Here is a 72,089-nt window from a genome sequence, read left to right as displayed (position 1 = left end):
CTGCATCACATCTCAAAAAAGAAGGCAGGTCAGTTTGGAAGAGGGGGAGTTTCACACATGAGCAATAAACCCAGACCATGAGCTAATCTGTACCACGCAGTGCCTAACCCCTTGATCAATCTCTGTATTGCAGAGAGGAATGTGCACTTAAACACTGAAAAAATGCCTGTGATCAGCCAAAGTCAGACTCTTTTCTCTTTCATGTGGTTTGTTACAGGATTTTGGTTTGCAGGGCTGGGCCCAAGAAGAACCACAGCTCAAAACCTGTCCAGAGAAGGATGTTTTCTAAAAATTTCCTGCAAAACAGAAGTGTACAAGCCCCTTCCCATCACTGTGTTGTTTTTCTGTTCTTTCAACTGAGTAAGAGCTTCTGCGAAATTGTGTCCAGTGTGAGCAGGTAAAATGAAAAGCAAATAACACAACAGCTACATTAGGTCAGGCAATAGGGGTAATTGCAGAAAATGCCAAAGAGGGAAGAGACATCTCAGGTCAGAGATACACCTTTAGATGTCTGGGTGCACACAGCCTGTGTCCCCAGCGGGGCACACGCTGGCTCTGTGGCCAAGTCTGCTTGCTTAATCTGCCCACGTGGGAGACTCTGCGGAGAAGAGGGGTCAGAGGTGCTCAGGGGATGCTGGGCAGCCACTGGGATCTGTCTCCAGCTTTCTGCAATGGAAGGGAGGGAAGAAAAAGCAGATTCATTGACTTCTGCAATGTATTTTCTGCTAAAGGGTTTAATTTTTTCAAATCAAGACATTCGGGAATATTCTGTGGTTGGTATGGACATCTCCTCTCCATTCCTGCTTGCAGCCAGGGAAAATGGGACAGGGCTCTTGCTGAGGTTGTGCCTTTTCATTTTTACCTTCCTGTACAGCAGAATGGACTAGTGGCAAGAGAAAAATATGTATTGAATGTCTTTGGTTTGAGCCCTTTTTCTGCCTCAGGTGAACTCTGTTCCCTTTTTAGCATGCATGATGTAACTTCTTAATGCCTCTGTCTCTCCATTCTAGAAAATGATGGAAATAACTCTTACAAAATGCACCAGAGTTTTCAAACAGAAAATGCAAAGCCGCCTTTGTCTGGGTAGGCACAGCTATTTTCCACACTGATACTGGAAGCCAGCATGTAATTCTGGTGCCCTGTTCCAATATTGCTTTGCCTCTTCATGTGTTGATATGCTGTGACAGCTTGTTTTATGTTTATAGGGCAGGTGTTTTGTTACTACATGACTCAATCAGCATGTGGTTATAGCAAACAATGTGCTGAGATGCTGTTCTCTAGTGACAAAAACAGCTCCTCTTCTTCTGTGAGCTCAAGGACCTTTGCTTTGGACTCTGTCACTTCGCAGCAAAGTGGTGGAACCCCTGAGCTTCGTGGCCAAATGGCAATAGACGAAGCCAGTGGCCAAGCCTGGCATGGATGGGTCCACTGCTGCCAGACCATGGGATCTTCTGACAGACTTACCTGCTATAGCCTGAACAAATTATGATCCCAGAGCGGCCTCATGACTCTGGTTATGTCTCCTGAATTTTAACTGTGGTGACCAGCTGAAGCACCAGTCTCTGACACCATGTGCACGTGGACAAAAATTCCTGGTGCCAGTCAGCTTGCCCCAGGTAAGTATGAATTGGATGGGAAAGGCACAGGCACGGAGGAAATGTTGGGGATGGGGGGGAGAAAATGAAAAAAGAAAATGGAAAACAATGGTGCAATGTTTATAGACAATACCTGTGACACCACGACTGGACCATATCTTACTGGGAAGACATTTTGATATTCAGATTCACAGAATCTGGTGATTCTGTAAATGAGACACCCTTTTGGAGAGGTTTTGGTTTAAGTATGATTTCTGAGGAGTGAAATTCCCCTAGTAGATCTTCCATATCTTACTGGGAAGACATTTTGATATTCAGATTCACAGAATCTGGTGATTCTGTAAATGAGACACCCTTTTGGAGAGGTTTTGGTTTAGGTATGATTTCTGAGAAGTGAAATTCCCCTACTAGATCTCTTTGAGGCACATTCTGTTCATAGTTATGACTGCTTAATTCTTTGAATTCAGTAAATTTAGCTCAGAGTTGATTTAATGAAACAAAGAACACATTTTGGCCTGTTGACTTTAACGCATACACAGGTTGGTGAGAGGTAAAACCCACCTGCCAAGTTGCTGTTATAAATGTTGATTTAGAGCCTGCTTTGCTACATAGCATTTGGATTCTGCCTCATTTACTTCCCACTTGTAAATGAGATTTCACATATTGTCCTCTAAGTTTTACCTCTAGAGTATTTTCTTTTATTACTCACGCTTCTGGGGATTCTCACTGAGCATGAGAAAGTCGACTTATAGAGAACGTGGGGCTTCTCCACTTCACTGTTTAAAATCATCTGACCGTCCCCCCAGCCACTACTTTCCTCTCCTTTTTTTCTGGGCTCAGGCTTTTGAGCTATAGAAGTGATCAATTGCTTAAATTATTGTAATGGTTTGCAGAGGGAAGGGGGAGGGGGCATGAGGGGATGGAATTAAAAAGTGTCCCTCCAAGCTGGGAACTTGGTATTAAAAATCTCAGTCAAATCCGTTCTGAAACCGCTGAGCTAATAAATCTCACAAACACAGCTTTACAGTGGAAAGTCTAACTCAGTTGTAAGTATGTACTGCAGGTATTACTGCAACATGACTAATGGTGAGTGAATACTGCAGAAAGATGTCTGTGTATATTCATTTGAAGTCCTGAACAAATTTGCTTTGAATCTCCTGGTCTGTTTCTATGGCTGCTTTCCACAAATACTCTAGCAAATGAGCTTTACTAGTGTGAATACTCATCAAAAGTCAATTTGGAACTCCAATAGCTTAATATTTTCCAAAAGCGTATTCCAAATTACACACATGAACATGCAGTTCAAAATGGATGCTGGTTTTGATGTGATTAGTTACACAACCTGCCCAATCAGAGATTAGAAATAATACAATACAGCTCATGTAACTATCCATGCAGCTTGGATTTCAAACTTTGAATGTTGGATATTTTCAATGAACAGTTTGTGAACAGCTTAGTAGCCTTGACTTCCATCCTCTGAAGACCTTTGTAAATAGCCATTTTAGCAACGAAAAGCAGTTGGGAATTTTGCAATTTGTGAGTGGCCAACTTGCAGCAGGAGAGGAAGCCTGGATTTCTCTAATGAATCGCTGGTTATCTGTCTAGCTCTGAATGTCAGGAAGCTCAATACTCCAGCTCTATAGACAGAAAACCAGTAGTAAGTCACATTTTCCACTGAAGTCAGCTGAAAATTCATGTTCATTGTGTGCTGTGGATTGGCATGTGCAGAGATTTACCCCATCTCCGATGGGAGCACAGAGGACTCACCTTGCAACCTTTCCTTGAGAGAAACAGCCAGCCATGAATCACTTAACTAAACAGGCAATCCTATCCACATTGCCCTAATTTAGGATCCGTTGTGCCTCCAGCCTAAGGCTGCTGTCCTGTGGATATATTGACATACAGGGAAAGTTAGTGGCAAATGGTTTCTAGTGTTGCTGGCACTTGTCTCTCCTCAGATCGTCTTTTCATTGTTTTTTCTGAGGATGCTATTCCTTATCACAGGCTTTATGTCATCTAGTATCACACCTATAAATTAGAATATGAATCTAATGGATGGAAAAGAAGTATCGATGATCACAGGTTTACCAAAAGACCTTTTCTGCTGCAGAGAAGGGCTTCAGGATCCTTGTGCAAAAAAACATAGGTTGGGGAAGGCTGGGATCCTCCACATTTCACAGTGACAGGGTGCAGAAAGAGCTTTTAAACATTATTGGAAGGCATTTGCTGCTGTTATTAGATGAGAATCAATCCCAGTTCTCAATGTCACCGGTATGGATTTGCCAGAGCATGAGGGAAATCCCTACCTGCCATTCAGTGACAGGTTGACCAAGGCTGGTGTCTGCTGCCTCCCATCCATGTTTTCCCTTCTCTCCCAGAACAGGCTCAAAGCCCTTGAACTCCTTAAGAACGGCACATTTTTCAGGCAAGAGAGAGAAGACTGACAACAGCCACAGACAGCCACAGTCCTAACTGGATCAAACTCGTGGAGAAATTATATCATTACCGGCCCCGACGGTTTTCCAAGAGGAAAATTCCACCGTTTACCCTGAGCTGCAGCTCCAGCTGCATTAAACACTGTTTTCCAGCTAATAAAATGAGGCACAATTTTTTACACGCCGTTTGTGGTGACAGGGCAATCAGTCTTGCTGGGAGCCAGGCTCCAACCGGCCAGGAGCTGCAGAGAGCCCTGTGTGAGGCACCCAGCCTCCCAGATTTTAGTTTTATACCTTTGGGGTTTTTTTATTTTTCCCAGGAAAACTCTCTCTGATTCTCCCACCCTCATCTATTCGTTTATTTATTTACTTGTTCCATCTAGATTTATTTTGTTCCTTGGCAATTTCAGGTAAACAAAAAGGAGACTCACTTCTGGGAAAAAGCTGTTAATAGCCTCACTGAGGGTGAAGAAAATGTAACTTTCCTAAACAAAACTGCAGGAAGCATTGCTGCACACCCAGCAGGGCTTTGGGGGCAAAGCAGCCTGGTTAGCAAAAGAGCACGCACAGAGTTTGTGAGGTTGGGTTGTTTTGTTGTTTGTTTTGTTTTCTTGGTTTTTTTTTTCTTTTTCTTCTCTTCCATTCCAAGAAATACTTGCAGTAAGCACTCAATGGGAATGTGAAAATCAACCCCAAGTTCTGCTTCTGCTGAATTTAAACTGAGAGGCAGGGGAGTGATTCTGCACTCACTTCCATACTGAGTAGCATGGGGTGACCCCAGTGTAAAAGAAAACTAAGTTAGGTAGTTTATTGTTTTCTTTTCTATTTTCTTCCCCTCTTCTATCACTCTCTTTTAGCCTCTGCTTATTTTACTTCATTTCTCTCCATTCTAGATTTGCATCCTGTCTCCTTTCCAGCTCCATTTTTTCCTAAGAAATTAAAAATTTAACCCTGTGGTGTGTTGTACTGACCTTACACAGTCTGCTTCAAATAAAGGGAACAGGGGCTAAGATCCAGAGTAAAAGATCTGAAAAGCTGCTGTTCCTTACTGCTGAATTGAGGTTTTTGTGTTCACATGCATCAAGTGAAGTCTGATCCAAAGATCACTGATGTCAGCAGAAAAGATTTCCGTTGACTTACAAGGACTGTGGATGAGGGCTTTGGATTGGGGTTGTGATAATGACCAGTCACCTTTTCTGGTAAAAAAAAGGTCAATAAAACCCTGGGCAGTCAAAATTTGTCATTATCACCTCCTGTCTCCCATCTGTGTTGGTGCTTGTCCTCTCTCAGACACAGTGGCAGGCTAAAGAAAACGCAGATATTTCTCCCTCCAAGAACCCTGTGCTTGGATCCATGAGACATGATTTTCTCTCTGGAAATTCAATTTCTGAGCCCCTTACTGTCTCAAATGACCAAATGGAAAAGACAGTAATTGCTGAGAAACTTATTGACTTTTCCTTTTTAATTAATCCTAAGTGGAAGAAAACCTGCAGTTCCCTGTCCAGACAGTGTATGTGAGAGAGGAGAGGGGAAGAGAGAGAGAGGGGAGAGAATCATAATTAAAATAACTCAAATTAATCTTGGTGAGTGCTCCTGCCACTTCAGTGCTCTGAGTATAAGGGGGAAGCGTCATTTTACTCCAGCCTCTTTTGTTTCAAATGTCAACTTGAATGAGGACCACCAGACAGCAGTCCTGTCCCATCTGAAGGGAGGCTTTTCTGGTCCCTGTAGCATCTGCATCTTTCCATCTGCTTCTGTAAGTCAAAATGCATCACATTTCCTTTCTGTGAGGGAACGTGCATCATGTTCAGCAAAATGAAAAAATTAAAACATTGTCCAGGGAAGTGGGTGACAGCAGAGCCTCTCCCAACCCATGGCTGAGCTGATCCCAGGTGAGAGAGGATGGATGAACCCTCTTGACCCATCTCATTTATGTGGGCTGAGTAGATTCCTAGTAGCATCACATCCAGAAATCTTAGCTAGGTGATCATGGAAACATAGAATGGTTTGGGCTGGAAGATACCTTGAAGATCATCTATTTCCAACCCCCCTGCCATGAGCAGGGACACGTCCCACCAGACCAGGTTGCTCAAAGCCCCATCCAGCTTGATGTTTATAAAAGCTTAAGGTTATCAGGTAGGCAGTGTTTTAGGTGTGTTGTATTTGTTCAACCAACATGGTTGACTCTAGCCCGGCTGTCACAGGCCCACCTTTCTGTGGCTGCAGTGGGACACATTCACAGCACACCTGAGCAAATACTGGACCCACAAGGTTTGAGTGACAAACCAAGTGCTGAGCCTGACAGCGGGGGGAAAGAGGTGAACAAGAAACTTCTGCGGATGCTACGCACACCGGATGGTCTGGCAGCACTCAGCTCTTTAGGAAGTGGCAAGTTCTGAATTTTGGCCTGTGAAATAACCAATCTGGGCCAAATTGCTTGTCTTTGAGTGATATCTTAGTGATGGCAATAGAAGCTGACCTCAGAAAAAGAAAAAACAAGTTAAGGGGGGAACAGAAACCGCTGCCCAGAAATGGCACTGATCCACGTGTACCACAGAAGGGAAGGCTCTTTCTCCCTGTCCCTCCCCTCTAGACAGCAGCTACACCCCAAACGCCCACGGCAAACCTGGCCCCGAGTACATTTTAGAACATAGTTTAATGACAAGCAGCGACTCAGCTGACAAGTAATCCTTTCTGCTGGAGGAGGGGCCTCTTGCTATGTTTAGCCTCCTCCAAAGAAAGAGCAGCCTCTTAGAGAGAGAAAAATAACCCAGAGACTTCATCCTGGTGCTTGACTCGCTCTACACGGCGCCGGGAAGGAGCAGGCCTCGGCGGGAATTCGCCCGCTTTGCATTGCAAGTTTGTTTTATAAACCCCTGGCTTGGCTCCCCGGCTCACAGAGCATCCCGAGCCAATTAGATTACACAACCAAATGAAGTCAATTGCAGACGAGCCCAAAAAGCTGCTGTTTGATCTGGGTTCAGCGAAACACCCTCCGTCTAGTAGTAGAAGCTAATGAAGGCCGACAGCTCAGGAGGCAGGAGCGATGTTGCTGAGCAGGGCTGGGACTTCAAGGCCACCCCCAGCCTCGGTGCAAGGCAAAGCGTGACTGGACAGTGAATTGGCAATGCCAGCCCTGCCGAGCAAGCCAGACCTTCAGAGACCTCTTCTAGACCATCCTTCCCACCCCTGTGCCCCCTTCCCTTGCAGCCTCCCCCCGCCTGCCCCTGGCACATGCCTCTTGGTGCTCTTTCCGAGCTACTTTGTTTTATTTTAGTTTTCTTCCCGCTTGCTGGGAAGTTGCTGCTGGGATTAAAAAGGCATCGGGCAAATCATCGGTATGAAAGAGACACGCTGAGAAGAGAGCAGATTAACCCACTCTGCAGAGAAAACTCCTCATTTCTGGAGTGTTTGTTTTGAAAATGTCACTTCAACGGGTCACAGAATTCATGAATAAAAACCCATCCTTACTTCCATTCAAAAAGGAATAAAGATTTATTACCAAGCCTCACCAGGAAAGCAGTATTGACCCACCGATGAGTCAAGGTCTACAGCATTGCATGCAGGAATATTTATTGCTTTTAATTACCATAAACTAGCAAGGAACTTGTTTTAATAGATTTTTATTATTATTGTTTTATTGTACTGTGGAAAATGTAAGCGCAGAGAAAAGAAAGATGGAATTGCCAACAAAGCCTCTTGAGAATATATAGTGATGGAATGAAAGGTAGCTTGATGCTGATGGGTTAAATAAAAGGTCACTGGCACTCAAGAGATCTTGGCAGCACAATGGTAAACCTGTTTTGAAGCATCATCAACCCTATTTTACTGATGAGAAAACCAGAGGCAGGGAGTAGCCCTAAAGATCTCCAAAGACAGTATTTGGGATCCCCAGGGGAGGAAATTCCATATCTAAATATCAGAAAAAATTGTCTCACATGGTTGCTTCAAAGTCTGCAAGCTGGGACTGGTGAATTCAGAAGCGCAGGGATGCTCTGGCACGAAAACAAAGTGAACATTTAGAGGGCAGCTGGCTGATGCCACACTGACACCACCTGCGGGATCTGAAGACATGTGAGCTCCACGGGGTAACCCAGATGTTACCCACTGGACACCCCTCACTCAGAAGAAGGTGAAGACCACCGCCTCACATCTACATCACATTCATATGCATGGGCATTTCTCAGAAAAAGCCTTCCTTGGCAGGCTGTCTTTGAATGCTCCTGTGCTTCAGGGCAAGAGAGTAGTCAGCAGACTAATGCTAGTCATCGTGTTACCCGCTCAGCCTCTTTTCACACATCCAGCTTTCCTTCCCGGCCAATGGTGACGGGAACCTTTCAGTCGGAAAAATGTAAGGCAGGCTTGGTGCAACGGAAGGTGATTGACAGGCAGCCTGTGATAATGAAGTCCATTTTTATTTTTTATCTCTTGTCGAGGTACAAGGACTCGGCCAGTGTCCCAGGTAATGAGTGTTCCCTCTCCCTCTCCCTTGCTTGGATATGAAAGTGTGTGTAGCCATGTGTAGCTGTGTTAACACTACATTACTAAAACCAATCCCAGGAGCCTGTTACTGCTGCACACCTCACCGACTCCAGCACTTCCTCACGTTGATTTGCATTCATGCAGTTTGTGTAAACAACGCTGTTCGGGGAATATAAATAACTGCAGCCAGGAATGCAGTTCGGCTGCTCGGCCTCAGGAGCTCGGCAGCATCCCTGGGTTGCTGCTGCAGTCCTGGAGCACACCGCCGAGGGGACAACCCAGCTCCATCCTCCCCAAGTGGAGGATGCTGCTGCACCCCAACCTTTCTGATTCCATCTCCAGCCCAAAAAACCAAGGATGTTCCACTGGAGATTGGTTTTCCAGGGAGCTTTCCATCCTGGCATGAAAAACAGATGAAAAAGCCTTAAAATAGAGCTCAATTTTCTTGAATTCATGATACGTATACGTTGGGCCCTTTGGCAAGGTGAGATGTTTCGGGCTGTAGCCATTGGAGCTCTCTTTTGGTGTTGATGGAGGAAAGCAGACACTTCCAGAAAGTGATTCAAATTTTTGGTGTGTTGATTTACCCATGAGATGGCTGACTCCCCCCTCAACAGAGGACGTGTGGGGTAATCACATCACTGCCCCCACCAGTGAGATAAACCCAGATCTCTCAAGCTCATGTCCCTCCCCTCTAAAGACAGGCTCAGGATTTGAGATGTTTAGCTCAAATTCAGTTAAACGCAAATCTCAGTGTAGGTTCTGCTCTGAGGTATCAGAAGAAAAAGTCTTCAGTATGAAATCGGGTGAAAAATCTGCCTGTTTCAAATATGCTTTGACCCAAGCTCAGAGATCTAAAGCCCAAAGAAATGCTCACATACACGTGTTTGAAGTGAAGCTGCTATTGATCACCGTGCCGTAGGGACAGCATACTCATGCTTGACCACCATAATTTCCTCATGATGTATTTGCTTCATCTCTCCTTGACTTCTGCAGGCAGGGGCAATGTCTTTAGAAGCACCACCTGAGAACTTCATGTTAATTAGTCATAAGCTTACATAAAACTCTCAGGTGGAGGCAACCAAACCAGATCAAGTAATTTTTTTTTTTCACTCAAAGTAAGAACAAAAACAGCTAAGAGCACTAAATATTAAAGGGATTAAAACTGAAATTTTCTGATCTTTTAAGGATTCACATAAAGCCTGGTCTGGAGTTGCAATCTCGCATCCAGATTTGGATCCATATCTGCTCCTAAACTTAGCTAGAAGATGACATGTTTACAGTTTTTTTTCTCTTGAAATCTGAAATTCCAATAAAATGTTGGCAGAATCTCCACAGATTTCTGAAGTCTGCATCTTTGCTTTACATTTAGGCCTTTCTCAATCCTCTTATTTTTTTTTTGCTTTTTCTTTAGCTCAGCTGAAGTAACTCCGATTAACAACACACACTCTATTTAATTGGCTTCATATGGTTCTATTTTAACATTTGGATTAGAATAATATTTCGGAAAATGACTGCTATTATTTTTTTAACAGATGGCGAAAGATCCACCAACATAGGAAGTGAGTCACAAGTTGTACTGTAAATAATAAATAATAATAATAATAGTTCTGCTGACAGTGTAACAAGGGCTCCTATTTGCTATCGCACAGGAAAGCTAATAAACCAAAGTGGAAAGCGCCTCAGAAATCTTTTGTTTTAATTAGCAGTGAACAAATTCATTCTGCCAAATGCTGAACCCACTGGAACACTGGTGGATTCGCATTTTGCTTAGGAGACGATTTGAAACAGTAAAGGAGGAGTTGGAGGGGACAGCCAAACTCTAATGAGAAAATACAGTACATGCATCTCCAGCTGGGCTTCTTTCAGGGCCATTTCACAAGTGGGGAAGTTAAAAAAAAAAAAGAAACTGGAAAAATAATAGTGATTACAATATGAACTCATGCATGTCTCCAGAGCGGTGGCCTTTGCTAAGTATCAGCCCCCCAGTACAGTCTATTTCCCTTTAAAACACCCATGTGTAAGCATCCTTTCTCATCCTATTTGCTCATGGTCGGGTGCTGCACTTCATCCTGCAGCCACCTGGCTGGATTTGCACATGTTCTTCCCACACACAGAGGCTTAGAGCAGGCGGAGGCTGTGCAGGCACTGCCACAAACCCCTGCACAGTCCCAAAGGGCTGAGGAGAATCAGGGCAGCAGAGAGAGAATGGCTCCCACTAGAAAAATTCAGCCTGCTCACAGATGGACTCTTCTGAGGTCTCCCATGGTGTGGAGGGGGATATCAGGTGGTGAGATACTGGGTCCAGACCTAAACTTCTGCCAGCTGGTAGGTGTTTATTAATATGCATGGTCTGGTATGGTTCTCGTGCATAATTGGGCAAGCAGGTGAGGTACAGTCAGGGCAAGTAGGTTCAGGGCTAAAGAAGACACTATCATGGCCCTACTGCAAAGGGCTATCATGCAGCAAGCTGTGCTCTACCTGACCAATGCCTACACATCACAGCTGGCTCCAGAGATGTTCAGCTGTACCACTGAAGAGCATCCACTATATCATTTAGATCAAATGCCTATATAATACCTTTGGTAGCTGGACAGCATGGTAATTGATTCTGTAGACAAAGAGGTGAAAGAATGGATGTACATACACAAGACCTTGGCAGAAAAGAAGGTTTGGCAAACTAACAACTCTGAGTCTATGCCATGCCCTCATTTCCTCCATGTCTGTGTGATTGTCATTGCAGTGAATAAATTTTTTACAGCTAGTGAGAGTTTTGGTTGTCTGTTGCTAGCAGAGAAGGGACCAAATACACACAGCATTGCCCACTCCTGCTGTTGATTCACAGTCACAGCGTGGCTTTCTGACAGTGGGCTTAAAAAATAAATTGTCTGTTTTTTCAAAAAGTTAGATTTTCTTTCTTGGTGTAACTGAGCAAGGAGATGCAGGCTCAGGTTTTAACAGCCCCTCCACCAACTTTGCTTGGCAAAGGAATGGCCTCAGCTTTCATATATGGGAGCTTTTCTGACAACATGACCCTCCTCTCCCCAAGATCTTGCAACTTCAGATATTACTTTGGGGATGAAATCGACATGCAAAGGGTTTCATCACTTTGGATATCTCCATGCTTGCTTAGCTGACACTGGTAGGAGTCACCAGCAGCTTCTAACCCACCTTTGCTTGTCAGAGCTCAGTCCTTTCTTTATCATGCTGAGAAACTGGAATAGAATGGAGACAGAGCAGAGACACTTACTGTCCATGTGGAGCTGTAAGGCTGAATTACTGCAAGCAGCCAAGGAAACTGTGACCAATGTGCCACAAATATCTGCAGCTTACATTTCCAGACTACAGAGCAAAGTGGAGCTCTACCAAGGAACATTTCCTTTATTAGAAATGACTGATGTCCCTCACGTTGCCAGACACCAGCAAAGGACCCTTCTCTGAGCCAGGTGTTCTGACATACAGTGAATGCCTTCTTACAACCTTTCATTTGAATGATTTGTTCTCTTTCTTCACTCTGCACAGAAGCACCTGGACCTATTCCACCATCTGCCCATCTGTCCAGCTACCTCATACCTATATAAAACCACCTACTGCCATAATACCTGAGTGACTCCTGTATAAAACTGACAGGAGAAAAGAAGTCCCAGCAGACTTGAGAGATAAAGGAGAGGAGGAACAGAGGTAGCCAGATGAGTTGGTTGCAATACAATACCAAGCTGCTGAAGCCTCACTGTTGCACAGGTTTGCCAGACCCTGATTTGCTCTATCCGTTGGAGTATAACTCAACATCTGAACTCTGACAAATTCCCTGCAATTTACTCAGCAAATTCAGGTTTGATGGGACATCAAGGGCTCAGGCCCACAATGAGCTTGTTATCTCCTTCAGTGATTGAGTGCTTTAGATTTCCCCAGTGGGGACTCATTCTGACTAGATGTAGGTGTCATTCTCTACATCTGAGTTAATCATCTGGACTCCTGTCATCATCAAGGGAGAGAAATAACACACCTAGGGCATGACTCATCTGACTTATTAGATGTGTCCCTTGCGCACATCCTGGGTGCAAGTAGTCACCTGTCCTGTGTAGCTGCTGAGATGAAGAGGAACATACACTTGGAAAAATTCACAACAGGTTAAGCCTGTGCCAGATTTTGACACTTACCTGATCTCTACCCCAGAGCCTATCTCAGAAGGTATCTGAATTTCTGAATTCCTCTCATAATTAATTCATAGTTAATCTTGAATAGGTGTGATTTTAATAATCATTCAGTAGATCTAATACTGCAGAATTGCCGCACCATTGAACTTGAAATTACATGAAATGAGACAGCTATTTAAATAATGGCCTCTTCTGAGCTTGGATGTTTGGGTTTTTTTGTTACAGAGATATCCAGAAGCAGTAAGTCGCTGTCATGATGTTACACCATTTCTGCAGCCATGTAGCCAAGCTTTTAATGTATTCTAGTGAATTACAATCTACCTGGGAAGCTACTTGCCTATTTATCTGTAGTTTCACTAATGATAATAAGAAAGTGTCTATTCATTGCCTCAAGCTTTCTATTGTAGAATTAAAAGTATGATAGTGGCTGCTCCTGTATTTATTAATCAGCTATAATGAAGTAAAATATTGAGCTTTAAATGCCTTCGTACATTAGACAGTTAATGGTCATCTCAATTAGCTGTACTTGCCCTGTAAATCTTTTTAATGAAACTATGTGCTTCTGGTCCAAAGTTGGGGACAACAAGCATATGATTTGCACTAACCCAGACATTGTACATGTCATTTAAAATACTTCTGAATACTAACTGAAGCCAAATCTGAAATAAACCTTCTGTTCTCCTCAAGGTTTTTGAACTTCTCGCCGTCAAAATGACTGATGGATCGCAATGAGTAAATAAGTGGAGATTTAATACAAGCTATGATGGAGGACAGGTCTTTAAAGTGACTTAACAACTGAGAAAATGACTAATCATGAATAATAACCAAATAGCAATACATCTGGGGCCACAGAGATATTCAGGTTTCTTTAAAGCACCTAATGTTGCAGCCATACCTAAGTACCCTTGGAAATAAGAAAACTGAGATTTGTCTTTTCAGGTTTACTTTTGCCCACATAATTCATATAAATGCCCATATGAACTGGAGGATGAGCAGAGGTACAAAATTTAGGAGTGTCCTCAGGATGATTTTGCCTAGGTTGCCTGCAAGGATTTCAGTGCCGTTTGTCAATAAAGATAGATAGCCTAATCAATTTTAATTTAAAAGTCTCCTATATTGCAGTGATTTGGTTCCATAAGTTTATAGCATGTTCCAGACATCCTATTTGCTACAATGCCAGACAGCAGAACCACTTTTTCTTACGGCACCAGTGATATATTCCAGCATACTGTGCCATGGGATTTATATATCGGTATTTTCATCCACCTCATTAGATTCACCCTCTTGCCTTTTATTTTATATTTCAGATTTTTTTTTTCTGCAATAAAGTTCATCCTTTGTGGCCTGTGACTGGTTGTTGGCATTGGTTCCTTCTGTTGAAGGCTTGGTGGGAGAAGGATGAATAGCAGCAGGAAATACCAGCTCTGTGACCAGAAATGTTGTCTATGCGAGGAGAAGGATTAACAGGATTACCTAGATGGACCAAAGAATTTCTAGCCCAGCCATATGTACAACCCACAGTATGTGTCTAGAAATGAAAAGATTTTCCAGCTGAGTCAGGTAGGGCTATATATCATTGGGAAAAGATTATAATTAAGGAGGGAGTTTCGCAGTCCTACATCATTACAAGAAGTCACGTGCTTCAGTTTGCAAGGGGCCATGAGAAGGGTCAGTCCAGAATGCTCTGAAGAGGAGCTGATGAAACATACTGGATGGGGAAAATCTTGGGTCTGGGCTAGGAAAAGTAACTACAGAAGAAGACACTTCTGTGCACTCCCAGTGGAGTGGTGGCTGAGGGAGCCAGCATCACAAAAATTTAATAACCTGACCTATGTTTGAATCTCTTCGGTGTCATCTGGGACACTGATTTTCATGAGCAGAATCTCACTGATTCTTGTGTCATTTTTTAGCAGCTGATTGCTAGATAATTTAAAACATACTTTCTGGAAGGACCTGCCATTCTCAAGGCACTTAAAAGTGATGCCATCCAGCCAAGGAAGAGAAATTATGATGTTCTTTAGGAAATCAGCCCAGCTCAGTCACTGGGGTTTGCACACCCCACAAACAAAAAACTGGTCTATTGCATATTAGCTTCAGACATTACATGTTAGAAGCCACCAGCATCTCCATAGCAGGATCAGGTTTTATTACATTAAAGACTGTGGCTGGAAGAGGTGGAGTTTCACTCCTTGCTCCACAGGCATCCTGTGCCTGGCAGCAGGAATAACCCCATCCCCACAGTCCAATTAACAAAATAATCACCTTGCAGAAGTTCTGCAGACCTCAGGAGGAGCAAAGGGATCAACAATTCATTTCAGGACTTTTGTTTTACTCCAATTAGGCCATGCCCAACCCACCTCCAGATCAGTTTCCTTCCTAGGTCTGCTTTATCCTTAAGGGAAAAGTAAAGATGACATTTTTCAGAGCTCCATCTGGGGCTGACTCCAATGGATAGACTTACACCATCTTTTTTCCCTTCTTTTTTTTTTTTCCCCAGGTCCCTGGTACCCATCTACATTCTGGTCCCCCGTGTGGTGTTTAGCAGAGTGATGACTCCCTGTGGGAGAAGTTCTGCTTTTGAATATGGGAATATGGAAGCAGAAAGAGAAAGAGCACAGAGAGAGCCTTGGCTTAGTGAGATTTTCATCACCATGTGTCACCATCCATGACCCCGTGTACGACGAGCCAAGGGGCTTTTCTGATTCCAATTCTGATTTGATAAGTAGAGGGAAGGATTGGTTTTTATAGCCCTGTTGAACATAAACATTGATTTTTAAGGCCTAATCGTCTGCTGCAGCTGAACGACATCCAAGGATATTTTTTTTTTATTATTATTTTTGTAGCTGAAATTGATCAGCTGGAGAAGGGGGGGAGTGAAAAGGAAGCAGAGAAACGGCTGCAACTTAGTTTTTTTGTGTTGCCCAGGCAAGGATGCTGCCGCTCTGTCACTCACAGCCCCCACTCTGCTGGGATGCTGCCGGCAGCCGAGGATGTGCTGCTGAATGAGCCCTTGTCAGCTGCCATCCTCTCTGGCTGGCTCATAGCTCCTATTTAGCTTCCTCGCTGGCTCCCTCATAAATATTCACACCACACAGCCAGCGGAAGACATTGTTTTTTCCTTCATTTCCATATTCAGCATGACATCAAAAATGATTCAGCGACGGGTTCAGCAGGGGCTGTGCATCCAGGGAAGGGGACACGAGAGAGGAAGGTGGATGTGTTGGGTGGAGGTGGGGGGAAGAAGACAAGAGCACGCAGCGGTGAGGGAGACAGGGAACAAGGTGAGGAGCATGATGGAGGTAAAGAAAGAGAGCTGGGGATTAACTTGGTTGAACAATCACAGCAAAATGAAGCTGTTCCCATTCATAACCCAGGCGATCCATGTCCTCATCAGGAGGTTTTCATAAGTGATTAATGGTTAATTTGTTAAAATTCAATGAAATCTTGTTTCCTCTCTTTAAATTAGAATTCAGGGAGAGAGGGAAAGAGAGACGGTCCCAGCCATCCCCTGCTGCTTCTCGACAGAATATAATTCATCTGCCAGAACTGGCTATTGCTTTCAAAGGATTACAAATAAAACAGAAACATAGCCTGGGGCAACAGCCATGGAGCTCTGGAAGGCTCAGCCGAGTCAAAGGGGCAGAGGGGAGACCTCAAACCCCTGGGTGCATTGGCAGGCAATCTTTGGAATAAAGCCAGGATCAGCATGGTGGAACCGTGGGCAGCTCAGTCCTACCCTGAATCCTAATCTCCTGCCATGGGACATGATTTCTGTTGCTTGCATTATGATAAGGGAGGCCCAGGGTGAGCCACTGGCACTGGAAATGCGTGGAGGGTAATTTCTATGTATGGCATCCATAAATGTTTTGGAGACACATTGGCTCTATTTTATGGAGCAGAATGGGAAAAATAGTTCATGGGACACATACACACACATTGGAGATTGGACTACTTTTTGTTCCTTCCTGCTTTATTTCATTAGTGAGACATTTTACTGATGGCACGTAACCACTGCTTATAGAGAGGAAAATATATATAATTGGTTGTGAGCCATTACAGAGACAACCCTACTTCAGCTGTCAGACTAATTTGCTTCTATATAAAATCATTATCCTCATGAGATATTTGTGTGTATCTCAAGCCACTGAATCTGACATTAGATGTTATGTTCCAAACCACAGACCTTGCTCTTATTTGCCTGAGATGGAGAACGTCAAAGATTCATAGCCTCCATTGATAGAAAGGGATTTAGTCAACAGTACTCTGGTGGTAGAAATTACAACACACAATTCAGAACCTTAGGACTGTCTCTGAGACAGACATCCAGGTTGGAGGGAAATCCAGTGAGAAATAGCAAATTCTCCACATCCCATAGTAGATGTTCTAGTAATTAATTAATACTTTAAAAAAACAACAACAAAAACCCCCATACTTCATTTTCCACTCCATCCTGTGCCAATTACCAACTATGTGATGCTGCTACAATGTCTGTTAGGCTGAAAAATACTCTTTTACTGATTTTTCTAAGCATAAATGGAAGGGCGGGAGAGAGGGAAAGAGAGACGGTCCCAGCCATCCCCTGCTGCTTCTCGACAGAATATAATTCATCTGCCAGAACTGGCTATTGCTTTCAAAGGATTACAAATAAAACAGAAACATAGCCTGGGGCAACAGCCATGGAGCTCTGGAAGGCTCAGCCGAGTCAAAGGGGCAGAGGGGAGACCTCAAACCCCTGGGTGCATTGGCAGGCAATCTTTGGAATAAAGCCAGGATCAGCATGGTGGAACCGTGGGCAGTTCAATCCTACCCTGAATCCTAATCTCCTGCCATGGGACATGATTTCTGTTGCTTGCATTATGATAAGGGAGGCCCAGGGTGAGCCACTGGCACTGGAAATGCGTGGAGGGTAATTTCTATGTATGGCATCCATAAATGTTTTGGAGACACATTGGCTCTATTTTATGGAGCAGAATGGGAAAAATAGTTCATGGGACACATACACACACATTTGAGATTGGACTACTTTTTGCTCCTTCCTGCTTTATTTCATTAGTGAGACATTTTACTGATGGCACGTAACCACTGCTTATAGAGAGGAAAATATATATAATTGGTTGTGAGCCATTACAGAGACAACCCTACTTCAGCTGTCAGACTAATTTGCTTCTATATAAAATCATTATCCTCATGAGATATTTGTGTGTATCTCAAGCCACTGAATCTGACATTAGATGTTATGTTCCAAACCACAGACCTTGCTCTTATTTGCCTGAGATGGAGAACGTCAAAGATTCATAGCCTCCATTGATAGAAAGGGATTTAGTCAACAGTACTCTGGTGGTAGAAATTACAACACACAATTCAGTACCTTAGGACTGTCTCTGAGACAGACATCCAGGTTGGAGGGAAATCCAGTGAGAAATAGCAAATTCTCCACATCCCATAGTAGATGTTCTAGTAATTAATTAATACTTAAAAAAAAAAAACAAACCAAAAACCCCATACTTCATTTTCCACTCCATCCTGTGTCAATTACCAACTATGTGATGCTGCTACAATGTCTGTTAGGCTGAAAAATACTCTTTTACTGATTTTTCTAAGCATAAATGGAAGGGCTTTTACCACTTAAGGCTTTAAATTATTTTGAAAATATCTTCATTCTAATTTTAAAAGAAATGGCAGGGTTTTTTACAGGTTTTCTTCTGTGATCATATGAAGTATTCAGATAATTTAGTTGTCTACATTTGATTTTTAAGGTTAAACATCAGTGCAAACTCCTGTGAACTTTCAGCATTCCCCCTTCTTCCAGGGACTGTGTTTCAGCAGAAGATCAACTACTAATTTATACTAAGGTTTGGGGTTTTTTTTCTGAATGGAAATCTGTTGATCTGAAAATTCTCAACCCATTCCACTTGAAAGCTCTGTCTCATATACATCTTCCTAAGGGAAAAACCATGGAAGAGACTTTCAATTATCATCCATTTTCAGATGGCACCTCCTGTTCCGTTACATGGCTTCTCCCTACCATGTAACTAGTGAAAACTGCAATTGCCTTCAACTGGTGTTGAAAGTACAAATATAATACACCTCTGTTGCTATGACAAAGACAAAAAGAGCATTTTTTCATTCAGTGAGCAACACATAACATCTTTGCAGTGACACCAAGGCCTGTTTATGTAGTTTAGGTACATTATAGTGAACATCAACACTGAGGTTTATGTTTTCTTGCCTTGGAGAATCTAGCCTTTAATTATGGTAGAGGAGGCATTGTAATTCTGTTCCCCAATTATAAAAGATTAAAACTTTTTATTTGAAAATACTCTTATGAGTAGAACTTTTCAAAATTCTTCCATGCAAATTATGAGGTTTTCTTTTTTATTTTTGTAGGGGGAGAAACACTCTTCTAATAAGTGTATGCATACTGGGTCACTTTAAGGTTAGCTGTGCATGAAACAAAAAAATGAATTTATTGAGACATTGGAAAATTCTTCTGATGATTTGTGGGTTTTTTTATCTGTGACTGAGAGTACTAACTGATTTTCATAGATTTAATGGCTTAAGATATACTTGTCTTTCTTTTATGTGGTGTTATCACTGTATAAAGGCCCAACACTTTGATTTAGTGTAATTTTTGGACAGTGATGCACTTCCACTACAATGAAAGGTGAAAAAACTACATCCCCAGTTTACTGACTGCAGAATTATATCCTGAAAAGTGTTGTTCTCCCAATCTTTAGATGTCATGCTGTCTTGCATTACAATTTCCTGTGCTGTTATATCCTGCAATCCTATTTCCCCAATTTTTCTTGTCCCTATTTTTGTTGTTTCTCCTAAGACCTGTGACAAGAGATTCCAATCAAGACTGAGACCCTACTGTGCCAGACTCAAAACAAAACCTTGTAAGGCCTAGTTCTTGTCCCCAGTAGGTTGAATGCTGCAGAAGAAAAGCAGACAAAGAGTCAGAAGCAATCAAGAGGTGCAGAGATTGTATGCGGCTCATTTACAATCTTTTGGCAGGTCACAGGCAAACCTTTAAACCCTGTAACTTCCACCTACCTCTCGCTGATGCTGTAGTACACTGAAATACATGTGTGTGAGAAATAGTACAAGGACTAGAAACTGAGACTGGAAAAGGGGTCTATGGGTACCCATTATAGATATTATGTTATTTAAGGCACAATCTATTCGGTCTCTGAACTGGGATTTAGAGACTTAAAACTTCCAAGCTTGGAAATGTTGACCCTTCATCTTGTGAAATGTTCTGGCTTTTGTGTGTTTACAGCATCTGCCTCAACTCTGCATTTAAATAAATGTTTGTGTTTAATGATTACTCCTTATCTCTTCCATACAGTGTTAATAAGAAATTGAAAATACTTCTGCTGTACTGCATGATCCATTGCACCTGGGCATCAACGTTCAAGAAATGACATTTCCTGAATACTGCTCATTAAGATTCACAAGCACCTTGTGATACATATAAATCTTATGAGCCCTAGATTAAAGATGGGTACCTGAATAAGAGGCATGTGGAGTGATTCTCCAAAAAGGAGCACAGCAAGAAAATGTCAGAGCAATGAATAGCATGCAAACATTTTCTTTCCAGTTTCTTTTAGACAATACCTCCATTGAATCCAGTGAGAAGTAACACACTATATCCAGTACTCAGCTCACTCAAACTGACATAGACATAGTGAATACATTGGAGTTATGCTGATTTACACCAACACAATAGCCAGTCCATCATACTTATTCAAATTTAAATATTTTTCCCCTTCTTTGACTTAATCAGAGTTGTTTTCCCCCTGGAGCATCAATAATGAAAGATTTGAAGTATTTATTTATTGTAAACTCTCACTTTAATCAAGTGATTCTTCAGTGGACCTCATTTAGCCTTGAAGTAATTGTTTTACTGATGCTTCAGCATAAAGAGATTGGACAATTCCTGATTAATAAGTTTCAAAACATATTGTCTAGAACACGCAAGCAGAGCATCGCTCTTAAAAATATGGCAACATGGATGACAGAGTATCTAGGCTGTGAAGCAAATATAAGCATGCCAGTGGAGCTAGAATTAAAAGCTTGATCATTTTTCTCCTGTTTGTAACAGGATCCACCTGGCATTACGGCAGAGGTGGGTTGTCAGTGAGAATTCTCCTGCTTCCTCTTAATGAGTTTTCCACTCATTAATATTTGCATTATTCAAATCAATGACAACAAGGTTAGAGGCTTCCCACTGGTTGTTGCAACAATTTGGATTGATTGACGAGTTTTCAGAGAAGAGTGAAAGGAGTGAGAAAGTTATAAGAAAAACCAGCATACTGTCCTGGGAAATAAGGACCAATGGAGGATGAAGGCAGAGATCATTTTCAATGATGTGGGAGAAAAGTGCACCAGAGAGGTTGAAAGAGATGAAGGGAGGTTAGAGGCTGTGTCATCCCGGGAAATAAGGGCCAATGGAGGATGAAGGCAGAGATCATTTGCAATGATGTGGGAGAAAAGTGCACCAGAGAGGTTGAAAGAGATGAAGGAAGGGAGGTTAGAGGCTGTGTCGCAACTATGATTCTTCTTGGCCAGGGCTAGGAAATTTAAGTGAATCAAGAGACATAAAGTAGGACCCAGACAACACAGAACATGAACTGGTGTCACACAATTGCAACACAATGGAAGTCACCAAGAAGAGCTCCTTGGTGCTCAAGCTGATTGCACATATAAATAAAACAAGAAGCCTCTCTGAGCCCGAAGTCCTTCTCTGCCAATGCAGGGCCAAGCTGTTGAGCTGAGACATTTGCACTTTTGCCCGACAAAGTGTTTTCTACAGAATCCTGTAAGGGTCCAGGTGTCCTGCAAAGGCAGCTGCATCCTTTGAGATGGGAGGGAAGAGGAGCTGGATATTGCCATTCCTCAATGATCTTGCCTTTGAGATTCTTGGAACTCTCAAAATGGCCATGTAGAGTACAACATCAAAGGAAAACCATGTTTTGTCTTTACAGTTGATTTTTCAGAGGTTTCTTTTGACGGTTTGATGATCTCCAAGGAAAACTCATTAAAAGTTTCCTCTTCAGTCTGTTTCTGCTGAAAGTCTTGACCCTTTCTCATTTGCTATAAATTTAGCTCTGGGACAGGATCTGTAAAACAACAGTGAGTCATGGCCAAATGGCTAGTATCGTTTGAGGGGAAGAAGGTGTAATACCTACAAAGAGTGCATTAGCAGTGAACTGGCCATTTTAGCAATTTTGCTAATGTCCCTGGACAGTCAGATCACCTGGTGGCGTTGGATAACTCTTGTTTCCTTTATGTGGGAATGGGCATAAGGAAAGTGTCAGTCTCGTCTTTGCTGAGCTGAATCACTGTCTTATCACAGCTCTTATAGCAGCCTGATAAGGCAAAACTGATGCGTCGTATGGCCAAACTTTGCATTGCAGCAATCGTCCCATTCCCTGCTTCCATCTCCTCTCCCACTCAAGCAGAACAGAGCTCATGCATCATTAATTTATGTTGCTTGTCATTCTTATCTGTCCCTAGGCATTTAAGACGGCAACAGAAACAAACACTAAAACTAAAATCCCACATAGGCCTTGAGGTTCAGAGATACTGCTTTGCAGAGAGGGAGGCGAGTTTGCTAGCTCATTAAGACTAGGTATTTTCCTAATGGGAGTTTCCTCCATCTTTTCTCACTTTTCCACCCATCAGGATGCAATTTTAGTTACTCAATACAGTCAGCCTGATTTTGAAGTCACTCCTACACACTGCTTCACCACTTTCTGGTGGTTGAAGAAATTAGTAAGGAATAATGAAATACTGCTAAGAATCCTCACCTTGACTGGTCTCATCTCCACTGTCCCAGTGTTTCCTGGCTCCCTGGAAGGGAATGGATTTGCAAAATGTTGAAAATGTTACAAGGTAGGGGGCTGAGAAACATGTGTGTTGCTGTTAGTATTATTATCTGAGCAAGCATGAACACACGGAGAGACAGCTCAGGCTGATAGACACACTGTGACCGGCCCTCAGATCTCTAAGAGAAAAGCAAAGAGTCCATCACTTCCTGCCAGTCTGTTAAGCAGCGGGGGAATAGAAAGGACACGGAGAGGTCAATCTTTGCTCAACTCAAGAAATAATATGTATAAGGATGAAGGAGATAGTTTCTAGCTTCAAACTGCAAGGACGTGACTGATGCCACCTGAGAAGAGAGTAGCAAAGGCTCAGCGATGCCAAGATAACACTCTGGCTGAGACAGAAGAAGAGCCTTTAAGCACATTTCTTCTGCAAGTCTGGCCAAAGCTCAGGGAAGGAAGATAAGAGCCTGACCGGCGCAGAGGAGACCAGCGAGTCCACAAAAGCAGTTCACTGAGGCAGAAGAGAAGTCGCTAAAGGCCGTAGAGATTTCAGATCATTATCTCTAATACAAGGTTGCTGTTGCTAAACCAGAACAGAGGTTTCTGCCAGGCTAAGAGCTTTAAAAGGCAGGAAAATAGATGTCTACCAGGAGTCCTTGCCTTGCATTCGTATCTTGGCGCTGTTATCCTGGAGGGTCCCAAATCAGTGGAAACTTTTGGTGGCCAGGAAAAGAGACCTAGGGGTCTCCTGAGCTCATGCAACTGGGTCACAGTGGGCATGAGCTGCAGATTGTCTCATTTCTTGGACTACAGCACAGGTACCATTAGCAGGGTACATGATAGACAGATGGGCAACAAGCAGGAGCTTTCACCAAACCTCCTGATTCAATTTCCATCAAACTCTTTGATTGAATGCAAAAGCATCCCACTCTTAGGATGGTGCTTGGCTTGTTTCTGCAGGTCTCTATCGACACAGTTTGCCCTGGAAGCAAACAGCCTTACTAATTCTGAGTGTGGCTTTGCTGTAAGGAGGGAGATGCCAAAGGGTGTTCCCTCTTCTAACCTGCCTTCCCATCGTGGAGGGTGGTTCTGGGGTGCCTGGGCTGCAATCAGTCTCTGATTTTCAGCACAGGAAGGGCACGGGGCTGGAGAAGATCCATCCCATTGCTGGTGTCAGGCAGCGGCGCAGGCTCGGCATCGCTGGGAGGGAATTGGTGGGGTTCATATCTCCCCGTCTGCTGCAGGGTCCCAGTCTGGAGGATGCTGTCCCCACACGGGCCCTGGCTCATGTGGGTTTTCACACAGCAACGAGAGGGACCTTTTAGGCAGAGCTGTAAAATTCACTGTGCACCAGCAGATATAACAGATGAGGAAAGTGTGAGGAGGGGCAGGGGGGAAATAAGTGAGAGCATACAAATTAAAGAGCAGCATTTGAAATCTAATCAAATATTCCCTCAATTTACTCACCACCCCTGCAGTGCTGTGCAGCTTTATTAGGTTTTTATTCCGTATTCTCTTTTAAAGTGACATTTACATTAATTTACAGTACTAACATGAGACCCTATTTAAAAGCTGAGAGTTTTTGTAACTTTTTATTTTTCAGCAGCTGTCCCTGAGTTTCCAACTGACTAATAAGGAGTCTTTAGTTTTATTTCATGTCTGCAGGAGTGGATCCAAAGTCTCTTCAAGGTGAGTTCCTGCTGCTTTTGTTAAATGCTGAAGGGAGACCATGTTGGTGGGTTCAGGTGGTAATTGGCTGCAAAGCAGCCCTGTGGCCCTCCATACTCCAAAGTGTCTTCAGGGCCTGTAATCAGTGCTGGAGTCTGTTCCAGCTTCAGAACCAGGGACCAGCTGCATTTTGGGCGATGCACTGTAATCAAAGTGTTATACGGAGAAGTCTAATTTTGCTTAGAACTGGTGGGATTTTACTTCAGGTCAACAGAGAGGAACCTAACTGGAAAAATGAGGTGAGCATATGTATCCACAACAGGCATTTGAAAGTTCATTTCCCACCATTTTCTTGGCTTGCTTTCTTTTTTTTCTTTTTTTTTGGTTTGCTTTTTTTTCCCCAGAAAATGATAAGAAGTTAGTAGCAGTGTCCAGTGCATTATCCAGGAGCAGGAAAGGTACTGGCACCTTCTTGCCTGGGCCAGAAGTGAGGGGAGAAGATCTCTTGCGTGGTCCTGGGACAGGACAGATGTGCAGTTTGCATGCACAGATTCTCTCTGGTGATCTAATTTGTCCCCTTTTTCTATAATTTCTTTCCTTTTTTTTTTTTTTTAATTCCCTAATTAACACAGGTAATGAATTGCATATGGCCACGGCATTTACTTCTCTGTGTGAAATCTGTAGCAGCTGCATTGTTTATCAGTTCAATATGTTTACTACAGATGCCATTTCTGTGTGACAATTAAGTTGTTTAAAATCTCCTTTTCCCACCCGCTACGTCCCTCCCCAGCCTTCCCGTCTTCTTTCCAACATGCGTCATTGCAGCCTGATTCCTTTTCCAGGCTGGTGCCACACTCCAGCTACAAGATCAAATCTGCCAGAGGTCTGAACCTTGTGTGGCCATTTAAACTGATGGAAAGTTCTGAAATATTACTGTATTTTCACTCCCACCAAACACAAGCTAAACTGACCACCCAGGGTGCAAATGATGGAAAATCAGGCTCAGAACCTTTTGCATGAGACTAACAAAAATTGATTTACCTCCTTTCATTTAACCATGAGTGGATCCTACACATCTTTGGAGAAATATTGTGCTCTTCAGACCTTTTCAAGTATAATGACATCTGAAATGTACATACTTTACCAGTGCTATTGAACTGGACTGTGAAATAATCTTTGAACCACGTCAATACGGCAAAACACACAGAGGGGGCATGATTTACTGAGGCCATAATTAAACATTGAATTTGCCTCTCCTCTGGGTTCAGCTGAATTCCTGTCAGCAGCGTCTACAGCAAATTGTTGCAACCTAATGTCCTGTGTGTTTGGATTTTGTTAATTTATCTCCTGCACCTCATTTTCTTAGAACAAGCGTGGTTATTTATGGCACAGCAGCAAACACTTTACATTTATGGGGAGTTATGAATTTCAGTAATGGGTTTTGTGGCAATTTAATCTGTCCCAACTATGAGGCATTTTACAATGACAATTAAATTATTATTAAAAAAATAAACCTCAAATGACATTCTTATCGCTTATCAACATATCAAAAGTTTCACCGTGTTGCATTTTTGGGCTAGGTTATAAATATTCCTCCATACTTTTTAGACAATTCTTGTTATAAACTCTGAGTGAACTTAGTTAACTTCCATAGCATATTTGAAAGGAAAATTCTTTACACATTCCAGTGTCAGTGAATGAAACATTTTTTTTTTTAAATGTCCGTTTATTATATGCAAAAGTGCTCAATATTTACAGATTTAAATTTGATGTACTACATTGACTCCTGAAGAGGAAGGCATCCCATGGTGAGAGTGGTAAATTTGTGAGTTTTCTTGTCCTAACCTTGTGGGAGAAAAAGCTTTTATTTCCATCGGTCAGCACTGTCTATGAAAAATGATCAAAAAAGTGTCAAGTATGTTAATTTACACTCCATTAAATTAATTTTAATGCTGGCCTGCTGAGTAGCTAATTTTCAAAGCTAAATATCTTGGCTCTTTCAAAACATATTTTTTTTCCTCCTCCAAAATACCCAGAGTGCTCCACTTCTTTTGGGGGAGCAGGGGACTTACATCTTCTTCAAGATTCAATATAGATGTGCAACTCTGCATGTGAGAGAGAGAACATAAATTCCCCTTCTCCACCTCCTCTCCAGAGAGTGGCAAATGAAAACTTTCATTACAAAAGACTCCTCAAAGTTATTTTCAAATCTCTGTCTGAAAAAATGACCCCTAATGCACTGATTATGGTAATGCCTGGAGGCTCACTGAGATTGGGACTATATTTTGCTAAGTGCTATATAAAATATCAGATGGTACCTATTCTAAAGGGCTGCTATCTCAGAAGACAGGGCAGACAAAAGGCTGGGTAAAAAGAGTGGAATTACACCTATCTGCAGATAAAGTAGTTTATTCTAATCACCATGGTGCTATCAGAAGGCTTGTGATCAATTCCTTGCTCAGCTGCTGCCTCCTCCAATCCCCCATAAGACACAATTATGACTTGAGGCAAGTCAAGGAGCCTCTTCATGTCTCCATCCACTCCCTTCGAAGCAGTGGCCCCATCTCATGGAGGAGTTTTGAGGATGAAATGCACAATTGTGTGAAAGAAGTCACATAGGTCATGTACAAAGTCTGCCCTCAGCTGACCACCTTTCCAGCCACAGGAGACAACTGTCTTTTAGATAGAGATGTGTATATGTGTGTTACATGCTGTAAGCACTCCTACCCCCTGGGCAAAAGCTCTCAGCTATGTAGCCTCAGCAAGATCATAGAACTAAGTGAATCCTTGTTCTCCTTCGGGAAAGCAGTCTGCCCTGAATACAATTTTCTGCCTGCCTTTAAGTACCCCACATTATCTAAGAGCAACTGTATTCTCTGATTTTGGAATGTGTGGAAACTGCTTCCTGTACACATCACCTTGGATCCAAATTTTCCCCCAAATAGGTGAGAGACAGAAAAGACCTTTAGGTCCTCAACTCAAGACCTCAGCTACTAGTGGCTAATGATTTGCCTCGGTCTCTTCTATTTCACTGAAGTATGAGAGATCCCAGATTCAATACCAAATTGGTGCAGCTTTGATATTGCAAAGGATCGGAGCATTGAATCTAACAATCCTGCCCCACCATATTTTGTTACAACCTGTTTTTTTCAGGCAGCTGAACTTGGCTAAAGTGCAACCTGGTGTTGAGCCAGAACCTCGTTTTTTGAGCCTACATCTTTTAACACCCACTGGAGCACCCAGTACTCAATAGCCTGCATGAATAGAGGAACTAGAAACTCAGCTTCCATTCCCAAGGAATTAAATGCTATCAACCACAAAGCTTGCTGTTACATGGGTCCTGTACAGATTCTTTTGGAGGCATTGCAAATCTTAGTATTACTTTCAGCCCACCCTGATGATGCCTCTCTCCACTAGGGTATGTGCCACAGTCTTCAATGATTTGTCTTTAAGCAAGAAAACATAACCTGCAAAGAGAAAAATTCACCTGTAAGAAAATGAAAGTCCCTGGGGTAAGGGAATCATCCACCTTGATAAATCAAACCACACTCCTTGGCAGCTGAAAGTCAGTCTTGTAACTCATAAATCTACCAAAGACATCCTGCAGGTGTTCTGAAGAAGCATCCCAGCACCTGCCCGGGTCAAGACGATTTTCCTGCTTAATTAACAAAGCTATTTTGTTTTCCCCTCTTTAATTCCAAAATGGTAAGTAATTGGAGAATCAGCTTACAGAGATCAAAAGGTCTTGATTGTTAGTAAGCAGCCCCTAGGTTAAATTCAGCCATGGAAGCCTTCCACTGGTGGCAAGAAGAGAAATGTTTACTAGAAACTACAGCCCCTATGGTTCAAGCTTATGTGTCTTTCCCACTGTGCCTTTGAATTTAGCTACGTTTTCTGCATTTAAAAAGTTGCGAAAAAAAATTATAACTAAGATCTAAGGGAATTAAAGCAAAACTTTACAAATGTTTTGTTTCCAAAAGAAAATGTGGGGGCACTTTCAGAAGCTCTTTTCACTTACGTTTTTTTTTATTCTACCTTCAGAAGAAAAAAAATTAGCAGGAGAGGGCTTCCTCCCTCAGGCTGCTCGGTGAACGGACGCTGTTTTCAAGAAGGCCCCATGCAGTTCACTAGCAACAACTTCAATGCTCCTAAAATTTCAGTGGCACTGCATGAGAGTCTGGAAACTTGGGGTAAAAAGAAAAAAAAGCCTGTGAAATATGGTTTGGAGCTATGTCTTTTTTTTTTTACTCTCAGTATAGGGAAAGAAGAGCTAGTGTTTTGTATACAGTTTTCCTCTCTTTGAAAAAGAATGGAAGTTCCTTTTTATTAACACTCTGGATAGATTTCTAAAATGAATTCACAGCTCTGCCAAAATAGTTACTGGGGCAAGGCATGCCCATTCATTAGAGGATTTGGGAAGGCAATGTGCCACTGGCTATGAAGAATTCATGACAAGTTCTGAAGAACAGTCAGAAGAACAGAAGAACACAGAAATTCACACTTTGGAGTACATCCTCACTGCAAGCAGCAAATGACAGCATCTATACAGAGATTTCCTTCCTCAAAAACAAGGAAGGAAAGGAAGGAAAAACTTTCTGAATTCACATAGTCAAACACAGAAAAATGGCCACAGTCTAGGCTGGACTGATTCTGAAATCCATCTGCACCAGAACCGGAGCTGGGACTGATATATTATCTTTGGATCGGCTGTGGATCAAGTTGAATTTGGAAGGAAAAATCTTAGGTCATAAATAGGAGATCTCAGGCAGCCAAACAGGCTCCCCTCCAGCCATTGTTGCACTTAATGGGTCTGGAAATGATATACGACTGTGTCTCCCACAAACTGTAAACATGATAAGAAATTAACTAGGGACAAGAAAAAGCCTTTTTTTCTTTTTAAAGAAGCATCACAGAGTAAGCATTAAATGAACTTAAAACTCAGGCACTCAGAGAAAGTTGTAGCACATGGATTTGGTGACAACAGATGCTGCAATTCTGCCTGTCATCTCCAACAAGATGACAATTGCTCCAGTTAGCATGCAACATATTTCACTTCAGTAATCTGAATTTATGTGACTTGTGAATTGTTAAAGGTAGTCGTCCAGGCTCTCTTTACTATTAACATAAAGAGGGATAGACAACTCTAAAGTGTCATTCATCCTGTTTTATAAATCTTTGTTAGAGCAGCTGTCTGTCTCTCCCTTGACTACAGAGGAAGTTGGGTTTGGTAAAACACCAATTTTTTACATGAGTAAAGCAAGAGGAGATAAATCTCATGCTTAAACATCATGTCACACATGGCTCCATCTTAAGTCTCCTATATGTTCATGTATCTCACGGTTCCGTAAGGACAAATGGATACTTGTCATAGATCATAGAAAAGTCTATGTTCGAATAGTAATTCTTGCTTTAAAACACTCTCTTACTTTGGCCTCCTGAAAAATAACTTTCTACCTTTTCCTCTCCGTATTCTTTTTCAGAGACACTGAATAACCTCAGAGCTTAACACTGAGGGTTTCTAAAGCTCTAAGCTCTAATGCCTTTCCTTGCCCCGTCCCCCTCACCTTCATCCTGCAATCCATACTTAGAGATCATTAACAGTGTTTTCTCCACCTTGTAAGGAAACTGAAGGTATATATTTATTCCATTAATTCAGTAAAAATGTAGAGAAAACATGAATTACAATGGAACTGCCCCAGATTTCCATGATTAAATACCCATGTCCCCAGATATCGGCATTTTTATGAATCTGTGTTCACAGCAACACCAAAGTATGATGAAGGAGAAGATGACCTGGATGGAAAACAGAACATCCCAGGAAAAAGCCTTCATTCATTCTCCAGAATAAAAGAGCAAATGTTGAGGTCTATGCCCAGCTGTGAACCGCTGGGGCTGTATGAATTCTACAGTCTACATTTGTGATCACACAAGGATGGCAAGAGGCAGGAGCCTTGGTACCACCTTTTGTTGGAGAAGACTTCATTCAAATTGCTCTGATTTTCCTGACCTCAGAGCTTTGGCTCAGCTAAGGAGCCACAGGAGTTTCATGGGATAAAAGAACACTTCAAAATATGTCCTAGTTGGACAATGCCACACCACAGGAATGGTAGGAATAAGGAGATTATCAGAAAAGGGCAAGAGCACTTATTTTGCTGATACCAAGAGCATAATTTCAATCCTTCAATCACTCTGTCATTTTTTTCTCTCCTCACTTTATATAACTGAAACAAACATTTTGCTTCATCTTTCAGAAACACCTATTGGCAGAAAAAATAATGTACTTGTCAGGAAATGAGTCAATCAAAAACAAGGGAGACCTTCTTAATTGTTGAGACAAATGCTACTTGGTCTCTCTTTCTTAGCACGTTTCCTTGTCTAACCTCATTGTTAAAACTTTTTCAGTAAAGAACCCCATGGAGGAAAAATCCCGGCTCCTTAGAAATCCATGTCAAAACTCCTACTGTCCTCAGTGAGAACAGGAGTCCTCCATATAACGAAAGCCCTATTTCAAACTTTCAAACAAGTCCTATTTCAAACTTTTCATTTATAGGATAAAGACATCTCAAGTCCAGATTCTCTTGCATTCAAATTTCTCCAATTAGGGACAGATTTTCAAAGGAGTTTACTTCCGATTTTGACATATAAGTAAAATTTGGATTGCTTTAAGAGCTCAGGATCCCACAGAGAACATTGAGATTCTCATAACCACATATTTGCAAAGATTCAGGACATAAGGCATCCTCAATGCCCCAGGTTCTTGCAGAGGTGTCTAAATAAAAGCTGAGCTCTTTTGGAAACGTAGCCTGTATTTCATAAAGCAAAGCCTTCACAGCACTTTAATATCAGAAATTTATTAAGACCTGTTACACCTTTGTAAAATAGGGTCATATTTTTACTCTTCTAATTTTACATATAGATAAAATGAGATACAGAGAGGTGAAGCTGGTGTGCTCTGGATCATAAAAGAACTATAAATTAATGCTGAGTTTGGATGGGAAAGGTCAGACATCACAACTCCCACTCCCTTCTTTAAACACTGGACCCCTAAAGTCCTTAAAGAATCCTTCAAAGTGATTAGAAATCAGATTTTATTCAATTTCCCCTCTGTGATTCATCTCACAGGCTGTGTGACCTAAGAGCTTCATTCAGGTTTTGGAAGAGACAGAATGAAACATTTATTAATAAATAAAAAGAGTTTGGAATATTTAGCAGGACCAAAGTTTAAAGATTATAAAGATCTGAGGCTCTTTAATAAATATTAAATATACATTTTTCACCTCATTTTTGGCCAGACATGAAGTGCGGTGTAGAATTGCATTGGACAACGAATTCTGAAGCCAAGAGACCTTTATCTTTGTTATGGGCTCTTTCTAATAAGAAATTTTTCTATTCCCTCCAGTTCATGCAAATGTGCAGTTACTCTGATTAGCGTGAAGAGCACCAAATGGCAATGGAAATCAAGGAACCTAATTATTTCCAGCAGTCACTTCAAAGATGCTCCACTGAAATGAAAGACATGTCTCTCACCTCTTGGGCCCTATTATGTTCTAAACTTTGCCTAGCCCTGCTGACACGCCACCTCCGCTTCAGACGGATTTGATGAATCATGAAAACAGCATCATTTACAGTTCAAGGTACCAAAGCAATTTTTCCATTGGCACCTTTATGCCCTTGCTGCTGCAAAAGAGAAGTGTATGAAAAAAACTCCAGTGACTTTTCAGCAGTCAAATGATTTCTGCAAGGGAAAAAAAAAACCAAAACAACAAAACAACAAACGTATAGCAAATATTGTCTGAGAGCAAGTGCATTCGCATAGACAATGGTGTGTATGTGGGTGCCTGTGTACACAGACACGTTTCAGAGCTCACTGTCTGTGACAAAGGAGGTTTTTCTGTACCAAGAATGGCCAGGAAGGCAGGAGAATTGCATTCGCATAGACAATGGTGTGTATGTGGGTGCCTGTGTACACAGACACGTTTCAGTGCTGTCTGTGGCAAAGGAGGTTTTTCTGTACCAAGGATGGCCAGGAAGGCAGGAGAACACTGAGGAGGGTGGCAGGTCAGCAGGGTTTGGTGGCAGAGGCCGTAAGGCAGCTCAACATTTAGAGGGGTGAGTCCAAGCCTTCCTCTGAAGTTATTTTGAAGGTTGTCCTCATTGGTAACTGGCTAACAGCATGGTTGGAGTGCTGAGTTAGGAGCAGCTCATGTTGCTAACTGCAGCCCTGCCCAGGAGCTACTGGCTGTGGAAACCAGCCTGCCTTGACCATGCTGACTCAATGGCAGACCTTTACTCACACCTTTATAATTACTGCACCCGACATCCCATCCCATCTTATGTATAAATTTATGCCTCTTGCCTGCAGCCTGTGACGATAGCTCAGGGATTACTGGCAGGCCACAGCAACCCTTCTTTGTCTGGCCATTGATTCTGTGATCACGAAAGGTGTGAAGTCTCCATGAACCTTCATGGAGGTGTGAAGGTCTCAGGAGGTTTCTGTGGCCTCCTCCATTCCCCCTGTTTTTTCCTGTCTCCAGAGCAGAGTAGCAGGGATGGCCTATTAAAATCGCATCAACCCTCATTGTTATTTCAGTCTTTCTGTAGCAGACAGTTGTTCTCATTACTTAGTCTAAGGAGGCTACCATTTTATGTAGAATTAATTTCCTTTCTGGAACTGTGTGAGCAGAGTTGAATATATATTTTTCCCCAAAATGTCACGAAGTTTTTTTTTCTTAATTATACCCCAGGACATTTCACAATCGCTTGAGAAATGCAGCAAAAGCTTTATTGAATTTTTTTTTTTCTTTCTCTGGTAAAAACTTCACAAGATGGTGGTTTAGTATTGACAGGTGTGAAATAAAGGGAGTTTCACAGTTTTATATGAGAAGTGATCCCCGTCAATGTGAATGCTGAATCTCAGAATTTTTTTTAACTATCGTTCAAACGAGGGCTGATATTTACCAATAAAAGTACATGAAATTTCACAGCAGTTTAATGTAGTATGCCTTTAACAAAGTTTCTGTGAAATAGCTCCTGGCCTGACACCCTTGCTTTGACCGCTGATTATCAGCTTTATCAGCTCACCACTGAATTCAAAGCTAGAATGAGTCCTCTAACGAAGTGAAAATAAGCAGACAGAAACTGATGTGAGCTCAGAGCCCTCTTCCCCCTGCCTCCAAGTTACCACCTCTCTTGGAAGGTACTCTTGGCTGAAGTGAGGTGAAATTTCCCTAATTTTAGAGAGTGCATGAAGTTTTTCATCAAAAATCCAATTTTCAACAAAAGACCTGGATTCTGTTCCTGATCCTGTCACAGACTGTGCTGTAACTTCAAATGAAACCATTAATCTCCCTGTTTCTGTTCCCCCAATAAAATGACATAGTCGAGCTTCCTTTCTCCTCTTTCTTTGTCTTTATGATTTATTTGTTTTACTTCTCTGCCATGTTTTCACTGTGTATTTGAGCTGGAGGCTGTAAATACTTTTCATAACAACAATATGTTCAAACTCAGATTTGAAGATCATATTAACAGATTCTGAATGAGCACGGTGACAATTCCGGTTCGGAGCCGATTGACTTGGATAATATGGAATCATTTAACTCATTTTCTCATTTGCTTTCATTATATTAATAAAGTGGCTTTAAAATGCATCTAAAGGGAAATACATGCAAGAGTTAGATTCAAATCCCAGGGTCACTTTGAAACTTCGTACGACATTTTCGTACAGCACCTAGCCCAAAAGGGTTGATTCCTTGATTAGAGCTGCCTAAAGTCTTTCTACTACTTTTGAATTTTAATCCTCATCTCTCCAGACTTCTGATTTTTCTCCTATTCACTGCCCTTAAATCCAATCTAATTCCAGCATACATCAAACCCTGGGGTAGGTTTTTCTGAAATCCAGCTGAATACATTTTCTTATGTTGTAATTTTTCTCCTTTTATTCCCATTCCTGTTTGCTTAAAAATAAACAGTATCTTTTCTGTAATTCCAGACAGAACACAAAGCACTTGCCCTGTTACACTGCAGCTGAATTCTAAGTATACAATTATACAGGGAGGATCTTTAGATAAACCAGCTTGAGGACTTTTGAACATTAAACTCAAATCAGATAACGGCTTTCATCCTGTGCACTGCATTACACAGTGTGCTGCAACTAAGTGGAGGGCTCAAGGAAAAAAAAGATGTCAAGGTAATAAAGGTAATAAAATAAGCAGATGCAAAATCCTCCAAATACAAGAGGAATGGAAAAGATGAAACAGATAGACTACGCTGCTCGTTACCAGCAGCTTGTTGGAATCTCAGAGACTTGGTCTGGCAGAGTCTATACCTGTCTTTTCATGTGCTGCTGAGGGTTAAAGAAAAAAATAAAAAGACCAAATATTCTGGGTGAATGTCGAGTCCCAGATCAAACTGCTAATAGAGTATTCTGTGTAAAACAAGCGAGGCAATTATTCCACTCAGCTGTGCTTGGGTAGGGCCTTAATTGGAAGAGTGTGTTCAGTTTGAGCTCTGTGCTTTATTATACACATATATATTTAAAAAAAAAAAAAACAACAAAAAACCAAAAAAAGGACCAAAACGGGGTCAGGAAAGAGCAGAAGAGCAAAGTAGATCATAGAAACTCATATGTAAAAAGGTTTAGGAGACTAACGATGATGAGGAGAGCTTAAGGACACTGGACTCTTACTTGAAGTAAAACCCTGAGCAGAAGTAATTAATATACATGCATTCAGCTCTGAAATGCAGAGGCCAGGCAGAGCATTTGTTCTTATGGGAATGACATTTAGCCCAGGCAAGAGCATGCAGCATACACCTTGGGCATCAGATAAAGATCTCTTAAGCCTTATTCTGTCAATGTAAGACATACATAGCCTTTTTGCCAGCCATCTTTTATTGGCAGCGTGGAGAAAACCCCATCACTTTATGTCAAGATGGGACATTTTTACCCAGGTTTGCTGCAGTTGCCTTTAGACTTAAGGGCTTGCTTTGAGACCTGTTGAGCACACACTAACACCTGTGCGAGGCAGAAGTCAGTGATGGTCTCTTCACAACTGCCTCAAAATGCGCCCTTCAGTGCTGTCTGCTCTTCTTCCAAGGACCATGCAGGGTGTGAACTTCCAGCTGGTTCTCTGGAGATAGTGTAAATCCGTTGCAGTCAAAGAAATGCATCCTCTAAGCCAGTTCAGAAGGGGTTTATGGCAATAATTTCATAAGGGTCTGAATAAACCAAAGCTGTCTGTTGCCTTGGATTGCACAATTCCAGGTGAGATATGTCCCCCTCTGTCCTAAGAAACACTTACAAGGAACATTTTGATTTCACAGCATCCTCTGGATAGCAGGTTTTCCTGAAGGCAGATAAGGCGCTGAGTGTTTCAGCCACACAGGGAAGGCAGTTCAAAGTAATCTTAACAACTTGCCCAAAACTCTTCCCAAAGCTCACTCTTTTTTCTGAAGTTCCCACCATTCTCTACCTTCGCCTCTCCCTCTGCAATTCCTAACAGTATCTTATTCATCAATGGCACTGATCTCTCGAGCTAACCTATGAAGATTTATTCTTGTGAGATTTTAACCCTCACTGAAAACTGGAAAAATCCTGAATATATTAGGGGCTATCTTCACGTTGGGAGTGGGAATTAACAGCAGCATAGCTGGTTTATTGTAGCAATAATAACATTTCATGTTAAGGTCTCCCATTTCACACTGTCTTTACAACATAAGATGATCTGTCCAGGGAGGATGAAAAGAATTATAATTACATCTATGAAAAACCCAAAGACCTTAGAGAGGGGTGGAAAATCTTTTGCCATAAGGTGTGTGGAAAATATTTCAGAACACAATATGGATTCCCTCGGGAGTTAATGGTGGATTGGGGGACAGACAGGTTATTTGTTTTGTTTTCATTTAATTTTGTTGCATTTTCACCCTGTAAGATGTCCATGGGGGTTTAAAATGTTGTCGTATAAACATATATGCACTGGAAAATATGCACATGTTATTTTATAGCTACTAATAATACCACCTGCACCCAGGCAAGCAGAAATATGGCCTAAAGATAATCAGACCTTATGCTTCAGAGTATACGTTGATTGCTTCTGGTGGTCAGGAAGGAGTACATTACTTCCTATCCCTCAGTGTATAACTAACTGGTTGGATTATGTGCTATTGCAATAAGGCATCTATTTTATTCTACAGCATCAGCTAAGAACTACTCTTGTCAGGATATTGGGCTGCATAGCCCAATGATGCAAGAGTTTCCTTCAAATGTAAATAGAAAATTTGCTAAGGATGTCTCACGGTTATTTTACATGTGAGGACTTGGTCTTCTGGATAAAAATCCTTTCCCTCCAGCCAATATCCATCAGGGATGCCTAAAGCACCAGAAGGAAAGCATCCAGACAAGACATCTGCACCTACAGGCCTTCTCCACATCATCACCTAAAGATTCAGAACCATCATTACACAGGTCCTTCACCTCCAGTCTTTGGACAAGGGCAGGGCTGAAGGGCTGTGACCACTCATCCAACCAACAGCCTGGACAAGGAGCTGGAGAGGATTAAACGGTGGTTGCACTGCAGGCTTGGCACTGCACTGGAGTAGGGAACAAAAGGAGTTAAATTTTCCCCTCTTTGTGCCATCTCTTACCCTCTAGATACTGAAAAGTCTCTTTCCAATGTGTAAGTCCCTCATTTGTTACTTCAAGGATCAAGAATAAATAAAAATCCCTGTTGCCATTTTCCTGAGGGAAAACTGAGGTGCAGGAAAAGGAGGTGATTCCCCTAAAGAATGGCAAAACTGAACCCAAAATCCAGTTTTTCTCTTTCCCAGCCCAGGATGCTGTTTTCTATTGCACTTCTAAATGGTTAATTCAGTTTCTGTAGTCTCCTCAAAGTCAAGATTTCCCACTGTTCTTTGTGGATGGCCCTCCCAATCAATTATGTCAGAACAATCACCAGTATGGTATAATAATGTATAATTTTTCATCTAAATTAAAATGTACTTAGGAGACCTTCATTTCCCTCACATTTCATTGCATTCATCAGAAATACAGCAGGAAAAAAATACCTCTGAGCAAACACTGCAAGTTGTTTACAAATGCTTCAAGAGCAGTAAGACACGGATTGTTGTTCTGCAAGGCCCTCCTCTTCCCATCACACAGGAGATTTTCCAGGCAAACTCCAGAGGAAGAGATAGCAGGGTAGAAGGGCCAACTCTGATCTTTAGGAAAACAATTTGTGTAAAGAGATGGTGCTCCATTTAAAAATCTTGTGGTGTGCTGTAAAACAGTAATTGCTATCTATCTAGAGACATTCTCATTTCACGTCTCTCTTAGTGAATGAAACTGCAAATTAATTACTATCTTGTGTATGCATCAAAGACCAACGCTGTGCACAGAAAACATCCAGGGTGAAAATGAGGCCATATTTATTTCAGTCAAGCTGTTTAAATATAGGTGAAAATCGCAATAGTCTCACAAGTAGCTTAGACAAAGCGGGACAATTCCACAGCATCGCCAATAAATCTTCAACCGACTCAGATATTTTCTTATCAAACTCTTTACAAGGCTGTTCATATATAGAAAGATATAGATACAGGTGTGCATATATTAATAGAAAAGAAGGTGGTTTCTGAATTAATGAATAACAGAACATTTCTGTAGTCAGAACTATAAGCAAAAATCTTTTCCAGAGAAGCTCATTGTTTTTAAATATATTCTCACAGCATAACTGTAGGTTAGCTATTAATCCAACCACCCAACCAAAAATGTGTAATTTTGCTGCTGTCTGTGTCATGCCTGAGTGAGTGGACTGCGAACGTGCACCAACCCTGGAGCTCCTCTGCTTTGCTGAATTCCTGAACTCTGATATCCCATAGTTTGGTCCTTCTTTCCAAAAAGCTTCCCTGCTTTTGCCTGTCCGTGCCTCTTACATGTACACATCTTACATAATGTGGGTTACCTGGGATATGGGTTATCAGAAAACATGTTTTCAAGCATGGTATTTTCAGAGAGATACAAGTTATCTCAAGTGCAAATGATAGTCCTAAAAATACTTTATTGTAATCCTACATAGAGGTTGCCATATATCATGGTTTTCTTGGAGATGACATCTTTTCTCTTCTCAAAATTTTTGGCCAGATGATTTTCGAGGACTTCATATATATTTTCCAAACAATGACAAGCTCAAGAGACCAGACACCTGCAGTCAGGCTTCTGGTCACCCCACACATAACCAGCATGATGTTATTGCTGTCATTTTTTTCCAACCAACTTCTCACTATATATGACTTAATGGTATCAGTGTGGGCTTACAGCAAAACAATATCACTGTGAAATCTTTGTCCAAAAGATACAGGGGGAAAAATTGCACTGCAGTTAGAAGAATCAATTAGGTTGTGAATGGGCGTGTAGAAATTTCAATTCTCTCTCACACAACTGCATAATCAAGAGAATGCTTTGATTCTAAAACCAGTGAAGTGGCTGCATATTTCAATCCTCAATTGTGTAGGAAAACACCAAATAAGATATTAACATTTTTTCACCCATACTGAAAAGGGCTTTTTCTTTTCCCTTTGAAAATGAATAAGAAAAATGGAAGTAAACTTGAGAATCTCCAACTCCCCCTGCTGAGTTAGTAGGACTAATTGTACAGTCACACTACTCAGCAGTGTAAGTAGGCAATTGGCCATATGGGGCTTAAAAACTCTAATTTCTATTACAATAGCTTCCAGCATCCTCACTGGACACAGATTTCTTTTCAGGTGCATCCAAAATGGATGGCACTTTTCAAAAAAGAAAGAAATAAATTTAAAAAAAAAAAGCCAGAAAGAAAGAAGCAATGAGTGGGAAGAAAGGAAGAGCCAGAGAGCAAATGCTACTTGCTTAAGGTCACTTTGTGAGGGCAGAAGTACGAACCATTTCTTCTGAGTCATACTCTCATCCCTGGGCAATGCTGCCATGCAGCAATACCTGGCTAGAGCAGAAGAGCTGGGAAAAAAATCAGAAGAATTGCTTTGCCCATTTACATCCTGATCTCAGTTTTTTCAGGGCTTTATTGGAATTATGCAAATGTATTTAAAAAAAAGAAAGAAAAACGAAGCAAAAAGCACACAGTGTATTTGAGAGGAGACATGAACCATTATGTCTTTGTCTGTTTCACCTGAAATATTTATTTGTACATATTGACAATGAGCATTTACAGCTGTCTGCTGAGGAAATATTACCCTGAGCTGCTTAAACCACTGTGCTAATCGACAGTGAGGTAGATTGGCAGAGATTTTGCTGGAAGCCCCTTGGAAGCCTTCTCTAGCAGTGCTTTGTAGATCTCTCTTCCCCAGAGAATACAAATATCCCTTTCATCCGCCTGCTCCTGCAGAAAGGAATAGGGGAAAAGGGACCATTTGTGGGTTGATAACTGTCATTTTCCTCATCCATTCAAAGGTAGTAGGTAGTCATGGGTGATAAGTGAGACCCAGTTCTTTGGAGTAAACTTTTTCTTCTAGGCAGGTGTGCATGGAGGGATCTTTTCAGAGCCAAGGGATGATGGGGATTTTCTGTGGAGACTGATCAGGTGCAGGGATCCTTTCTGTCTACTGATGACTCTGTTTGGGCTAAAGCCTTCTTCCACTAAAACTTCCTTAGATGAGAACCCAGAACTGGTTGTACATCACAGGTCCGTCAGCTCTACCCCTTTACCCCTTGATGAGCATCACCCCTTGGAGACAAAGACATGGGCCACAGAGATCCTCCTTTTTGAGGACATCATCCTGTTTTGAGTCCCAGCTCCACTGCACCACACAAGCACAGTCTTCAGGTTGCATGGGGAAGCAGCCTCCAAAAGAAGTGATAGGTTTTATTTCCACCTTTGAATAACAGCTGTGACTATGAGTTGTTTCAGTCACACGTGGCAACAGCTCGGGGTGGTGTTAACAGGTGCACAGGAGAACATTTGTGAGTAGAGGGAGAAGTATGGCAAATCCCTTTATACTATCAGCATAGACCAGGCAATGGCCTTTGCTTATGCAGATCATAATCATTATCTTTTATGATGAAGTACTTCAGTATTATGGGGCACAGGTACTTTTTGAAGTGGTTACTAACACATTAAATAAGGAATTTAGAGCCAGGAAACATTTAATAAATGGCTGGTTGGGGGAGCACTTAAACCATAAAATCTGCTTGTGATAACAACATGGCTTCAAGTTCGAAAAGACAGAATCATCCCTGACTTTCAAGCAATGCCAAGGATGATGGAGAGACAAGTCTATCACCCTTGCAATGTCTTTCCAACCATTTGTCCTCCTGAGGAGATATCTTTTTGGTCCATGATCCAGCTTAGCGCTTCAGAACTTGGCTAGCTTTAAGACATGCATTGACTTCGAGCAAATGTCCTGTTAATGATATCATGCAAAACAAAAATGTTTAGTTCAGGGGTCCAGGATGAGGTCTGAGCAAGTCCATGTGAAGATGTAACTGGGAGTGAGCAGGTTTGTAATCAGCATGTTTCACCTCCAGATATTCCAACAGGAATATCTTGGTTTTCTCCTTCTCTCTCCATCCCTGTGGTGGGACAAGGCTCTGAACTCTGAGCACAGAGTGTTAGAGGTGAGATCCACTGTGCTGAGCTGAGGGGAGGAATTTGTCCTATTACATTAGTTGCCTGTGTAGGAGACATGTCCCCTTTCATTGCTAGTAAGTGATCACGTCTCCTCAGATAGAAGGGCTGATGAAATCAGAGCAGCTTCTGTTGTTTCTGGCTCCAAGGTTAATTTTATCAAAAGCAAAGCTCCTTTGACTGCTATCAGCAGAAAGGAAAGTAAAGCTCTTTTTATTACAGGGATATCAATAGAAGCATTTGTCTGACCTCCCTATCACCTCTCCCCTCCCCACCCCCACTGGCTCCAAATTAGGGATGGGAGAATAGAGCTGATAAAATAGGGCTAAGATAAAAATCTTAATATTGTAGAACCCATAACATAGAAAGTAGGAAGAACCACAACAGCCCAATTTTGACCTTCAAAGATGGCTCAGAATCAAAACCATAGGACTGTATCTGTTTTACCTATCCCAATCTCTGGAGCAGGTTTAAATGAAGAAAACTCCTGTCCTAAACAACCAGAAGTTTTAGTTCTTTGAAGGCAAATCCAGCCCTTCAGTGGCATGCTTTTCCCAGTGATAGGGTACTTGAGACAAAACAAATAGTGATTCCTGATGGCTTTTAGCAGCCCCATCTTCAAATCTGCAAAAATCTAGGACCTGAGATGAGCAAACTAGAAAATTGCTGGGATAGAAGTCCACATGCTGATCTCTACCACTGCCTCAGACCTTTTTCATTCATTTCCCACCATGGTTTAGAGGAATAAGTAAAGGTAAAAGGAGACAAGGAAAAGTTGACTAATTTTCCTGTTTCCTTGTGTATTCCCAGAAAAGCTGATCTTTAAAACAGGTTTCATAGCATCAAGAGGAACGATATCATTATGTGTAGCTATGTATACAAGACTACTGACCAGAAAGGGGTGAAAGGATGACAAGTAACTAAGGCACTGAAGTGGCACTAAGAAAATGTGGGTTCAATGGCATCGATTTCCTCTGTGATCTTAGAGAAATCATATTGGGTCTGATATTCACTAATGCTGAAGCATTTTAACATCATTGGAAAAGCGAAAAGTGAGTGTAAATGTAATATATACCCACTTCATGGCCCGTTTATGCTGCCAGAGTAGTGGAAAGCAAATTTAGTGCAAATGAGAATCACACATTTTATCTTTCTGTGCCTCAGTTCTGCATCTGTAATACGGAAGTTAATAAAACTGTCTGACTCCCTCTCGCTCTCCCTCTTTTTTTCGCTGCTTGTCAGCCCTGTTTATCTGGTCTGTAAGCTCTTCAGTGCAAGAACTGTCTCTCACAATATCTTTGTGCAGCCGCTTGCACGAGGCCAGCTTGATGTGAGCTGCTTCCTCTGGATGCACTTGCAGCAAGCCCGCTAATAACAAAGTCCCCTCAACCAGCGTGGGGATTCCTTTTAAAGCCAGGAGAGCACCTACATGACAGAAACTTAGTCAGGAGTCTTCATTCATTCTTTCGTTTTCCCCTTTTCCAGGGTTTTTTTGACTGTTCTAGGATCTAAGAGAGACATCTGAGACTGAAGAAAGGAAGCGACTTGCTCACAGGTTGACACCCTGCCAGCAATCATAACAAACCCTGAAATTGGTATTTTCACCCTCATTTGGATGATCAGGTGTAAATATAAATTTTAATTATTTACATAATTAAGTCAGTAATTTGCTGCCCATCAGAAATGTTTGACGATATTTTGGTGCCATCTGTTTCCTAATTGAACTTAATCTCTAAAAGATGTTACAAAAATATCCACAAAATAATAATGATAAACACAAAACAATTCTCCCTCTCTCCCCCATAATTACTGCTATTTTCAGTCATTTCCTAGGGAAAAAAAGGCTGGGGTTCAGATGTGCCAGGGTCCCATAGATAGGTGAACAATGAAACAGTAAAAACAAGTGCTTAGAAGGAATGTTGAAGCTAGCAAGGTGCATAGGGAAGACTGGACTGCAGGGATTTAGGTGGAAATAATAAAAAAAACTAAACCAAAATATATCACCAGACCTCCATAAGTGATGCCCAGGGCTTGTGATGGTCCTCTGACTCTCAACCACATCAAAGATGTCATAAGGCTCCCCATTCATGTGTGTAAGACGAGCAGAGGTGCGAGAATGCAACAAGTGGCCTGAAATGACAACGTAAAATAGTAAGAAAATGTTTAGACATAAGAATTACATTAACATACGAATGAACCTGTATGCAGGCTTTTCTTCTTCTGTGCCGCAAAACAAGTAACTTTTCAAAGGCAAATCACTGTTTTAGAGGGTTAAGTCAAACTCCAGCTGCACTTGGGCTTTTAGATACTTCAGGCAGAAATCATACACCTGTTTTGGGCCATGGAAATAAGCTGTAATATTCAAGTTGCACACAGTATCAGAAGACTTGTCACCACCTCTCCTTTGAGTGCAGAGATGAACTAACTGTGCAGACCTGCTCTCCTTCTCTTCTGGTAAATCAGTTTCTCGGTTTGTTTTGAACACAGACTTTCCAGGATCCCTTTCTGGTTTTGACCACGTTGGCAATTCCTGTAACTGAGCACTGGATTGCAAACCAATCAGAACATGTTGATTTTGTTAAATGAATCAGTTTATCAAGCTTCAGAAAAGATACAGCTCAGGTCTGCTGCAAGTCTGGCTCAAAGATTTAGGTTAGTAGTTACTTTATCCCTTGCCTTGTAGGAACATAACCTTCTTGCCGATTGAGTTGTCAAAATCAAGGATCATCTGATGGCTCCCAACAGACCTATATAAAATTGGTGTACTCAAATCAATTGGCTTTGCTGGAATTGAAAGAACTAGCTGTCAACCACATATGGTGCACATTTGTTCATGTGGACAGACTCCAGACACCGCACTGGTGCTGTTAAAGCCAGAGCTTTCTCACAGGTGGCACAAGATTTCCATGGGAAAAAACTTGCTACCTTTTCTCCGACCACTTTTATGATGGGCAGGTGAGGAAGTTGAGAGATGCAGCTTATTGATGAAATTTGAAGGAAAGCATAAAAATGGGGGGAGGGGTGTGTGCATGTAAGGACAATTATGTGGAACTTCTGTTGGTATAGTCCAAATGTGCTTTAATTTTGAAGGAACATAGAAAATATCAATATTTTTCGCTTGTGTCACAGAAAAAATCATCATGCTCAAACAATCACTAAAATTGAGTACCTAATACGTTTGATAGGAAAGGCATGTCACCACCTCTGTAGCCACATTAACGTTCCAATTTCTTTTCTTTTTAATCTCTTCTTTCAATTGTGCATGAAGAAATCTCTTCAATTCAGTTTCAGCCTAAAGGGGCTTAGGTTTTTTGTTTGTTATTTAATTTTCAGGAATGCCAGAAGATCTCTCTTCGAATTATTTGAGTTTGGAAACAAATGTGCTTTCCTCATATATTCTGATCAGACATCTCACACTTTGATTTCTCAGAAGTAGATCAGGGTGGACTTGGCGAACTGTTTTATTTTGTAGAGGTAGTTGTGACATAAAAATTTAGTCAAGCTTGAAGAAAATTGGATAAGTGGTTGTAAAATTAATAACACCTAAACCAGGAAATTGTGAGTTTGCAAATTATGGCATTTTCTGGCAGTTTCAATGTTTTAATGCATGTTCATAAGCAATCCCTTTAATGTAGACTGGTGAAGTAATTATTTAAGTTTGTAATTTTAAAATTATTAAAACGATATTTCATCAGATATATTTAATTCCCAATAAAATCTATCAAGCAAGCCAAGTTTGATTTTTTCGAACCTTGAATCCTTCCAAAGTGTAGATTCTGCCAAAATACTGTAAGTTTTTTTTTTAATATCATTTAAGAGGCTTAAGATACTGTAAGCCCTCAGAGCAGTTTAAGAGGCTTACTGTAAACTCCCTAAAACTGCAGAGCAATTTAAGCAGTTAGAGCACCCCTAAGGTCCACACCCTCGCCTGGAGTAAAGTGGCACAAGCCCCCTGGTTTCCAAAGAGCTTCAGCAGTTTTCCTCTGCCAGGAATCTGTCCCTAAAACTTTAGAAGCCTTAAGCCTCTTTGGGCCTTGTGTGCACAAGGCAAACAGCCACTCCAGCAAGCCCTTGTCAAAATAGTTTGAGCCGCCGGTGCTCGTGCAACATCTTGAGTCCAAGCACAGCAGACACTGCAGAGGTTTTACAAGTGTTTAAACGAGATCAGTTGCTTAATGTCCAAAGTATTGAAACTAGCACGCTCCACAGGGTTCCGCCTCAAGAAGAAAGAGGGACTAAAGGTTGCGGAGTTGTTTGAGGGGGAGGGCGTCCTCAAACATGAGACTTGCTATGGTTACATGCAACAAACCGTATTTTAGAAGATATAAATTACTTCTTACTGCCTGACTCTTCTGCTAAGGGCATGATAGAAAAATAGCTCAGCTTGGAAGCAGTTTCTCAGAGAAATTCTGGCATCCTCCTGCTCCCTCAGTGGGTTCTGGAGTCTCAGCGCTCTGCTTGGGCACCAAGTTACTCCTGGCCTCAAGGCCCAGAGGGCTTTTGCTTATCTTACCACCACCATTTGCAGATCCTACCAGGCAGCAACCAGAAGAGATATTCAGCTCATCCTGCAGGTAGTTAATGGCATTAGTAGACATCTATAAAGCAATAATGGAATTTAGTGTGCCCATCACACATGCATCCTCCTTGAGCTTTGATCTGACAGCTGCACCTCCGCGTCGGCCAAACTGTAATATTCCCCTCAGTCTTGGTGAACTTCAGTCTGAGACTTAGTTGTGGATTTAGGCTGAGATTCATCTCAGTTCCAAAATGTGAATTTAGACCCTAGAAACCACTGACTCAGCTCATCCAAGTCATCCCAGGTTGTGAAATGCACTAATGAGCAGAGCTGCGGCCTAGTACCTTAAAGGACCTCAATCCATGCACAGCTCTCAGGATTTACAGTCCTAGATTCAAACTGCCTTTAATCAAGGAAGAGGATTGTGAGGAGACAATTAGCGAGGGAGTAAATCATCCCCTATATGATCAGGGCTTTCCTGTTCTTCTGGAAAAAGCTGTTAATGGGAGCCAGCAGGCAGCTTCACTCCACGCATGCCCAGAGGCTGGATGCCAATTCAATTTCAGCCAAGACCTACAGCCATTGGAATGACAAATCTTTCCTTAACACTCTTATTAAATCCTAATCTCAATCTTATTCATCATTATTAAGCCTTGAAATTGGGCTGAATATTTAAATGAGGTGAAATGAAAAGACGAGAGGTGTTGGGAGTATGTGAAGTGGAGGGAAGAGAAAGATTTAAAGAGACAACTTGAATTTCCTTCATGACTTGAAGAGTAATCTATCCAGATTCAGGAACTGATAGAAGCAAAAGATTTTCAGATGTAGCTAAAAAGGAGAAAAAAAAAACAGAGAGAAAGAGAAAAAGAAAAATAAATTACTTATTAGAATCCAGACTTGTAATATTAGTTTTTCAAAGACTTCTTGGTGAAGTAGCAGGGCCACAAGGGGGAAGTTTGGTGGAGCAGAGACTAAGGACATATAAAGAAAAGATGAATTCAGGGATTAAATGTACCCACGGTGGTTTATGGGATATTGAAATATGACTTCACTGAGGTGTCTGTTTGGCCCAGGCTAATTCTGGTGATAAGGAATTGTCTGTATCAGCCGGGTCTATGGCAGCGAACTCACACCACAGGGGAGTGTGAAACACTTTTAAAAGTCTCAAATGGACACCAGTGAAATTATTCCTGATTTACTCATACTTGTTACAGGAGAATCAACACCTGCACTGAGTACCTTCCCAACTGAATTTTTTTACAATAAAAATATTCTGAGTTTGGAAATACTGGAACAAAACAGGAGTTGAGTTTTAGCTGCTTAACCATGGAACCAGACCTTGAGATTGACTTTCTCCACAGGGGGCCAGGTTATGGTCTCAGCTTCTCCAGCCCTCTGACTCTCAGTATCAATCCAGTGCCAATCCCACCTTCAGACATTTTTGCTGATGTAAGGGAGATCACAATCTGCCTCACAAGGAATGGATATTTTTTTGCATTTAAAAATAAATATTCAGACTTAGAGCATTTCATGAAGCAGGGTGACCCACACCATCTGCTCCTTCTGACAGTACTTGGGAGGCCTGCAGGTCTGCTTTTTGAATCACATTACACATGTATAATACTTTTTTCTTATTGTTCCTTTTCCTTTTTTTTTTTTAGGTGGGACCAAGTCAGAGACTAATTTCTTCTCCCTTCTCACAGTCCCTGCTTACCCAAAATAATTCATCCAGCTCATTGAAGATTTGTGCATATCTACACTCTGTATCCCAAAATGCTAAAACAATCTATTTAACCTTTACGCCAGCTAATGCATACATTAGAACAAGGACCTATATATGAACATAAAAATGTGAGAAATTGAAACTCACTGACATAAAATCAAAGAGCTTGGCCATAAAAGGTGTCACTTTTATGTGATTATCTTGCCAATATCTCCATGTTGCTAAACTAAATCAAACTGCAATTTTTCCCACATGTATTGCATTTAATGGAGTCCGTTAATGGCAGCGATTCCTTATAGATCTCTGTGTAATGGAAGAACTGTTCCTTGTGCCATAACGCTGTGGAAGCTGAACCCCCCCACACACACTGCCATATATCTTATGAGCTTGACCTTATATGACTCGCTGTGTCAGGCTACACTGAGCACTGCTTTTGCTACGACAATCCTTCAGAAAGATGGAAAGGCACTTCAGGGAACTCACTGCTGCCAGAACCTGGACCAGACCATGCCCACAGACTGCATTCTCCAGCTTCCTCCTCTCACTGAGCTGGACACTCTGTGCCGCTGAGCTCAGGAGCTGTGTTTGTGCAGCCTTGCAGTTACTGGAGAGTTTGGCTCCTAAATTTTTGCAACAGGGTCTCTGTTATCTTTTTTGTCCAGAAGAATGGCTTCACTTCTCTGTGGAACTGTTGACAAAAAAAAAGCAAACAACAAATCAAACAAAAGACCCACAAACCAAACCAAACCACCACAGCAAGCTCCTTTAATCCATAGATTTCAAACAGTGGAGGCAAATGTCTGCTTCCCCAATCTTATAGCTAGAGAAATAGAAATCAAGTGATTTCCCTATGCTCACGCAGAAAACCAATGGCAGAGTCAAGAGGCAGAACCCAAGCAGCCTACGTCCTTGCATCATGCTCTTGCTCATAGATAAGGCTGTTTCCATGTACCTTGAGCTCCTTTTTTCCACTGTCACATACTTATGCTTGGAGAAAGCAGAAAGCACAAAGTGGAGGATGTACAGTCCATAATCTGGGAAATCCATGACTAGTGTCCTTCATGCTGCTCCAGTGTCTCACCAGTGTCCTGTGCCCCAGCACATCCTATCCCACTGCACGAACATGCACAATGGGAGCAGAGCTTACATATTGTCCTGTACCAAAACAAACACAGATTTTTAAAGGTCACTTTCTACTGGCATTGGTCCTTACTTCTCCCTGAAGCAAATCCTCCCTCCTGAAGCCTGTTGAAATCAATGCAGTGGCAGTCCAGGTTAATTTGACATCCACACGCTTTTTTTTTTTAATTATGTTATTAGGATGATTTTACTCACTGTTGTTTTAAAACCCCTAGAAACATGAAAATTCCATTTTTCCTACATCTATTCATCCTCATTAACCACGTGCTGATTTTTTGACTCTTTTCAGCTGCTGGTGGAAAATCCAAACCAATGCAACTCCCTTTCATTTCATTTTGGTCAAGAATTGTGTTCTGTATGTGCCAGCGTCGAGTTCTGTAAGTGCTTATCGGTCAACAGTGGGATCATTGTTGCTAATGCTAATGCTTTAGCAACATTCCTGGTCAAACTGAGATTTTTGTTTTCTGTGTTTTTAAGGCATTGGAATTTTTTGTTGTTGAAACAAGTAACATCTGCCCAGCGTAAAATTACTCAAAAACATTTGTATAAGGGGGAGTAGGTGGGAAGGGGATAAGAAATGAAGAAATCAAAACCATGCATTTTTTAATCATTTTCAGAAGCAAGACAGGCTTTTGGGACAGGAATAAGGACTTGAAGTGTGCAGGTAGCAGTTTTAAACTTGGGAATTGCTAAACAACTATTTCATGGAAAATTCAAAATTTTGTTCATTCCTTCTCTGCATCACAAATCATAATCAAGTTTTAGCTTGCAATCAATCAACCTTGAAAAGTCTCCATAAACAGAAATTCTTCTCCCAGAAGTTGACAGAGGCTCCAGAAGTCAATGCTGAAGTAATTATTTTGATTTAAAATACTTTCAACAGCAACTAAAAGAACCAACAGTTTTCCTGGATTTCTCACCAGATTGTAACATATTCCATCATATGACCCAGAGACACTGACTCAGCAGGATTGCACAGCAATAGAGGCTTGCTGTTCGCACTGCTTGCATCAGCAGCAAAAATAGCCTGGTTGGGTCTCTGAAAACCTCAACGCCTTTCCAGGTTAATTTTCGATCTTTAATGAATTGATTAGCCATTTGTAATATAAGCACCATTTTCTATGCCATCTATCTCTGCCTTCCATTACCAGAGAAAAAAATGTCAATGTGTTATAGGTTTCCAGAGTTTGTTGTGGGAAAAAGCCACTTGCCCAGAGGCTGCCTTTTACGTTTGTCCAGCAATATGATACTCTGCTACAACATTATTTGTCATCCTCGAGAGATCTTCTGTCCCAGTTCAGCCCTACAGTCCTCCCTGTGGTCACTGGCACTTGGGACTGCAGAAAATCTCACCATTTTTGTAATGTTGGTATGAGTTTGATACTAATTTCCTGCAGTATCCCTCAGATCATCTGCTCACCTCATGGGAAAACTCTGTAAAAACTTCGCCTGTCCTACTTTTCCAGAATGAGCCCACATCCATCCTCCCACTGCACCCCACATATCCCTGCAGAACAGAGAAGCAGCAGCTATAGCCCAAAGGTGGAACAAAGGAAATGCAAATTTTTTTCCACTTGTAGACTATTAAAGCTGAGAAGAATATATGATTTTTCCACATCCCTTGAGGCCTTTTTGGTGGAAGTATGGGGAGGAAATTCGAGGGTACGGGGTGATAGAACTCCTCCCACAGAGAATTTAATCAAGGGATGAGGTCCCAGGGCAGTGAGGACAAAGGGCAGGGGCTTAGACACAGGCAACCTCAGTGTTTTGCACAAGAGGTGGCCCTTCAGCAAAGGGAATGTAGTTTATCTATCTCCTGAAAGGCACCATGTAATTTTATGGTGTCATAAAAAGGATTATTATACTAATAGGAGTTAATAATTCTAAAAGCTTCATGACCTCTGTGGTCATCTTGGCTCAGATTCAGCCTGGGTGATTTTTTTTTTTTTTTTTTTTTTAAGTTGAGTTGGCAATGACCATTAAACATCAGAGGCCAAATTCTCAGCTCGTGTAACAGCTTGACTCCATCCCAGCCCGCTGAGCTCTGCCTGTGTGTAACAAGAGGTGAAGCTAGCCAACGGATGTCTGTGATATTTTGCAAACTTGAAGGGAAGAAATGTAAAACTCTGACATGATTTACTCTACCCTGGGATATCAGACTGCATTGTCCTACTTTTTGTCCTCTGCAGTGTCTCTTGAGCCACCCTTGGGTGTAAATGGGCTTCTGAACTGTGCTGAGCTATCTAGCATAATCATCTTAAGGAAACAAATAACTACACACACTGGCTGGTTTGCTGGTACTGAAAAACTGACATAGATTAGCTAATGTTAAGTGCCAGAGTCCTCATGTGTTCTCCTATGAGCAAATCAGAGGACACAGATAGCAACAGGAATGTGAAGACCACCTATGCTCCACAAGATGGGGATTTTTAACTGCCCCTTATTGCTTGGTGATCAGGCACGTCCCTGATGAGAGGTTAGTTCCATTTTCTCCATGTCCGTGTACAGACAGAGCAATGACCGGCTCAAACCTCTTCCCACCATCCAACGCACCACTCTACTGTGTTTAAACCACTGCATTCACCCATCGCAGCTCCCTTGGTTGGCATGGCCTTGGGAGACAGACTGCAGCACAACAAGAAAGGTGCCTCCATTCCCCATTCCAGCAGCTGACCTCCCCTCTCTGGCTCTTATTTTCTGGGCTGAAAACAATATATTGGGCATCAGGCTTTCTGTTGTAAAGAAGAGGTTTGCACTGAGGCCCCCAGAGGTGGCTCTGAAACAGGGAGAGGTGTGGCATCATAAGCAAGAATCGTGCTTGGCACACCATTGCTCTCACTGCAGGAGATGTTGGGTTGTCTGTTTCACCATCTTCTCTAGCCATATTCTGATGTTTATATATAAATTCAAATATAGACATACATACACATACCAACATGTATGTATACATCCATATAAAAGCGACATTGCAGAACTGTTTTTTCAAAGCACAGCCCTGCAGAGAAGATTACATCTGCTCCAATGTCCAGGCAGCAGCTTGACCTCCGTGATGTTGCTCCCTAGATATGCTAATATAAGATCAGAATCGGGCCCCACGCTTCTCTGAGAAAACCCTCAGAAAGAATATTGATATCAGCGCCTTGTGCTGGCACCACCTAATCAGCGTTACCTCTTAGCGTGAAGAATCAGGGCTCAAAATAGTCCTCTCCAGCGTCTTTTGATTGCAAAGTGTTTCAAGAGAGACGAACTGTGTGCAAAAGACTAATAAAACTTAAGACACATGCTGCATTGGCATTTTTCCACCGAGTTTGCCTGCATTTTGCATCTGCTAGGTCCTGTTGCTGTGTTTTGCGAAGCTCCTCACCTCTGCTGTGATGGATGGGTGCTGAGTGCTGCATCCCACCCGCAGACCTGGCTCCTCACCCCGGGGCAGAGGCTGCTGGGGCTGGGAAGAGGGTGCAGTAAACGAGGGCACAGCTCGAGGTTCCCTGCGTTGAGGCTAAAGAAGAGCATGGAGGGCAAAGCAAATATTAGCCCGGATTTCAGCAGCTACAAGTCAAATTGGAAAACGAAAAGAGGAAAAATTAAATGGGGTGGGAGTTCCTGCTCTTGAACTGAGCAGCACCAAAGCAGTGTGCCCAGGTGGCCAAGAAAGCCAATGGCATTCTGGTTTGTTTAGAAATAGTGTGACCAGCAGAAGTAGGGAGGTGATTGTGCCCCTGTACTCGGCACTGGTGAGGCCACACCTGGAGTATTGTGTCCAGTTTTGGGCACCTCAATACAAGAGAGATATCGAGGTGCTGGAGCGAGTGCAGAGGAGGGCAACGAAGCTGGTGAAGGGCCTAGAAGACAAATCATATGAAGAGCGGCTGAAGGAGCTGGGGCTGTTTAGTGTGAGGAAGAGGAGGCTGAGGGGAGACCTCATCACTCTCTACAACTACTTGAAAGGACACTGTAGAGAGGTTGGTGCTGGTCTCTTCTCACAGGTAATTAACAATAGAACGAGAGGGAACGGCTTCAAGCTCCAACAGGGTAGGTTTAGATTGAACATTAGGAAAGAATTTTTCACAGAGAGAGTGGTCGGGCGTTGGAACAGGCTGCCCAGGGAGGTGGTTGAGTCACCATCCCTGGCCGTGTTTAAGGGCCGTTTAGATGCGGTACTGAGGGACATGGTGTAGGGGAGGACTTTGTAGAGTAGGGGAGATGGTTGGACTCGATGATCCCAAGGGTCTCTTCCAACCTGAATGATTCTATGATTCTAAAGCGGCATCTCTCTCTCCTTTCTCTCCCTCTCTCTGTCTGTGGCCTGTACAAACAACCCAGTGCACATGTATTTTTGGCACAAATCACAGTGTCCTGTGATTCTTGATTATAATTATAATAATGGGTTTCAGAAAGCCTGCAAGTGGTTCTGGGAATTATAATAAGGGTTTAGGACAGACGTGTTGTTTATATGGTTAGTGTTTGTTGCATATTAAACCAAGTTTAGCAGAATAGCTGGTGGTGTAAGAAATTGCAAAATACACAATTAAATGCAAACTAGCAGAAAAACACCTCTCTTCTCCTTGAGGGACAGACATGCTCATATTGTCGTCTTCACTCTGTGAGCAGGGATTAAAGCAGATGCAGATGGCTAGTTCTGTTGTGATGGTATTCCATTGCATTTGCCCTGTCTGAATTTCCACTCCTACAATCTTCTCTTAATTTACCATGAGAAAAATATGTATTCAATCCTTTTTTCTTCGTGTTCTACTCATCTCTCTTTATGATTATCCTTGCTTAAAGCATCCAGCCATGCAAAAGCTCCACTGAGTCATGCAGTTCCCATTACAACCAAAGTAGAATTATTCCCAACGATGGCATCTTTTTCCTGTGATTTTTTTTTTCCAAGAGTCTTAATTTCTATTCAGTCATGTGACCAGATTTCCACTCTCTCCCTTGTGAAATTATTGCATAGTTTAATAGCTGTCTGTAAATTGTGGCCAGAAGTCCCCATGGTCCACCCATCTCAGAGCTGGCTCTAAGTACCTGCTGATGTATGTGACCTTGGAAAGGCTCTCCAATTGTAGGCATGGAGTCTGTAGACTGGATGGAAACAGGGGCCCTCAGAGATGATGTAAATAAACAAGTGATTTTATAAAAACCTGTATGAATTTTCTTTTCTTTGTTGATGGTTATGATGGATAGACTCAAACCCACAGAAGGCACTGCTGGAATCTGCAGGATTTTGCGCCTGGCTGAGCAGGAGCAATTGAGATTGTGCTGAGGCCCAGTGTGAGCTTTTTGCAGCTGAACCTGCTCAGCTGTGATAGGGCTAAGGGTGGAACCCAGCACCAGTGCTGGGGCTCAGCAGGGACCCTGCAATCAATGGGCTTACCCTGGGCTGGCTCACCTCCCATCCCCTTGGAGATGGTTTCTGCATTGCCTCGGAGCTGTAGCTTTTCTCTGTTTTGAAGGGGAAGAGAGGAGACAATAGAGATAATAATAAAAAAAACCCATGCATCTTCCTCCTGGCTGTGTTTTCCAAGGCTGCATCTCAACGCCTCCCCATCCTACAGCCAGCCCCTGTCAGATCCCTCTTGGAGAGAGCCAGCCACAGACACCACTGCCTTCCCAGCCGCTGCAGACTGCATGTTGATCGTGTTCCTCTCCTTTGTTAACACAATTGCCTTCACCTTTACATAAATCAGATTTAGAGAACACATTGCGTCTCAGAAGCCTTGGGACACCTCGAGGCCTCTCAGTTCAATGGAGCTCATTATGGAAATCAGCTAAATGCTGAGCAGAGAGATAAGTGCTAACTGTTTACCAAACCCCTCCACCAGAGATATACAGCAAGAGCTAATGGGAGTTCATTTGCAGTCTTACTCAGTCATTCAACCCTCTTTTATCTGCTCCTTGACTAATCTACAGGGAGGGACACACAAGTTTGCATGGAAGATCTTTCTCTGTAGCTCCTCTTGGACATGCAGGGTGTGGAGGAGGGAAAAGGAGGAGCTGACCTAATGCCACGAGGAACCAAAGCAAGCCAAAATCCAAATGCTCAGCTCCAAGCATTCTTGAAGGGCGCTGATATTCTCAGCTTTGTGGTCAAAGCCTGGATTAACCAGAGATCATCCTGCCAAAGAGGAGGAAATCCTCCAACCTCTGGTGCTTGCACAGAGTGTGCATCTCTCCTGAGGATGGCTGGCACAGCAGGGATCTGGTAGAGGGTGAAAAGAAGAGCTTTCAGAAGGACTGTGGGGAGGAACAATGCAGCTCAGAGCTGTGAGGGGCACAGGTAGCTGTTACCCAAGGTGGTGGAGCATCAAGCTTCATACGAAAAGTGGAGCTGTTGGAGTGGGAAATACTTTTCTGGAAGCATTTTTGAGTCTGGTCAATCCCAAGCCAAGTACAGATAATCAGAAGGAAGATGCAGATGAAAATACTCTTCCAGATCTCTCCTATGTGTGGAAGGATGTCGTCAGATCAGCAGCTACAACAGAAAGCCTGGGTGGACCTGTACAGCACAGATAAATCACAGCCAGCTCAGAGCTGTGAGGGGCACAGGTAGCTGTTACCCAAGGTGGTGGAGCATCAAGCTTCATACGAAAAGTGGAGCTGTTGGAGTGGGAAATACTTTTCTGGAAGCATTTTTGAGTCTGGTCAATCCCAAGCCAAGTACAGATAATCAGAAGGAAGATGCAGATGAAAATACTCTTCCAGATCTCTCCTATGTGTGGAAGGATGTCGTCAGATCAGCAGCTACAACAGAAAGCCTGGGTGGACCTGTACAGCACAGATAAATCACAGCCAGCTCTAGAACAGGCACTTTTTTTTTTTTTGCCAAAACATTTTTACTTACGGTTGTGAAATCTTACAAGCTGGGGAATGGTTTTGACTTTTTCCTCAACTCCATATTTTTTAAGTTTTAGAGTTGTCAAAACATTTTGTTCTGACATTTTCTCTGAAAAATGCCAATTTTCCAGTTCAAGATGACTTCCCATTTCTAAATTAGTGCAGAATTATTAATGTCACGATTTTAAAATAAACACAGTTATGCTACCTTTTAACTATTTAATTATGGAGGGGAGGGAGCTGTTCAAATACCAGATGAAAACACTTCCAATTTTTCAAAGTGAAATATTTCTTCAGATTATAGGTTTGCAAAGGTTTCGAAGATGTCAGCTTCTTGTCTTAATGCGAGAGAGGAAAACATTTCAAGCTCTCCACAATATTTTTGTAAGAGGAAAGCCACTTTCAGCTCTAATAGACTCCTTTTATGGCACTACCTCCATTCGGAGGTTCTCATTAACTACTGTCAACGGTTATAATTTTTGTCTGTCTCACATGAAGAAGTCAGAGGGAGTATGATGTCTGCCCTTGACACACCACCTTCTACTGAAGAAGTCTAGTAAAGGTGCCTGATTTTCCAAGAATATCCTCTCTCATTAGAATGCAAGCAGACTTTCCAAACTAAGATCATTTTTCTTCCTGTTGTCCCAAATTCCAATACTCTGCCCTTTTCAAATGATTTTCAAGAGAATAGTTCAGTACTAGGTTTGTTTAATTTTTTTTATATTTTTCTTTACATATTGTAAGTTGAACTGCATTTTTCCCTCAGCTCAGAAAACCAAAGCAGAGCCTTTAGCTGCCACTGCTAACCCCAGCATTTTGAAATAGTATCTTATTTAAAATTCAGGACAAATTCTGTCCTCTCTGCCTTAGTAATTTCATGCAAGTGGAGAGGGACAGAGAGTGGAAAGTGAGATGTAGTTTTGCAGTACTATATATGTTCTTTAGGTAGGTGCGCTGGATATCATTGTGTTGTAAGGATAATTTTGTCTTTGCATTCAGATATAATTTTCTGTTCTAAGAGCTGCAAGAGTGATTTATAGACAACACATATAAGGACAGACACCATAACACCAAAATGCCACTACCTCCGAGATGGAACATGGCAGTTATTGACCAAAATACAGCAATGCTTTGCAAGGGTGAGCATGGGGATTACTGAGGAGTCCTGAGTTTAATTTGAAATTGAAAGAGGATTTAAACAGGCAAAAACAAAGTTGCCTGCATCAAAACTTTACCATGAGGCTGGACTACTATTGCTGGTCCCCGTGAATGTTTGTAGGGATCCTTGGTGCTCAGCCCATACTTAGCTGGTCGCAGCAGCAGGGTTGGGAACTGATCTGGCTGAAAATTAATCTGTCATGAAGCTCCACTTGGGGTAGAAACACTTCACCATTCACCAACTGTTCCTGGCAGATGGTTCATACCCCTAAACACTTCTCCATTCATTTTTATGAATTAGGTCCCTTACATATTGTTCAAGACATCACCATTAACAGCCCCTGCAGCTGAGCTTTCCTGCATTATGTTACAGGAACAACCTGATTCCTTCTTACTAGAAGTTCGTTTGTATTATAAATGTATTTTATTACTTTTAATGTATCTTAAGTCAGTAGAACTGAATTTGTCATTTTGATACTTGTTTTCCAGCACAAAGTAAATTTGGTGAGAAACTACTTGCTTAGTGGACCTTAAGGTAACTCACTCCAGCTGATTTGTTAGATCTTTTACTTCCAAGGGAATTTGGTTGCTCAGATTTTAGCATTGTGCACTTTGGGATCAGAAAGGAGGCAGAATAAGGACAAACATTCGGTTATTTTGACTTCTCCATTTCTACTGGACATGCTGAGCCCTGCAAAGCTTCCCTAACAAAACATGCAACTAAATAAACTTCACCTAAATAAGCAGGCATCATTACCAGATGCTTTGAAGCCTCCTCTCCCCTACCACTGTGGGATTTGTACCCAAGGCTCATCAAAGCTGCTCTGGGAGTTTACATCACCATATAGCTATAGTATTAGCTAAAACCTCCAGCACAAACAAGGCTTGGGTCTAAACTTGCAATCAGTTGTTGAATTAAAAATAAGGAAACTTCTAGAGGATTCAACTAGTCAGAATTTTTTTGCACTAGACTGAAGGGCCGATAGGAGTAACTATAGATTTCCTCCAAGACTGATGTTCTAATTTCTGCAGAGTTTCATGGTGACCTTTGTTGCATTTCATGATCTGGTCCTTTAGAAAGCATTGTATTACATCTCAGCCATTGTACAAATAACATCTTGGGATTATAGCCTGCTGTTAATAAATGTGGTTAATCATCAATAAGAGAGTTTCAGCTATTATACACTGACGATGTAATTTTATACCTCGCCAATCCAGAGAAATCGGTTCCATTCCTTTTAGATTTGCTGGATGGATCTGGGGCCTTTCAAGGTTAATGTCACTAAATCATCAGCTAATTCTAAAGAATCATTTGAGTACCTGGAGAGAACATTCCCTTTTCGTATTTCTTGGTTAGCTTATAAATACTTACTTGGCTTTATATAATCTGCTGGGTTTAGAAGGAAGATTGATACTGTTGTTGCTGCACCAAAGCAAATACACAGTGACCTTGATGAGTGGTCTATTTTATGCATAAGTTGCATAGGATGCATTAACACCACTGAAGTCATCAGTCTCAGACAGTTAGATCTTCCCTCATTAAACTCCATTTCACTACCAAGTCAGTTGAAAAAAATAAAATAAAATTAGAAGTCAATGAATTTAATCTTGTTTGTGGGAGAAGGAATGTCTGTGTAAAAGCCCAGCCACAGGAATTTTATCTATGTCAGCTGACTACAGACAGCCATGAAGTTCAGAGTGGCTTCACTTGCCTTCCTCTTGACTTACACTGTGACCAAGTGTAGACATACTAAATGTCAGCGAGGGAGCAAGAGCTTGCTGAAGACACATAAGAAAGTTTGGGTTTATAGACTCTCATCATATGGAAATCATACAAAAGTGGCTTTCTCCCTGACCTCAATCCATTTCTGGCACATTGGGCAAGCAGATCTAGGGTGGGAAAGCTCACAAGAGCAGGGGTGAGGCTTGGTTTTGTTTACTTTGCACATCCCTTTTTGACCAGGACTAAAAAGTTAATTTTGCCTTGTCCTAGATATTAAGTGTCTATCAGTGTCAGATAGCTATAAATATGAGGTATAATATATATAATAAAATGCAGGATATAATAGGACAATCGTCCCTAAATTTTCTGGGAGGACGCATGTTTATTCATGCACCTGTGGTGGCAAAGGATTAAAAATTTTTTAATTTATAAAAAAGATATTCTAAATGAACCAAGTACGTAACTTACTATCAATTTTCTAGAAAGTTTCCCAATTTTTAGAATGTCCCATAATGACTTTTTTGAGCTTTAATCTGTACCTTAGAAGTGCCAGTCTTCCAGGAAACTTGCTCATACCTTCCCACCAGGCATCACAGTGAGTGAGAGGAATAAGAAAGCTTTTCTTTTCATGTTCTTGCTGATTTCCTGCCTTAGAAGCAAGGAGATTACTCCCATGATATTTTATTTGCAAAGTGCTGTGAATCTGATCTATTAAACTTATTTACAAATAGTTTCACCGGTTCTATAAACAGGATGTATAATGGAGGAATAGGGAGGACACAATTGGCAAATAATGCTATCAAAATACTATAACATCACCTGAATAAATTACCTGGCAAATGTTATTTGCCTCGTTCCGACGTGATTGTCACAGGCAGAGCCTGAAATCTCCTCCAGGCGGGAGGAGCGTATGGAGTGTGATTGCTGTCTATAGGGATCCGGGTGGCTGCAGGATGCAGATCAGCCTGCAGAGGTAAAACCCAACACTGGGCATCTTTTTCTGAAGGAAATTCAGGCTACTTTGGAGGGCATTGCAGGAATAAAATACCTGCTTGGGGAGCTGCTGTTATTAGTCACTGGTATTGCTCATAAGGCGTTAGGTGCGGTGCTGATGAAAAAAACAAGTCGCCAGCGTTTCCCTCGCTCTTCTTGCTGAAGGATAGCAAGGAATGTAATTTGGTGGCTAAATGCAGTTCGTTTATCTCCTGCCTTTAGCCAACGAATTTATCACACGCATTAATATCGAAAGAGGTTAGAGTTCAGTGAATGAAACATTTGTTTTCTTGTGCTCTCCCTATAAATAAACTCTCCCGCTTTCATGGCAGCATTTTTACAAAGCGAGCGAGGGGAACAGGCACATTAAAGAGAGAGTTGTGTGTGTGTGTGTGTGGTGGGGGAGACTGGGTGCATGTTAAAATGCTCCCACAAGAGACCTCAGTGACTCGGGCTGCATTACATCTTCTCTTTTCCCCCCCCGCCCTCTCTCTTTTTGTTGTCTCATAGTTATTAGTCAGCCAGACATTTTTTATCTCTTGGAAAGATACTTTAGCTCATATCCAATGTAATCATCTCAGGGGCTTCTACTTTAGTCCCCACAGGCCTGGAGAAATGACATCTCTTTTACTGATTAACAAAACAATACAAAGTGCTAAGAAAAATGGCTTTATTCTCAACCTTTCATTAACTCCTACTGTCCCTGTTTGATACAGAAGAGTTTGTTTCCCAGTTTCAAGCCAAGCTGCAATTTCTTTCTGTTCTTTGACCCAAATAATGCAGTTGTTTGAATGAATCAATATTTTATTTGCCATCCTAACAGATAATAGTACAGCAAAGCCTGCAAGATTAAACAGTGCCAACGTCACTGTGCCCAGCCCTGCTGCCTGCCATTTCAGTGTGAGTCCTGTCATATCACTGCAGCACTATGGGGTGAAGTTAGACCTGAGCCTAAGCCAAAAATGAACACAACCATGTTGGTAGTTTAAGAGCAAGTGGAAATCCCCAAAAGGAAGGTCTGGAATTTGTACGAACTCCACCCTGTCTGTGCCAACAGAGCAAAAGAAAGTCATGCTCGGAGCAACATGGTATAATGTCATGAATGACACAGAGGTGCAAACATCCTGCTCCATAATTCCATGGACTGTAAGTAATGTAGCCTCATTGCACATAAGCACAAGGAGATGAAATGGGTGAGTTAAAAAAAAAAAAAGTCAGGTGGGTTGTTTTTTGAACAGTCTGTGCCTTTAGCACAATAATTAAACCATTTGCAACATCAAGTCAGTTTCCTCTGCCATTGCTTTTTGTCAACAATGGTTTTGCATATATCTGCATACCCATGTCCCACTTGGCACTATTGGAATAGGCACAACACTTCTTCATCACCCCAGGTATACTGTATTCTGTAATGTCTGCATCTCTTCTGATACTGTGCTCAGCCAAATACATGGATGGACTGGTCACATCCTACTAGGGAAGGACAAGATTTTCACTCATGTACAGTCTCTCAAAAACCTTCACCCAAACTTCCAGGATTTTCCAGCAATTTCACACCGAGACCGATTTTTCCAAGAGGCTGAACCACAAAATTTAACGAAAGGGGTTTCTGATGGTTGATCACAGAAGTATTTGTCAATTATTTTTTACAGCACATGACAGGGTTGGTCCCCTAAGAAGCCAGCCTAGTTTTTATCTTAGAGGTGAAAACCTTAACAGGCTCAAAATATAGCTTATTTTTTTGTGTGGCTGTAATGCTCTGGAGTCCCAGTAATGGACAAAGACTTTATTGTACTAAGAAAAAAACCTGCAGAGGTGTGCTGTAAAGAAAGTGCAGTCTAAAAGACACTACCTCTGCTCTCCTGACCACCTTCGATGCTACCCTGGATTCCCAAGGAGCATGAGCAGTGGTTTCTCAATTACTGGGTAGTTGGGCACTGCAGCGCTGTCTCATCCACAGCAGGGAGCAAGCTATAAATAATCTCTCTAATTCTCAACCTTTCCTCCCCTTAGGAGATGTCCTTTCTCTAAATACTCCCTCGTTTTGGAACTTCTGCTGAAAATTCTGCCAGCAGCGGTCAAGACTTAAAATTTTATTTCTAGATTTGGGAGAAGAAAGGGTAAATATTTATTTCTAGCTCTCTAACAGATCAAAAAGGAATGAGAGTGACAATAGAATCTACCAGGTACCTCTACTATCGACCTATCGACATATGGCCTTAAAAGAGAAAAAACTGGCTCAAGAAAGCCTTTCTGTTGGGCTGGAAATCAACATTTTTGAAAACGTACACACAACAAAACTTGCAGAGTTTCATAAGGAAAAGATTAAACCATTAAGCAAGATTAAAATGTCTTGCATGTCTCCTCAGAGCTTTATCAGCTCACCAATGTATGTTACACTATAATGAAAAAATACAATGTGGAAATGGAAAGTTCGGCACCATTGAAATATATCCTAAAAGCAGAAGCGAAACTTCCCTCAGACCTTTTCAGAAGGACTTGTTTTGACATGTTGTTGTCAAAATTATGGATCAAACTGATACATAGGAGTGTTGTTGGAAGGAAACTTAGTGCTGAAAATGACAAGGAAGTTTTAGTAAACGTTGTGAATTAGAGTACAGAAATTGGGTTCCAGTCCCTACCAAGCGGCTCTATGAACTCGATCTTCCTTTTTATCTTTTATGCTCTCTCAAAAAGTAAGGTTGAAGCAAGGATTTTCTTTTTCACATGTCTAATCAATGCCTACCTACTGCAGTGGCAATTCAGTCTTAATCAGGACCTTTAGTTGTAAATCATATAGTAAACCATAATATTATACATGTAATCAAATACAGTCCCTAAAGACATATTCAAATCTGTGGTGGTCAAGAAGAAATATTTTCTCTTTCTAATACAGTCCCTAAAGACATATTCAAATCTGCGGTGGTCAAGAAGGAATATTTTCTCTGGTTCCTTCTTTAAATTACCATCTTAATTCTGGTGAATCATGCCTCTACACCTTCTGCTCAATAAATAGTCCATTTTCTCCATGGGATTCAGTTCTTATCTTTCCAAATCATGCCACTATCCAAGATGCCAGTTTAAGCCAGTTAATGTGATATATCTGCCTACTGGTACCTGGGCTGCAGTCGTTAGTCATCTAACAGGCCACTAAAAAAACACCAGGCTGAAGAGGACCAGCCCATTGCCACCACCCCCAGTGTCCACAGCCTGGACATGGCTGTCATCACACCTTGGTCTCATGGTGTGAGAGAAATATATTCTCCTCCACAACCACTAATGCAGGAGTTTGGCTTTAAGTACTCTAGTCTGTGCGCTTAACCATACATCAACTCAAAGTCTGGTGTAGCTTCTGTAGCAGCTAAGATTGCCCATGACAGAGACTCTGTGAAAACTGCAGAAAGCTGCTGTGTCCTTTAATAGTGGATTTCTCTTTGGATGATCGGTGTGGACAGGCCCATACAAATAATGAATCACGAATTAAATGGCTCAGTAAATAAAAAATGGACTTATCAAGGACACAACAACCACTATTGTAAGCCAGAGCCTCTAGTGCAAGGAAAAGATTGGCACTAATGTGCCACATGCTTCATTTGATTCTTCATTTACAGAGGGAGCCATAAGCTTTAAGAAAGAATGACATTTATATTAAAAGAAAGAAAAAGCAAAACAAAGGTAAAGTCTCCTAAGGAACACAGCAAATAATATTGCTAACCTTGAGCAGTCAGAAATGGAGAGTCCATCATCTAAGAATTCTGGGGTAAAAAATCATGGGAATGAGTTTTGTGCTAACTTAGCACAATTTTTATTTTAAAATAACAATACCTGGGCTTTTTTCTGGATTTTGAGACTATACAGGTACTTATTTCATATAAACAGGCTGTTCTTCACATCTAGAAGGCTAAATAAGTTCCTTTTTCTTTTTTCCTTTTCCTGTTTTCCTCTTTCCTTTTTCCAGAAGCTGGAGCTCTAAGGAAAATCCTAAAAGCTGCAGAACTCTTTGTAAAATTGCAAAAACACATGTCCTGGCACATGTCACATTAATTCTCTCGCACAAGACAGCAGCTGCCTCTGCAGACATCAGACCTAAGAAATGCAAAGATGATGTAGAGGGAAAACCAGCACGATCCTGCCATCACTCCGGGCCCCAGAGTTGTCCTGCAGAGACAGGGAGAAGAGCTCTCTCCACACGGATCTCCTCTCTATTCCTGACAATCCCAATGAGCCATGGTCTGGGATGGACTATGGCATGGCAAGGAGGGAGGGAGCCATCCTGAAATAAGCAGCATGGCTTGTAAAGCAGCGGTGTTGGCTGCCAGTGGGCAGCGTGCAGAGACAAAGCACTAATCCTGCATCTTTACAGTTTTGGAGCCCTGTGAGGGCTGTTTGGGACATGGTTCTTCCCATCCTCAGCCAGAGCCAGTGTGGGAGGGAGGGATGTCCCACGGCTGGTGTCCGAGTCGCCGGGTGACGGGCTCCTCGCTGCCTCCCCTGAACCGCGTGTCCTCACAGTCTCATTTCCGAAGGGTGTTATTTCACTGCTGCCTCCTAGATAATGTAACTGAATCATTCAATTGAGCATAAAATAGAAATTTGGCTTCTTATCTGCTGGGAAACCAGCTTTACTATTTTCTTTCTGCAAAATACATTTTTCACTATCTTATCTTCTAATAAACAATCCCAGCTCTGCAGGCTGCAGAAATGTTCTGAACACATTTAAGAGACATTTCCCCCCCCCCATCTCGCTCCCCCTCTCTCCCTCCTCCTTTATCCCCCCTTCCCACCCTTTAAAACGTCTGTTTTAAAGGCATATTTTTAAAAGGGATCCAATTTGTATTCCATCTTCCTTTGGTGAAGGTATATATTTTTCATAAGCCTGTTCTCTGCTTTTGAGGCCTCTCTCCCTCAGTTTAATTTTCATTCCCATCTCCCTTTCTTCCCTTGTACAGAACTGAAACACCAACTCCCCCCACACCCCTAATGCTTTCTCTTGTTTTAAGATAAAGGCAATTCAGCCTTAAAAACTGCCCTCCCCTCCCCTGGACCTGCCACACAGCGCTTGCCTAACGGAAACTAAACGTGTCAGTGAAAGGTCAGCTATGAATTTTTAAACCTTTCTATCTCACTCAGACTGACATCAAAAGCATTAGCTGTAGCACTAAATCAGGGAGTGAGGGGGAATTAGAATATGCAACAAGTCCCGCCGCAGAATGCGACACGGCAGAGGATATTCAGGGGCCCCTCTCGGGATGGAAGAAGCAGCTGTGCCAAAATTCAGTGTCAAGGCACTGATTTCTTGCTTCTCTGCCCTCCTTCTTGGGCAATGGCACCAGGCAGCTGCCTCTTGCAAGGCATCAAGGAAAAACAGGGTCGTGGAGTGAAAATTTAAGAGATGCATCACGCGCTGGTGTCATTGCTGCAAGTGGAAAGCTGATCTGGGAGGTGATTTCATGATTGCCCCTAATATATATATATATGAGGGACTCTTTATAAGGAAGTGGAGCAATAGGATGAAGGGGAATGGTTTTAAACTGAAAGAAGGGAGATTTAGATGAGATATTAGGAAGAAATTCTTTGCTGTGAGGGTGGTGAGAGCCTGGCCCAGGTTGCCCAGAGAAGCTGTGGCTGCCCCATCCCTGGAGGGGTTCAAGGCCAGGCTGGATGGGGCTTGGAGCAACCTGGTCTGGTGGGAGGTGTCCCTGCCCAGGGCAGGGAGGTAGGACTATATAATCTTTAAGGTCCCTTCCAAATGAAACCATTCTATGAATCTAGTTAAGCTGCAGAAGGGATCCAAAGCAACTTCTACGTAGCAGAAATTTGTCATTTTGCTGCTTCAAGTTCTCATAGTTTGTGTCTCTTTTCCATAAACAATGAGCTGCATCCCAAGGTTAGAGTGCACAGTATCACCCACAACAACAGAACATGGGCACAGTTCAAGGGGTGATTTATTATTCATTGATCATTTAACAATTTGGCAGCATAACTCATCCCATCAGGCAAAGCAGCCATTCATATGGCATGGACATCTTTTAGTTGGGAACAAAGGATGTTCCCACTGAAAGGGAAAGTCAAGTTAAAAAATACTTTGGCATATGAAGCCCACCTTGGCCTCTCTGCAAATCATTAAACTGGAGTGCAGAGATGTTCAGGAACATCATCTGGAAAGCCTGGCACTAAAACACGTGTGGTATCTGGTCTGAAAGCCTTCCTTCCCCGTGCTGCGACAGGCTGATGTGGCTTATGGTTTTCCATTAGACACTGCCAGCTCGGGGTAAACTCCCAGCTGGTCCTACTGAGCCTAATGAGAACTGCCGCCAACTGCAATGGGACAAATTCTGAACCTTCAGCAATGCGTCTTTTGACACCTTTCCATGATTTCATCCCCTGTCCCTTTTCAAACCCTCCGCCATACCTGACTGGCTTTTTTTGGACTGTTTCTTGATTCCTTTAGAGGACGACGCAATGACTAGGAATGGAAGACTTCGACTTTTAAAACAACATAATGTCATAAAAATTTAAAAAGTTTTGTGGAAATGTGTTTATCTTTAATAGAACTCATGCTTCTCATTGTTCTTCAATGTGTGACCACATTTAGTTTCAGCTTTATATTTAAAGTCATAGACACTATTAAATTAGGCATCCTTATATCCAGCATTTCTAAAATCACAAATGTATTTCCTGTTGCATTACAAAGTTTTAAAATACTGAATTATGTCCTTGTTTCTGAAACAACTGGGAGACAGGGAAGGGGCATGTAACATTTCCATTTTCTTAAAAAATGCCAATGTATTGAATTTTTTCCCATTCTGGATGGAAACAAATTCCAATGTGTCACAGTTGAACAGAAATTCTGTTTTCCAAACAGCTTCAGTTTCCATCTGTCCATAGTGAATCACTGTCCATCCATCCACACAATCTTTCAGCCTTATTCTTCATCCAGCTTTTTCCTCTGTGTTTACATCTCTCCATCTGGCTACCCGTATGCTCCTTGATATCTCCATTTACCCTTCCATGGAGCTAATTTTCTACCAGCAGAACATCCACCAAAGAATTGGAGACCAATCGTAGTTTTTCTGAGCTGAGAAGGCAAAGTGGCAAAGAAAAACGCTTGATGCAAGGTTTGCATCTTTGACTGAAAAAAGGCAAGGCTGATGAAGAAAAAAGTAGATCCTGAACTTCAGGGATGCCCGATGTTTGTTAAACGTGTTTAAGAAGTGAGGCAAGGCATTTAAGCAGGAAGAATTATGTGGGCATCTATAGATTCCTACTAGATGTACCATAGTCTTTCTTGATACTGAAAGGTCATATCTGTTCAACCCCTTGTTTCTTCTGGCTTTCACAGTACTTTGGCAGGAGGCCTAGCTTTTCCTAGCTGAAGAGGGCCATAAAGCCATTAGAGTACCCCATGTTGTTCCATATTTAAAATCCACATCAGATCATTGTAATGGTCCATAAAGCCTCCATAAACCTGGGTAATGAGCTGTAGCAAGAGACACGATGTCTTGTTCCTGGATGGCGTAGGGCCAGCCTGTGAAAAGAGTGCCACTACTATATATGTGTCCTATGCACATTCACAAGAGTGTCCCCATGTGCTCACCCAGGTGACACGCCCAGCTGCTGGGATGCTCTGTCTTGTATTTCTTTTCTCACTGAAAAAGTAACCCAAATCTTTTGGTCATCCACCTGGCCGCAAAGAAATGACTTGAAGACAGTGGTGGACTACAAGGTATAACAAGTTTTCTTTGAGTCATCCTCAAAAAGTGCCTAGAAACAGTTCCTACCACCTTTCACCCTATTCAAAGTTACACATAAATCTTTGATTTCAGGCCTTTTACCAAACTTTCAAATCATCCCCTACTCCCATCCATATTACACTTTCTGGGCAGCACTTCCATTTTTCTTTTGACTAGGTGAAAACTTACAATTCATAGCATTGAGATGTATTTCATTGCACAATTTCTTATTTAGAGACAAGTTTGCTAATGTGAATAAAAGGACCGAGATAATCAAAGATCCTAGTGGATTTCGAAATCTGAAACTCAGTGAGATAATATCTAACTGCATTAAACTTCTGTCAATAATCCAATCAAGATGATCACCCAATTAAGCCTTCACAGAGAAGAAAAACTTTATAGGAAATAAAAATTATAAACTTTTTTTTCTCAATTCCACTTACTTTTACCTCTTTTTTTCTTTGCATTTTCATGTCCTAGAGGCTGAAATATTGGGGGTCATTCTAGTTCTTGTTCCCTTGCTAAAGATCTCTTCATTGACAGAGCAACACCTTATATTTACTTAATAGTGAAAAAGTCATGTCTGTATTTGCCAGCTAACCAAATTATGTTCAAGGAAAATATGATTTTAAATCTCAAAACAGGGAAAATTAGGGGAAAAATGTCAAGTGCTTAGGAAGCAAAGGGATCTATAATATATATTAATGTACAATCCTACACAAAAGGGCAAAGAATATACTAGAATACATAAATCAGAGAACAACCTGAGTGACAAATTAGTTGTTCTTTTCACTAGATGGAGTATTGGTGAGATTTGAGCTGTGGTGTTATGTTCAGGTTTAGCACGGAATATAGGGGAAAGGTGGATAAAATGGAGAGAATCCAGAGCAATAAAAATGATCAAAAATCAAAGGGGAAAGACAGAAGGACTTGGAGTTGCTTAGCAGAAAAGATACAGGAATAATCAGGAAGTAACCTCTTTCCAAAAAATAAAAGGTTTTAAAAGGAAGATATAGGGGAAGAAATACTGGGCTTAAATTGAGGCAGAGATGTTTATGTTAGGTTATGTTAGGAAAACATTTTTCACATTCTGGGAAATGAAGCAGTGGACCAGGTTGCTTGAGCACAGTATTGATCTTCACCACAGGAAGTCTTGGAGAACAAGGTTAAACCAAAGTCTGGAATGGGAACGGAGTAGGAGGTGATACTGCACTTGCTTGCACAGCAGAACAGGAAACCTTTTGGGATCTCTTCTGTCCATGCTTTCTGGAGGCCTGTGACCTATAGGTACTTTAATGTGGTCCCTGTGAGGTTTGTCAGGAGTACCTGAGATGCCAGTTTCTTCTGCTCACATCCCCAGCTCTCCCCAAGCTTCCCTTATTTGTGACTGAAGCAGGATTTCTGGATACTCTCCTGAAAGGCTTCTAAAGTCCTACGAAACACAGAGAATGTTGGGTATCCCATTTGGCTCTGACACTTTTTAAAAATCTAGTTATTATTGAAAGTTACTGTGCCAGCAGTTGTATTATTAATATTATTATTTATTATTTATGAAGTGCCGAGTGTGTGCTAGATGCTTATATGATTATACACTGAGTTACGCTGGAGTTGCACAGTCTAGTGAATTACGATGTAATGTTATTACCTGCAGCCTTTGCATGAGAATGATATTTTTCATTTACTGTAGTTGGCTCCTTCATCATGTGATGGTATGAATAGGATCTGTGAATTTTAAGTCATTAGTGTACTAGCCCTGACACCAGAAGGAGACAGACAGGGAAATGGTACCCGCGTTTTACAGGTGGAGGTTGATGCTGGGGCTCCAAGGAAATTAAACATCCTGGTGTCACACAACAAAGCTCTCAACCCATCGTAAGCTGCTGGTGATTTTTACTGACTGGAATGAGGTAGTTATTGTGCTTGGAAATGGAAAGTCTTCCTTCCCTTCATTCCCTCAGATGACTTGGCTTGGCTGAGATCCTGTATCAATGACTCCCATACGCTCATTACATACTACATCCAAATGCATTCCTTTTTGCAGCAACACTCTTTCTACCACCATTCAAGGCAAAGACAGACTGCTCTTCTATGAGACAGAAGAATATGTGTTCCTAGATTTTCTGTATTCCGTTCAATACTTGCCACTTTATTGCTATGCAATCACTCACACAGTTGTTCTAATAGGACTAAATTTTCATATCTTTTGATCTCTCTTTACACAATATTTATTCATGCTTTGGTTAATTCATAGTTTCATAATTTCTTAATTCCTGAAACTTTGGAAGTGCACCATTGACTTCCCTGCAAAGACATTCAGGTGGAATACACAAGATCTTAAAACTATCAGCAGTCAGAGAGAGGCACCTTTATCCATTTAAAAATATGAATTATATTTCTTTTTAATCATCATCTGATCAGCTCTCATATCTACACTATAGGAGTAGGACATTGCTGTGTCCATACCTCCAACTGCAGTTTTAATCAGAAGAGAGACTGCTCTCTGGTTTAATGAAGTAAATGAGACCTCCGGTAATATTGTCTGTGTAATTGACATAGTTCTCAGGGAAACATTACACTTTATAATGAAAATACTGTATATAATTAGGATCTAATAGGAAGAAAATAGTAATTAGGCAGAATTAACTGAACAGAAGCAATCAAGCAAATAAAGGTTATTCTCTGGAGAGGACCCTTCGGGGTTCAAATGTGTACATCCTATGATTGTAAAGAAGTCACAGTAATTAACAAGAGTCTTTTCATTGCATAAGAATAGCCCAACACTGGCTACTGGAATGACCCCTGCAAATCAGAATGTGTTATTTCAGTCCTGTGCTTTCACAGGCATTGTGGGAAGGAGGTTGTATCCAACACTGTACGTGCTTGCACAATGGCTTTTGCAGAGCTTATGAAGGCATCAAGACCTTTAATTCTGTCCTTGCCCCAGCCTTTGTGTACCCCTGTTGCTTTTCGCTTTCTACTCTTGCTCATCAGAGTTGCCAGAGCAGCTTGCTGTACATGAATTTCACAGTAACACTAATCCACATAAGATTTCACAGTAATAAACAGATTACACAACAGTCCAGGAATTTTCCCTGGAATTACCAGAGTAAGTCTAGCTTAAGTATAGGTCTGGCTCATTCTCATCCACACAGGAAACCTCCAAGCCTGTCCTATGAAAGTCTCCAGCCCCAGTTCTGGAGCATGGCTGTGGGGAGAGCATGAGTGTTCCTGCAGTCTTAGGAACATCTCAGCTTCTCATCCACAGGTTGTGAGCAAGGGAGACAGCCCAGGACCGTTCCCATTCCACCTCAACCCATGCAGAGTTATCCTGAGAGCCTAAGCACAGAGTGGAAAATTCAGTCCTAAACTCAAACTGGCAGGGTAGGCAGGAAGCACACAGGCCATGATTCTGAGCCCATTTCTCTTCTAACCTGATCAACAAAAAGCAAAGAGGATTCAATTTTGCCCAACAGCAAGGAATTCAGTAGTGTAAAGCTTCTTGAGCTTTGAGCCATTTCCATCAAAAAAGACAAACAGCCACCAGTCCAGTATAGCAGATACCAATACAAAATGGGATATTCCCAATAGTGGAGCTCTTAGTGCAATGGTTATATGATCATTATGGACACTGGCTGTCACTTTGTGCAGTAATTTGCACCCCTCTCAAAGCCACCCACCTGCTCTGGGACCAGGAACCTTGCCTAGACCTGCCACCTGAGCACATTTCAGTTCCTCTGTAAATGCAGAGTGAGTCTCGTTGCAGGTGACATCTTCTCAAGGATTCCTTCTGAGTTATCTTCAGAGGTTAACAGTAATGGTCAGGCAAAGAAAGACAGCAAAAACCATCCAGGGACCAAAGGGGAGATGGTGGTTTTTTTCCACCCCCTTCTCTCTACTTGAGTCAATCAGGGACAAAGGAGAAACACCTGCTTTTTAGGTGAGCACAAGAGGCTGAAGGCAAAGCCACTGCTGACCAGAGATCTGTCAGGAGAGAGCTCAGAGAAGTGCATAATGTGAAAGAGGATGAATCCAATACTTCTCTTAAGCAGAAATCATAACTAGACAAAACAGATGAGCCCAGGACTTGTGTTAAGAAGTTCCTATTGCATAACAATACTCCTTCCATTCCTATCTATTTTTCTACTTTATTTATCTATGAATTGATCTTTCACATAAAGATTTACTACAACTCTCAACATGACAGCATAAATTAACAAGAACAGCTTCATGGATTTTTTGTTTTTATTCACATAGATCAAAAGCAAAGTTCTCATACAGCTCCCAACTTGGATGAGATTTTCTTAAATTACACAAACTTTTCCCAATGAATTTGCTCCTCACACATGTGGCACCAACCAGAAACTTTTCTTGTCTCAAGTCTTATGAGATTAGGAACCATTTGTCACCCTTATCCCTTCACAAAACATCAGGTGTTGTCCCTTAAGAGTGTAAGTAAAATATCTTTCTACAACATGATGCCCAGTGTACTATTTCATCTCTGATCTTTCAAGAACTTAATTCCCCATTTATGCAGGAGTAGATGCACTGATTTCAGTGGGAAAAGCACTACTCTTGAGTCAGAGGATTTCAGCCCATTATCCTTGTATTCAGGTCCATTAATTGTACCTGGTTAAAGCAAATCTTCTGGAAAGGAATCCAGTACCAACCTGAAGACTTTAGGAAGGAGAATCCAGCATGTCTGTTAGCATTTTATTCCAATGGTTAATTGTCCTTTTTGTTACAAAATATGTGTCTTCTAATTTGAATTTGTCTGGCTTAAACTTCCAGCCATTGGTTTTTATTACACCTTTCTGTACTTGATTAGAGTCCTTTAGCACCCACTGTTTTCTTGAAGTGAAGATACTTACGCCCTTTAATCAAGTCACTTTTCAGACTCTATTTTGATAAGTGTTTTGGTGAATTGAGGTTAAAAAAGATAACAGCAAAGGACACAAGTAGAACTTGTGGAAATTTTTTTTTAAAATCAGAAATCTCAGTGCAGAAAGAAAGGGAGAATTTTAATTATAATTTTCATAACTTTTTCTCTTCTTTTTAAAGCTTCGTTTTTTCAGATAAACAAATATTTCTGATTATACATGTGGCTTTTTTTTTCAGGTGGAAGATGATTGAAATGAAACTATTTTTCCCTTTGCCTACACTTTTTCATCATCTGGTAACTTAGATCTCTGTCTATAGTCCACAAAGTAAAGCCAATGAAACTCTATCACAGCTTCTCTAAAGGGAGTGCTTACAGAAGATCAGATTTTGCATTCTATTTGTAGGACACTTAATTCCTTAAAAAAACTTTTTTCTTGTCTTTTGTTCAGCATGTTCACCATAGAAGAACACCATTGAGGTGTTATGTTTTGAACATGTCTCAAAGAATGCTTTCTCTTTGCTTCAGAACATTTCTGTCCACTTTTCCGTTTTTCAACAGAACTATTTGCTCAATTCATTGCAACTTTGTTGCTGTTTTTAGCCCAGACATG

Source organism: Calidris pugnax, unplaced genomic scaffold (genome assembly GCF_001431845.1).
Source record: "Calidris pugnax isolate Ruff unplaced genomic scaffold, ASM143184v1 scaffold22, whole genome shotgun sequence".
NCBI classification, from domain to species: Eukaryota; Metazoa; Chordata; class Aves; order Charadriiformes; family Scolopacidae; genus Calidris; species Calidris pugnax.
This window is presented reverse-complemented; position numbering follows the sequence as displayed.